Here is a 65,562-nt window from a genome sequence, read left to right on the forward strand (position 1 = left end):
ATCCGCAAATCATCTTTCAGCATAAGAGTTGTTAAACTGAGGTTGGAATGCACTGTTAAATGTTACGAAATCAGCTAAAGATATTGAGCAATTAAAAAATCTTCTTGACAGTGATTGTAGATCCATTGTGCAGAAATATAACTTTGATGAACAACTACTTAGGCAAAGAAGCATGCAAATGCAAACCCTAAAACGAAACTACTGTACCAAGAAGGGGCGTGGAAAGGCCGCAAGGCTTAAATTTTGCCCCTAATACTGTACCTGTACCTGTCGTCTTTTATCAGTCCCGTGGGGCCTCCGAAGGGCCTGTGGCGCAATGGATAACGCGTCTGACTACGGATCAGAAGATTCGAGGTTCGAATCCTGGCAGGCTCGATGATTTTTTCTAAGCGCGTTGGGCTATGCTGCTGATCAGGCATCTGCTTGGCAGATGTGGTGTAGCGTATATGGATTTGTCCGAATGCAGTGACGCCTTCATGAGCTACTGAAACTGAAACTGAAACTGTCAGTCCTGTGTAAAAAGAGTGTTTGTTGTTGGGTTCTTTGTTGTTGTTGTTGTTTTATTTGCCCTTTAACGAATTTTGTTCTGCTTTTTAATGGAAAACCACAGCGTGATATCAAGAAGAGAGTAAAGTCACACGTGTGTCTCCGTCTCACTTCCGGGGGCATTCGCTCCACTACCTTTGACCTGACGCCTCGCACCACCACCAGAACGACAGCACGTGGAAAAGCCCGGGCGGCGAGAACGCCCCCTGGGCCGTTGTTTTAAGGGGGGGACACGGCAGTGCACAAGAGACCAAAATAATGATTTTTCATGATTTGGGTTTTTGATGGATTTTAATTCTTGAACATCTCTTCTATCATATGCATAAGTTTTTCCACTGTAAAGATGTCTTTAACAATGAAAATATTTCCAATAAAGATTGTTTGCTGAATCACGAAAGTGTTTATTAATAATTTTTCAGTGTTCAATTTCGATGCAAGTCAAGTTTCTGGCCTTGACAACATACCTTGGACTTGCTCAATGATGAGTGAACCTACAACCATGAGACTTTGCATGATTGTTTTATGACATGTTATTGAAGGTTTGTCACGAGTATGTATGAAAATATTCTCTGGGTTTTAATTCATGTCCGTTCCAATCTTTTTTACCCATTGTAAATTTTGAGGATTTCGCAATACTCAAAATTTCAAAAGTTCATAAAAAGTACAATAATTGAAGAACCAACACAATCGTACGTGAAAATGAAGATAATGTCATTGTGTATCAAGTCCACATGACAAAAGAAGTGTCTGCATGCACCACATGGACCACAAACCCGATTTCTATGATACGTTGTTTGGCGGCCATTTGATTTGTTTCCATAGCAACGGGTATTCACAGAAATCTAAGAACTGAGACTTTTTTTGCGATCCACAAGTGATGATACACCTGAGCAGACAAAAAAAAAGAGAGATATAGTCGGAGAGAGAAAAAAATCGTTATTTGACTGTAGTGTCTGGCCTTAAATCACCAAGGCAGGATTCGAAACTGACCTCAAAATCACTTACTGCGGTCCACGATCTTAGGAAGAATGTGGGTGTCTGAAATGAAGATGGGCAGGGTTGACGACGTGGGAATGGGATTCACCGCTTCCTTGAAACCAGCTCGGCACGCTATGATTACAATCATTTTCACCCCCCAACCCTAAATCCTTAATTAATGGCAGGTCTGCACGCACGCTATCTCACAGCGAATCACGGACTTTAGGCCACCAGGAAGGAGCGGGTTCAAACTGAACATTTCTCCGAAAAGATTTTATTTCTGGCGTGCTCGTATACATAGTTTGTGTGTTATGTGCACTGCACACACACACACACACACACACACACACACACACACAATATCACACACTATCACACACACGCACACACGCGCACACACACACACACACACACACACATACTGTACCTGTCTCTCTGTCTCCACCTTCCCTTCTCTCTATCTCTCTCTATCTCTCTCTCTGTCTCTCTCTGTCTGCCTGTCTGTCTCTCTCTCTCTGTCTCTCTCTCTGTTTCTGTCTGTCTCTCTTTCTCTCTTGGTCTCTCTTGGCCTCTCTCGGTCTCTCTCTCTGTTTCTGTCTGTCTCTCTTTCTCTCTTGGTCTCTCTTGGCCTCTCTCGGTCTCTCTCTCTGTTTCTCTGGCCCCCCCACCCCCGTTCTCTTTATTTATCCCTCCTTTCTCACTGTCTGTCTGTCTCTCTCTCTCTCTCTCTCTCTCTCACTCTCCCCCACCCCACCATCTCTCTCTCTTTCTCTTTCTCTCTCCCTCTCTCTCTCTCTCACCCTCTCTCTCTCTCTTTTCCTCTCCCCCTCTCAGTCTCTTTCTCTTTCCCACCTCCCTCCTTGCCCCCCTCTCCCTATCTCAGTGAGCACGCACACCATTCTGTCACGAACAGGAAGAGAGGCAACTGCACTGGTGTCATACAGGGTCCCCAGTCACTGAGATCGGGTGTAACAGTTACTGGATGAGCGAAGATAACAAGCAGTTTTGCCAAGAATAATGAAGGAAGTATGCAAAGGTCTGGTGATAAGCGTGAGTGCATTGCAATGTGCATAGGCGGACGTCCAGTAATATCTTTTTTTTCTTCTTCATTTTTTAAGTATTCATCAGGCACCTGTGTGCGTCCGTGCGTGCGTATGCGCGCGCGCGTGTGTGTGTGTGTGTGTGTGAATGTGTTTTGTATATGCTTACGTTCCTTTTTCTTTGTATGTGCATCTGCGTGCATCTTTGTGAGTTATATGTGCGTCCGTGTGTATGTTCCTGTAACGGTTCGCTTGCCGCACGCTCGCTTGTGTGTGTCTGGGTTTTGCGCATCGTATATGTAAGCGCTTGTGAACGCTCCTGAGTAGCCAGGGGAAAAAAATTTTAATAAGAAATAAAAAAAAAAACGAAAATGTTTACTCCGGGGTGATATTCTCGTGAAGTTATCTTCTAGCGTAACACCGGTTGTTCAGTGCACAGTCGATGACCAAAGCCAAACTGACCACAGCCATAACACCATAGGGTTAGACCCCGGGTCAGCGGTGTGTTAATTTCATATTGACTTTTCTTCTTCTTCTTCTTCTTCTTCTTCAGTCTCTTCACAGTGTCAGTCCAATCCGTCTGATGAATGACACTGTCCTCTCCAAGTCATGTCTGGAGTTATGGAACTTGGTGTGCAAAAGGGTTTTAGTGTCGGCCACACGATATCTTTGACCTTTGAACTGACCGACTTATCTGATGTATAAACACTTGAAAGTGGAGTCTTTCGCATCTTGAAGGTCGTGCTTAATCACCCTTCACATGGGAGGTGAATGTTATTGAGTGTCATCATGTTAAAGTTCTGTGTGTGTGTGTGTGTGTGTGTGTAATAGTGTGTGTGTGTGTGTGTTTGTGTGTGTGTGTGTGTGTGTGTGTGTGTGTGTGTGTGTAAGTGTGTCTGTGTGTGTCTGTGTGTCTGTCTGTGTGTTTCAAGTCACCCGATACTTACTCTGATGATTCACCCATGTAGATTTTTTCCCCTTTACCTGCATGGCTTTTTATTTTTCATTTTGAACAGTTCAGTTAAAAACTGGTGATTCACAACTGTGTGAGTTTTGTGTTTGTGTGGGTTGTGTGTGTGTGTGTGTGTGCGCGCGCGCGCGCGCGCGACTGTCTGTATTTCAGTTTTACAATTTCAAGGAGTCAACTGTGAAGAAAAACTGACCTAGCATACACATAAAATGCAGTGACCGGGTTTTGAAAGCCGTATTGCTCATTTTAAACAGTTCATTTGAGAACTGGTGATTCACAAGTGTGTGAGTTTCAAGTTATGTTTGTGTATGTGTGTGTATGTGTTTGTGTGTGCGTGTGTATGTGTGCGTGTGCACGTGCGCGCGACTCTCTGTGTTTCAATTTCACAAGTTTCAAGAAGGCGTCAACTGTGAAGAAAAACTGACTTGGCATTCGTATAAAATGCAGCGACCAGGCTTTGAAAGCCCGTCAAAAACGCAACCTTCACCCAACCAAGACCCAAACCCCAAACATCTTGATCTAAACATATGATTTCATACCAGCCGCTGTGGCCAAGTGGTTAGTGTCATAGTCTGATGACTGGGAGGACACGGGTTCGAGTCACAGCAGAGATGGGTTGTTTTTTCGGCCTGTGGTTGGCTCCTACACAGAGCTGAGTATACTGTGGACTCCAATGGGCAGACTGGGGCCGCAGAGAAAAGGACCGTCCACTACACGGATCTGTCTTTGGGAGTGTTACTCGAGTTTCTTATCAGCTCTGCAGGTGTCTGTATCTTTCGAGGCTGTTGAAAGGAAGCGTAGAGTACAGCTGTATCATTTGGCTCTAAACGTGAAAAGGAACTCCTTACCAACAGTGTCATCTTCATCTTCATTCATCATCAACAATGCAAATAAATGTCCCACATTTTGTGGCCTTTCATGTCATGCTCTCATGGTGACCCGAGTTTTGATCCATCCCCAGTTCCATTGCTTGTGGTGAGTCTATGCCAAGGTCTTCGGCATCAGCAGATTCACTGGAGGGATGTGGGTGTGGTTTCCACTCTGGAGGGGGCAATCAAGTCTGCTCCACGACAAGGCGATTATTGTCGTCAGTAAGGATTAGTGTGTTATGTCCCGCGTATGTTGAATCAGAACAGGCACTGCTGAACACCTCCGAAATGTCTTGGCAGCAGTCAGTGCAGGATCTCAATCAGTGTGTGGCTCTCTGGCGACCTAACATGGATAGTTCCCTGTGGAGTGCCAGTCTGCAACAGACGACCCTGGGTGTGACCATGTATGGGGGACTAAGGGTAAGCGGAGTGAAGTAATGTCACTGAATGGTGCAGGTGATGGGTAGCAAAAAGAAATTGCTTTGTCGTGGAACAGACATGAGTGTCCCCTCCAGTGCGGAAACCGCCACCACGTCCCTCCATTAACAGCCCCCAGTGGATCTGCCAACATGAAGACCCTGAAATGATCTCGATCACCACAAGCATGGAACTGGGGGTGGATCAAAACTGAGGTCACCTTTTTTTTCTCAAGGCCTGACTAAGCGCGTTGGGTTACGCTGCTGGTCAGGCATCTGCTTGGCAGATGTGGTGTAGCGTATATGGATTTGACCGAACGCAGTGACGCCTCCTTCAGCTACTGATACTGAGATCACCGTGAGAGCTTCACATGAAGGGCCACAGAATGTGGGACAATTTCTTGCATTGTTTATGATGTATGAAGCTGAAGATGATAATGTTGGTTTTGAGGTCCTCTTCAGGTTTAGGGCCAAATGATAAAGCTGTACTCTACGCTTCCTTATTAAAATATCTCGGCATCAACCAGCCTCAAAAGATGCAGACACATGGATAGTTGATAAAGAACCTGGAGCATCACTCCCAAAAACACATCCGCGTAAGGGATGATCCTCTTCTCTGCGGCCCCAGTCTACCCAGTTGAGTCCACAGTATACTCAGCTCTGGGAAGGTGCAAACGACAACAACAACAACAACAACAACAAAAAAAAAAAAAAACTCTGCTGACTCCCCGCCGGCGTCAGTCTAACCCGTCATGGCAACACCAATTCGCACGGAACGGCTTCTCTCTCTCTCTCTCTCTCTCTCTCTCTCTCTCTCTCTCTCTATCTATCTATCTATCTATCTCTCTTGCTGGAGGATGGAGAAGAGTGAGAAGAAGAAGGGGGTTGTGGAAGAGAGGTTGATATCAGAAGTGGGAGGAGGAGGAGGAAGCCTCAGTGGAGTAAAGTTCTTTGATAAATGTAACCACACACACACACACACACACACACACACTTTAAAAGACACCACATTAACAGTCCAGGGCAGACACAAAAATGGTCTAAACGTGAGCAACAAAACCGTTCCTTTTATAGAATGAATCATACTGTTCACACAAGTACAAAGTTTACCGCTGTAGGTGGGCGGGAACATAGGTAGATTTTGATTTTCAGTAATTATTGTTCAAACTTCTGGCCTAGAGAGAGCACCTTACAAAGAGTCGCAAGGTGAGAACCACAAGGGTTTCGCAAAGGCGGTCGCCAGAGGAAAGCGTTTAGCGCTCTCGTACAGAAAATAAGAGAACTCATCAGTGGGGTCAAAAGGAAACAAACATTTTTAATTTCATGTACTTTATACTAAATTGGTAGAAGACGCAAATTTGCTTTTATAAATGTTTTCCAGTTTCTTACCAGTCGTGACATTTCTTAAAGAATGAAAACAGTATTGTACAATACTGTAAGTACAATTTTGTTGACATTTTACGCAATGCACAACTTGGAAATACTTCATGCTCTGCTTATTAACGTGTAGAATATAAGTATCTAAATACATGTTAACCAGGTATGTTTGAATGAACATTGTCAGAACACTGTCCAGACAATTAATTCAGAGAGCATGGAAGGCAGATGGTGGCAAAATCGACCAACATCATGTCTTAGTGTGAAAAGAACGGTATGAAATACATGTATTTCTTTGGAAATGAACCGGTATTTGCAAATGTGACTCTTGAACCCTGGCACAGTAGACACGTCAGTTTAGCGTGGGAAAGAGAATGCATGTGGCTGGGGTATGAAGGTGGCAAAATGAAGTGCATCAGATAGTCATGAAGAGTCAAGACTGCGTGGAAGATGAAAATGGGTCAGTCTCCAGAACTTTGTTGGAAATCGGGGTCTCTCGGTCTGATGTGTTTACAATAATTATTCTAATATTTCACATGTTATCAGATTGCAACTGAACAGAGAAATGTCTGCAACAATTTTGTGAGAATCTGTTCTGTCCTCGTGTCTTAAATGTGTTGAAAATTATTAAAAACATCCAAAATTTCGGCGCCATTTTGTGATATGGCTATGTGTCTGAACTTGAAGTGGTCAGAAACAAATAAGTACAAATCTGATTAAAATCCAGTACATACAGACCTGATCTACATTCATTTGTTGTTATCATAAAACATTGATCATCAAAACAAAAAAAAAAGGTAACATATTAAGTCTGAAATATTACGCAGAAAACCTGCGTGACAGACGTAAAATTGAAGATAGATGAGTTGACCACCTGCTGCAAGTAAAGAACGTGTAGTGTAATCGCGAATGTATTTGCCTTTGAATGAATGAAAAACATGTCAAGTGGAACGGGTTGTTAACGTCATTTTCTCTGCAAATACTTTGTCAGTTGACACCAAATTTGGCATAAAAATAGGAAAAATTCAGTTCTTTCCAGTCGTCTTGTTTAAAACAATATTGCACCTCTGGGATGGGCACAAAAAAATAAATAATGAAGCCTAATTATATGCAAACTGCATTTTCTGTTATATTTATATTTTTTGTATTCTCTAAACTTGGCACTTTGACCTCTTATTCTGACACAACAACAAGAGGAGTCATTATTATCATTTTTTGTTCAAACAGGAACTTCTTTTGCTAAGCATGGAATTTTTATTTATTTTGCAAACGTTCTGGTGCAGATAGTAAAAAAGGGAAATTACTCTGTAATTAATGCTAGGGGACTTAATTTATCACAAGTGAGTCTTGGAAGGCCTTGCCTCTCTTGTTGTTGCTGTTGGTGGTTTTTTTGGTTGTTGTTTTTTTTTTGGGGGGGGGGGGTTGTGTGTGTTTTTTTGTGCGTGTGTGTGTGTTTTTGTTGTTGGGTTTTTTTTGGTTGTTTTCTTGTGTGTGTTTTTTTGTTGTTTTTTGCATCCTGCCCTCAGGGCAAAGAACACAACAAACAAGCAACAACAAAAGAACTAGAGAGGGAGAGAGAGAGAGGATATGCTGACAAGATTCCCTTCAAAATGTGTTAGTTACGACATACACAATCCAGGTATACCTTCCTTAAAATATATTTCAAACAGGGCCTACTCAGTGATATCTCCATCTCAAATGAAATTGATTTTCCGTACAAGAAAAAGATTTCATGGTACGAGTTAGTTTAATTTGGGTACACATTAGCTTAATTTGGGTATATATGTTGTACAGAGCATTCTTTCCTCCTCCACCCTCAGACTGCGAACCCCCTCCCCACGTCCCTTCCTTATTCTGAGACAGAAGTACAAAGAATGAGAAACAGGATGCGAATCACACTGCATCGATTATAAGTCTGTTCGATAGCTGTACATCTGTAGTACAGTGCTCATGAAAGGAAATACCATATATCTCTGGAAGATTGGGGAAAAAAAAGTGGTATCAACACGTAGCAATACATAATAATAACAGGCAAAAAATTTGTGCAGTCGACACGAAGTGCCATTGACATGTTGTAGAGCTTGGCTGTGACGATCGATAACACAGCGTACTATCGACACATTGTGCTAATGAATGCAGCGACAACACGTAGCACTATTGACAGGTTGCACTATCGGGGGGTGCATGTATTGGGGATGTTGCAGTACAGAACATTTTTTTTACCTTGAGTGGTGGTCTGGACGCTAGTCATTCGGATGAGAAGATACACCGAGGTCCCGTGTGCAGCATACACTTTGCGCATGTAAAAGTACCCACCGCAACAAAAGGGTTGTCCATAACATTCATAGTGTTGATTCTCTATGATTTCACACATAGGCTTAAAAAGAAATCCAATAATAAAGGACTTAACTCTATTTTCCAGAGTAATTTGCGTGTGCGAGTGCATGCTCATTACAAAATTACGAGTTTAGCGCAGTGTATTCCTTCTGGTGTGTGCTTGTGCAGCAGTGTACATGCCTGTGACGTGCATGTTGTGTGAACTATGTGTTAGAATAACTAATGTACATGAGGCATAGAGAAGTTTAAAAACGAAAGAGAAAGAAAAGTATTTATAAGCCAAGAAATGTAGTGAACTGCAAAAAAATACCAAGTGATAATTATCAAAGGCGAAATTCATCTTCAGAATCAATCGAATTCAAAATTATCTAGGCAACACCAATCAAGCCAGTCAGAGAGTCTATAGTATCTTGTTTTCTACAAAAGCTTTCGATATCTTAAATAGTTATTCTCAACAGCTGTTTAGTACAAAGCAGGTTCTATATTGGGCAAATATCGTTTCCTAGTTGTAATACTTCAATGGCAAATGATCTCACTCTCCCATCCCCTTCCCTCCCATTTCATAAAACACTCAAAACCCAGCTTCTATCGTTCTGGTCTTTTTCCACCCACTCCACAGTGATTGTAACGAAAGCGTGCAATGGCTTATGCAGAAAGCACTGACACAATCAAAGTTTTTATTATTGTATGCCAGTGTTATTTTCTTGTATGCATGCGAGTGAAATACTGGGTACTAGTTTAGTTACACATGTGCCAAACTTTATGTGAGGAGTTAAGATGTTTACAGCAGGTCAAAGTGTCAGGGGCTGGCAATTTTGTCCATTATTTTGCTCTCTGGACAGGTAAAGGAAAAATGAAATAGGCAGACAGAGAGAGAGAACTGTCTCAAGGAGGCGTCACTGCATTCAAACAGATCCATGATGTACGATACAGACACAGATGCCCGTTTGCAACATAACCCAGCGCATTAGCCAGGCCTCATGTGAATGTGTGCGTGTGTCTTTCAGGAATTCTGTAGAATTTTGCCAGAGGACAGAACTTGCATTGCCATGGGTTCTTTTTCAGTGCATAAAATGCATGCTGCATAAGGGAACTTCATCATCTCATTTGGAATAACTAGACATCGTTTCATTTTCAGTCCAACTTGGCAGAAGAATATGGGATTATTTTCACACTGGGGTGGATATTTTGGTTTCTTGTAAACTAAGTTGGGTGGTTGGTTTGTTACTTTTTTTTTGTGAGGAGCAAAAATAGAATAAATGTAAATAACTACAAATGTTATACAACATATTTTGAAATAGTTGCAGAAATTTAAGGAGTGTTGAGTTAGTTTTCCAAATGTGGAGTTGGGTCTCAGTGATAATAGGAAAACTGAATAGAAATAGCTGAATTTTTTCAATGTTTCACAACTGAATTCCTCTGCATAAAAGCAAGCGAAAACTGATTGTTTGGGGCATGTTTAAGGGATTGTATGTGAAATCATTGGTAATTAGAGTTGGTTGGTATAACATTAAATGAAAACCAGAAAATGTTAATGCTTATTTTCCTCAATGCAATATTAAAAAATGAAAAAAGTGCTTTCCTGACTTGGTAAATTTTCAATTGCTAAGGGAGATAATTTGGTAAAGAGTTGTCTTTATGATGCAAGTCAGATAGTGGTTTGCCTAGTTTTGGGGTCAAACAAACAAAAAAGTTTAGATGTTTATAAATAATCTAAAACAATAATGATAATATTATTTTGATATAAATAAAATCTATTTCAGCTTTCAGTGTATAATTTATGGAGATTTGATACTGTAAATTATGTTGGGATATTTTAACATGACCCATTTATGTGGTAGCGTTTGTAATTTTAGGAAAATAGGCTGAAGAAACAAAGACTTCGAGAAATTACAATGAAACCATTCTAAACAAAACCACAGACACTGAAATTAAAAGGAGAATATTTGTTTGCCGAGACGAATAGCTGAACTGGAAAAATAGGTGTCAACAGCCAGAGACAGGAAGAATAAAGTTTAAGAGGATAATGGGGAAACAAGAAAAAAAAGATGGAAGAAAACTGAACAAAGAACATTAAGTGTTTCGTAGTATTAAGTAGTCTTGTGTTTGTTTAAAGAAGAAAGAAGGGAAGAAAAAGCCGACACTGTAATTCTTCGTTATCCCTGGATCATACGCCTGTGGCAAGGGAAGTAGTTTAGTTGCTTGCCTTTCTTCTTGCGTCCTTCTTCTGATCTGCTGGCATTTCCCCACAGTGATGTTCAAAAGACCATTGAAAACAAACCTGATCAAATGGACAGTATTGTGTGTATCATTCTAGGTTATGCCCCTTGAATGAACCATCAGCCACTCAGATTACTATTTGTCTCATTTTTTTAATTTTAAACATTTTATATTTAAATTTAAATTCAGCGTGGATGTGCTTTGACAGAAAAGCCAAATTCAAAACCTTCTTCGAACCTACATAATTTTTTTGAAACATTCAAGGACATAAAAAGGCTAGTTTTAGTAGGGTTTTTTTTTTTAAGAATTTTTTTAAAACTTTTAAACCATTCAAGTCCTATCACTCATTTTGAATAATTTATATGGTTTTAGTTTTTCTTAAAAATACCAGTGGCCAAATATTGAGAACACGTAATCAAAATGCTTGTTATTTTGAATTCCAGCTTATGCCCCTTGCATGAATCCTCTCTTGTGTGTGGTAAACTTCAAATTCATTTTTCTTCAACAAATTCCTGGCTGGTCAATACCAAATTTGGCTTTAAAAATATGAAGAACAAATCAAAGAACAAATGGCACAAAAAATCCCAAAATATTTCCACTGTCAGGTTTCTGTTACATTCTTGCAATATTCACTCTATAGTGCTCTTTTATTCCTTATTCACTAAACTTCGCACTTTTATCTGATACATTAACCTTTCCCGTACGTCGCCTAAAATTTTGCGCGCCGTACGTCGTGGGTGTGCAGAAACCCATGGTTTCTAAGAAGGAATGACCCCTCGCTGTACGTCGTGGGTGTGCAGGCACCCATGGTTTCTGTGTACGAACTAACCCTTCGCTGTACGTCGTGGGTGTGCAGGCACCCATGGTTTCTGTGTACGAACTAACCCTTCGCTGTACGTCGTGGGTGTGCAGGCACCCATGGTTTCACTGAAGAAATAAGACCTTGCCGTACGTCGTGGGTGCACAGTAACCCACACCTGTCCGTAAAGCAAATTTGACTTTTCTTCAGCAGACTTGCATGCGCAGTTTCCACTTGTGCTTGTAGGCTATTTACTCCAGTGCTTGACCAGGCGCATTGTGAATAAGTTTTGCCCGTGAGAAGAGAGTGTTGTTACTTACAAAAAACGGGGGTTTTTTTGGTTTTTTGTGTGTGTGTGTGTGTGTGTTGTTTTTGTTGTTGGTTTTGTTTTGTTTTTAGCGGCTACACGCCCATCCTCTTTCGGTCAAGGCAGATGCCCTAACATAGCAGCAACAGCCTGGTATCAGTCCCCCCTTCCCTTGGCCTAGATCTCGGCATTCCTGGCTGGCTGGCTGGCATTTTTTTTTCTTTTTTTTAGCCATAGTCGGGTTTTCTCTACTTTGAACAGATTAGGATAAGAATAAAATTTCTATATCAACTATCTTTCTTTTTTTAGCCATAGTCGGGTTTTCTCTACTTTGAACAGATTAGGATAAGAATAAAATTTCTATATCAACTAGATTTTAGATCAATTGATTTCAGACTTACAAAAATATCCAGTTCTTAGAAAGGCACTTTAATTCCAACTTGATAAAAAGCTATCAATCAGTTGCTCCCGATCATTCTCTACAAGAAAAACAGTTCATTCAATATTGTTGACGATATCTAGTGCAATAAATATTGTTTTCTGAAATTAGTTACAACTTTAGAGTAAAACTTGCCGCAGACTTGAAACGGGATACGATCAACAAAAGACAAGGTCACTCTCATCTCTCTCTGTAGCGAGCCCAAGTGACGTCATGTCGACAACGCGTGGCGCGCAAGCTTTGCATGGGTGGCTCCACACCCACGACGTACGGCGTGCAAGGTTTATTCTTTGGGAGTATGGGTGTCGTCACACCCACGACGTACTGGGACATTAATTGATTAACTTCTTTGTTTATGTATAAAAGAAAATAATGTTCAGTGGATATGTAGTAAACTATATTATGGACAAAGTCATGAAATTATGTGGAAGTGGCTTCAATATTACTCGAGTTACAGAGCAAAAACACTTGTCTGGGTGATTTCACACCCACGACGTACGGGAAAGGTTAACAGCAGTCATTTACACAATTTTTAGTTCAGGCAGGAATCCCTCCCCCCCATCCCCCCCCTTTTTTTTTTTTTGGCTTCGTATATGGAAGCTGCTTCTTCTGCGTTCGTGGGCTGCAACTCCCACGTTCATTCGTATATACGCAAGTGGGCTTTTACGTGTATGACCGTTTTTAACCCGCCATCTAGGCAGCCACACTCATCTTTCAGGGGTGTGCATGCTGGGTATGTTCTCGTTTCCATAACCCACCGAACGCTGACATGGATTACAGGATCTTTAACGTGCGTATTTGATCTTCTGCTTGTGCATACACACGAAGGGGGTTCAGGCACCGACAGGTCTGCACACACGTTGACCTGGGAGATCGTAAAAATACCCACCCTTTACCCACCACCAGGCGCCATCACTGTGATTCGAGCCCAGGACCCTCAGACCAGACAAAGTCCAATGCTTTAACCATTCGGCTATTGCGCCCGTCTTCTTCTTATGGAAGCAACATCTCTCAGGAGCTGCAAACTAATAGGACGCTATTTTGAATATTCTATGACATTTCTTCTTTTTTTACATATTCTCTTCATCTAAAACATTCATTTTCAAATATGATTCAAGACACAGAAAGGCTTCTGAATCTTTCACCATCTAACTTTGGCAGAGTGGTCTTTATTGAAAAATACTTTAGCGCAGACCTTTTCATTCACGAGTATAATTTATCAACTAGTATGCACGATTGTTCAGAATACTGAAATGAGGCAAAGTAGGCAACTTAATCTTATTCAGACTTATTTGGTCTCCGACCAAGGGCAGGTGCTATATCAGTATCCACATCAATTAATTTCAGCATGGGCCCCATCATAACTGCATAATATCCACCAATGACCATAGCACTACAGATTTTCTAGCATTTTCTGCTTAGAACCTAAGGTTCTACGAACACATTTACACTCTACTCAAACTGCACATGCTTTTCAAGTGTTCAATGCTAAACTTCCAGTGCCATTTTAAGAGATAAATCATAACCTGCATTACCATGGATTCAGATGACAGTTTGTTTTTTTGTTTTGGTTTCTTTTGGGGGGGTTGGAGTTTGTGCCAAAGATACAGAAATAAGAGTGGTTCAAACAGGCTTGATATTTCAATCAATGACAACAGTAGTGTACCTACATCGGGTCACTTCAGTCATGAAGGACTCGTCACCATGAAAATGTCTGATCCAGTAAGCATAATTTGTCTCCCAAAAAATGGACTCATCCATTTTTTTTTTATAAGCATGTACGTGTTAAAGGAAATTTCCTTCCAAAAATTTGAAGAAAATTTAATTACACATACTTAACTGTGACCCACTAGTGCAGAATGGCACAAGGTGGAGGGCTCATCTGTTCTATTGTCAGTGCACTGCAATGGCCCGTTGTGTGACCACAGAGGCAACGCCTCTTGAGCCATCATCCCTTAACCCTTTCACCGCCAAGCTCGCATTATGCACAGGCGTGGTAGAGGACCCATGTCAGTGAAAGGTGACCATTCATTGGTCTGTTATCCATGAACCTACTGCTCTTAATGTTCGGTGGTAGGGAAGGCCACATTTTCTATACATCGCAGGGGGTATTCCCCAGATATTCTTAGCCACTGTCTTTTCCGTGTTTATATCACAATGGAATTTTGTACTCTAAAATGACTGGCAGTGAAAGGGTTAAGCGATAGACGTCCCTCAAGTAGAATTCAAGGTAGCAGGGTTTTTCCAACAAGCAGCCTCCATGTCTTGTAGCCATGCCGAGTGGGTGGGTAAAGGAAAGGGAAAAGGACCATGCTCTACTTTGTGAGCTCTGGCCGAGGGGGCATGCACTAAGGGGTCCAAATTTGAGTGGGTGAACTGGCGACACCACTCGCCAGGGGCAATGGGGCTCAGAGATAGGGTGTACTGTGTCACCTAAGGATACTGGTGCGGGCAAAGAAGACTGAGGCCCGCAGCTGTATAGTGGGAGAGGTCTGTGGACCACAACTGTGCTGATAAATGTAGCGCAAAGAGAATCGGTCAGTGTGTTGAATCCACACTTTATTGAGAGCCCTTCCAAAGGAACGGAAGGAAACCCGTACCCTATAGTATTGTCTCACTTGAGCGCGGTTGAGCATCAATGCGAGGAGGTGCACATGTGGCTTGATCTGATGATTCCGCATCGGTTGTGGTTTACCAACAGAAACAATTGCTTTGTCTTTATCAATGGTTTTTATCAGCATAAGGAGCCAAAATTTAAACCCTTTTCAAACATGGTATTTTTAATGATGAAGCCCAGAAGACTTATTACGAGTAAATGTATTACATTTTCTTTAAACTTTTAAAATATGATTGGACAATCATGATTGTGAAAAGAAACCTCAAGTGCCGTGCCTGTAGTTGTGCAAGAGGCAGATAGCACTGTAGGAAAGCCGGCACCTCTTCATCTCCTCCCTTCACTTTCTGGAAATAAACAACAAATATTGAGAATACAACAAACCCCTTCCCCAAATTCTTGCTGTCACCAAACTTCATATCAATTGGTTTAGTGTGCCTGTGCTTCCTTACATCATGTCACCGTTATCTAAACAAAATGACCACTTCCAATCCAAAGCACCACACCTGATGCTGGTGGCCTAGGTAATGCATCTGCTGGAGGCTAGTGACTGAATGTGCAGGGCTGAATCCCACACTCGCCAGTATTTTCTCGCCCTCTACTTGTTAAGTGGTGGTCATGAGGCTGGTCATTTGGATGAAACGGTAAACTGAGGTCCAGCATGCAGCATGCACTTGGCACATGTAAAAGAACCCATGGCAACAAAAGGGTGGTCCCTGGCAAAATTCCAGATCCACTTTGATAGGAAAAACTAATACTTGCAGACAGAAAAAAGTGATGTTGCACTGTAGTGACACTCATTCTGGGGACAGCAGTCTTAAATTTCATATAGAAATCTGCTGTGACAAAAGCGTTACACAATAAATCACTCACACAAGCACCCACACTCACCCTAACAGTAAAACCTCAACTTAAAATATGCTGTTGATATTGCAGAATATTTGTCAAGTTAGTGTCATCAAATATAATGGCATACTACAACTGTTTACTTGCAGCTGTAGTGATTCTGCTGCCTGACGACTTTTTTTTTGGTCATTTCATATTGGACTGATTGATCCCACAGAACAGGATACGTCAACAATAAAAAAAAAAAAAATGTTAATAAAAAAAAAAAATAGTAACTTGAGTCAATCTGCGATACATGCATGTTTTTAATCTCAATTCATTAAAAACATTATTACCCAAAAGGCCTAAAATTGAAAACCATGGCGTTTGGTTGGAAGCAATGTTTTGAGAGCCAGCTTATTCTCCTTTAATGAATTATCTGCCATATAAATGATTTGGTCAGAAAGACCCTTTTGGAAATTTTAGGTAGAATGTATGCTGTACTTTTTTAATCACCAACTGAGAAAAAAAAGCAATAAATATTTTCTACTAGCTTGGGGTTTTTTGGTGTTGTTTTTTGTACTTCTGTGGAGTCAACAAGTTTAAATCCTAAATTGTCTGAATCCCCAAATTTAGACCACAACCACAAAACGAACTTTATCATTATGATTATATCTTAACTACAAAACAATCCATCTTTATATTCCTTTGCAATATACTTTCTAGACAGTGCATCTTCAATGTTACGACTATACTCACCGTTTTAACCTACATGCTATGACCTGAACTTTCCCTACACACATCCCCCTCCCCCCATTAAAGTGCATGCTTTTATTTCCTCTTTGGATCTGACCCACCCACCCCCATTCCAGAAGAGAGCAAGACATTATTCCCAGCCAGGTGGACTGTGCATCGCACACAGGTTTTCCCATGTTGCAATCCAGACTGGAACACAAAACACACACATTTACGGCTGAGAGGCATGTTTGTTTACAGATGCCATCAGCAGTCTACAATCAAACAATCATCTCAAGTCCAGGGATATTAACAACCCACTTCCTTCAACCCTTTCACAGCACTTCCGCTTGGACATGATATTTTCTAAACATTTGACAACTATACTCGATGCTTGTAAATGAACAAGTTTGCCTATATAAATCATTTCAAGCCATTCTGTATCAACTTTGCTTACATTCTAAGTTGAGGTTTATCTGCAGCTCTCTCCTTTCAAAGTGTACACACACCAATTGTTCATGTCATGAAAAATACTTGGATTTAATCAACTGCAACATTCAAACAAACTGTCAAATCTTGTGTTTCAATACTTCCAGCAACTTGTTTAAACACCACTTCAACTGAGATGCCATCATTAACTTTAGTGCCAACAATGACGCAGCATATAAATACACACATCAATCAGACAATCCAAAGAATCATCAACAAATAATCTTTAGACATTCCAGTTTCATGAATACAGTAATGCGTCATCTTTCTCCATCCCTTCCCCCCAACTCATTGGCACATCCTGCTCCCATCTGCAAACAGCTGGCTTGTCCTTTCTGCCTGGATGCAAAAGCTGCACTTGGACAAAGACCCATCATTAACAAAAACCCAGCCATTACCATCAGAGTGGAGGCTACAGCAGCAAAGTGCAAGCCAGCTGTTTCTGTCTGGGGCCTCAGGACCTTCTGTAAAAGAAAACAAACATTACAGCAACCCACCCCAAACCCCCTCTGGCGTTTCAATGCCAGTGACCCCAGTTAGAAGTAGGAATCGTTTTTTCTTTTCTTTTTTCAAAGTGACACATCAAACGTCAGGAGGAAAACATACTGGTAGAACACTCAAAATTCTGCTCAGTGGTTCGAGTGCCAAAGTTTTATGCTGATTTCATTTCTTAGTGGCAAGTGCCTGAAATGAAAACCCCTTCGCATTTGCACGTAAGCAGAAAATCTTATTTTCCATGTCAATTGTCAAGCGGTTTATGGAAACACAATTTACCCAAGATGATTCAATCACAAGAATGTGCAAGCTGATGCTGGGCAATGAAGGAAAAAGCAGCAGCATTTAAAGGGTTTTATATTCATTGTTAAGTATCGGTCTGTTCCAGTAATTCGGTCTTTTCTTACATTTTTCCCAAAGCAAAATCTCTCTGCAGAATTTTGGGCAGCTGCTTCCTGCATATCATGTATTGGATATGTTCTCTACAGTTGGCAGCTACAGATCAAACCTGAATCCATTGCTTTTGTTTGCAAACACACTCCCTTGTTAAGAGTGGAGAAAATCACACTTGAGGTTTCGAACAAGTGTCCCTTACTTATCAAACACCAGTTTTCATCAAAATTATCTCCTCAGTCTCATGTCAGTTTCATTCTTTGGTTTGAGCTGGCTACAGAAGAGGAGTCAATACACTGAATTACTAGAACAGACACGCATACGGTTTTTTTTGTGCCTTTTTTTTCCCTTTTCTTTTTATTAAAAAAAAAAAAAAAAAAAAAAAAAAAAAAAAAAAAGTGCCTTTATTTCTTTTGCAGTTTGAAACATACCCTTTTTCCTTACCCGTCTGAGAGGACTCAGCATGAACCCTTACCACCTTACCATGCCAAGTCTACCCCTGGAGCATCTTGACCTGTTAAATCTCTAACTCCCTCTGTCCCCTTCCACCTCCTTTCACCTCCATCTCCCTCTCTGCGGCACTGTGCACAGCTGTGAAAAAAAAAAATCAAACGGTGTTAAGTTCTCTTGTCATGAATATGACAGAGCAACTTCACCATTATTAGAACAATACAAACAGTTACAAACACTATAAACATGTCTGGGGTGTTTTTTCCTCCCTGCAGTTCACATCAAATCAATAAAATTATGCACTGACAAGTGGATGATTCTGAAAGAAATCGAAACAAATGACTAAAATTTATCTCAAACTCTTAACTTTTCCAATGAAAATAATCAAGCCCCTCCTCAATGTCACGATTCCCCAGTTTGAGGTTTTGTATTATCAAAATCACAAAGGACGTTGCATTTCAAAGCTGCTAAATTCTGTGATAAATCATTGTGAAAACCCAACTCGTATATAGACAGATCTATAACCAAACCATAGCGCATATCCATCAACAAATGAACAATAAACTCCAGCTTTGTTTTTCTCACATTGTGACCATCATTACACTTACAGTATGGTCAAAACAAACGCAGGCATTTAACAAAGACACCCTTTTGATCTTAACACTAATCACCTGTGCTGGGGAATACCCAATCAAATAAAATACAGAATAAACTAAAGACTAGTAAGAGCAATGTACGTCAGAATTAAAAGTGCATGTAATAATCTATCATGGAATACCTAAAGCAGCATGACATAACTCAAAACTAAAAGGTACAAAACGAGTAAAACTTTTTTTTTTTTTTTTAGAATCATCCGAGAGAAACAAAACCTGAATAATACTATAAAAACATTTTTCAGATACACACAACATCAACACTTTCTTTTCTGTCCACATGAATGTTCGTCACCTTACCGAATAAAAACTAAGATCCCATGTCTGGACTACGTGCTTGGTCAGTCCATCACCAGATGGATCTGTAATAAAAAGCCCACAGTTTCAATCAAGAATACACAAACACAATGATTCCTTTTGGGTATGCATTATAACACTTAAAACCATGCTGTGCACATTAACATGCACATCAACCTTTTTTTTCCAGGTCAAATCACATACCCATCCATCCCCCCAAAAAATGTACCAAAATGAAATGTCATAATGCATCACCGAAAGCAATCATTCTTACATCATCATTTCCTTAAAAAGTATGGTTCTCGGAAAACTACAACACATCATTTCCTTTCATTTCTTCTTAAAAATAATATAATCCGAGTCATAGTTTTGACACATACTATAAATCACAACCTGGGAATGGGACACTCCTTTACACACAAGCTCTCAACTTCCCTATCCTTATTACATAATACACTGCACAGATGATAGTTACTCAAATCAGCTTTATCTTTCTCTCAGTAATGCTTTCCAGTCAGACATAACAGTAGTTTGTAGGTAGTGATCACACTAAACATCTCGTTACACTTCACCTTATTCACTGAGCAAAACCATCAGTCAAGATGGTGAAATGTTACCCCTGATTTACCAAGCATTTTACAACTGTACAAGTGACAGAAGGGTACAAGACTAATTGTATATTATTTTTTCTGACACTGGACATGGAATCCAACAGTTTGATGCTTGAATCTGAACATTTCTTTTGGAAAAGGCACTCAGTTCAGCCAGACAATATACACACATTCTGGCAAACTCACGGACAACCTGCAACAAGAGCGCTGCTTTATCACTTTGCAAGTTGGTGCTAGTTAGTGAACTTCAGTGCGACACTTTTGTCAGGTGATTATCGGCATATCGCAATGTGACAGATACTGCATGCCTTTAGCCATGACCAGGTTGTCATCTTTATGAAACAAGTCCACTGATGTGATCAATCTCACACTGTCACAGGCACGTTATTTTACATTGCACACGTTCAGCCACCCACACAAATGTTAAGTAGCTGTACACACACTGCTGTTCATTTGTACTCATGATGACTTCCCACAAGCCATTTCAGCACAGTGATGACAGAACTCCAGCGAGACATTGTTACTGTCAACATGCAGACACACACCGGATCTTCTTGTTGGATGTTCAGCATGGCGACCTTTCTTCACAGGCGTGTAACTATGATCAAGTTCAGCCACCCTCTTTCTGGATACTGATGAAGACAGTGTCACCCCACTAACATTGGGAATGTTTTTCAGCAGACCAGCCAAAGCACTCTGGTTGGCCAGCACCGACTTCAGATACTCAACCTCTCTTTTGTACCCATCTCTCTCCTCTTCAGCATCATTCAAGGCTGATGCCAGTTCATGAATCCTCTTCCTGCCATCTTCCACCTCCTGTTCCAAGTTCCCGACATAGGCTTTTTTCTTCAAGCGATTCTGTCGTGCCATCTCTGCATTCTTGCGATTTCTTTCTTCAAGAGCTTTCACAACATCATCTTCAGTATTGCTATCATCTCCTGACTTGACAATGCGCAACACCTTCACTGATGTGACATTACATTTATCTGGGTTGGTTGATCTTGAAGTTGGCAGCTTTTCTCCTGCTTGCTTCACTTTCACGGATCCTCTGGGTCTCTGCGCTGAACTATTATAAGTGATACTGTCCACAACATCGATTTCACTCTCATCACTTTCAGAATCACGATGCAGTTTTTTGGCAGCGATAGTTTTAGTGTTTGTATCAACAGACCTTGAACCAGTAGCTTTACGACGTCTGACATCTGATCGAGTATTTTCTCTGCCCAAGGCAGGTGGCCGCCATCTTGTTTCTCGACGGCAGGTCTGTGTGTTATTGTCGCCTGGCACACATTCATTCTGTTCACAAGACCTGATCCTGTCCCCAGAAAAAAAATCCATATCTTGAAAAACACTCAAGTCACTTTCACTTCTGCCACTCAGAAACGGACCAGTTTCGTTGTTAAGCATTTCGTCGAGCATAGGAAGGTCTGATTCCAAGCAAGTATTTTCACCGACCTCCGACATTTCCGAAACACCACTGTCAGACTCATGGAATGGCGATGTCTGCTTGGTTTTCTGCATCTGTAAAACACTGGAAGAATGACTTTCGTCAAACAGAGTACAGGTATTAATTAAAGAGTCATCAACTAAGCTTTCAACGTCGAAACCAATGACTCCTGGCAAGTTTATATCAAGCCCTTCAAATAAAGCCATTGCGGATGCGGACTTTTTCTGTTCACAGGCAAGTGTTTCCCACCTTTCGTTGAGATTTTGTAGATCTTTCAGTTATATTCGGTTATTAAACCACTGTTTTACTTACTGATGAGTGACTCTGTAAAAATATGATCAAAGTGATCAAATGAAAACAGGGTATACCTCAGAAAAACGTCTACGCCAACAGCACACGCAACAGGCCTCTTCGACGACAGCCGCAAAAGTGAGATGATCAGCTCGTAGCGGAAGAATATCAACAAGCACACTTCAGCAACGTCTGTCCAACGTTTGCGGTGTCAGCATCTAAAACTGCGATTTTGATTGGATAAACCACTGGCCATGTGACCGGTTCTTTTCACTAAGAATCTAATTTTAGCGTTTCTATTTTCGATGCCTACGTGCCCGAACCGCGTAACGTTTAGGGGCAATGACTTCCTGTGATACATATAGTTCTAGATAAAAGCGGCAAATAGATTTTTGTTAATGTTGATAAACCATAAAGAACGGCATTCACATGCATGATTTTATACCCACACACATAAGTCATTTAATTGCTGACAATGATCAGATATTTCTTGAATTGCACATTGAAAGTGCTACACGGCACACATAATGGAGAATGTCCAGTTTGTTTGTTTGTTTGTTTTAATAAAATAATTATAGTGTATGTCATTGATCTTTAATTCCAACCTATTGAAGGCGTTGAGCAGTTTTATTTTCATTCTTTAAAGTGAGACCCCAAAAAAAATTTCACCATAAAAGGTCACGTAAACAGGAAATGACCCCACCACGATCACAACACAGAGATCAAGACACAAGCAGTAGAAATGGCAGCTTCTTCGACCACTTCAAATCTCGAGAACACCCTTGGGAATCCGTCAACTAGTGGAGATAATACTCCACAGCTTCCACCTATGGCTATTGCTTGGGATCCTCAAAACTGCAAAGACTGGGACAGCGAAAAGCCAACTACTCAATGCATCACGCGCATCAAAAGGTTCGACCCTGTCTTTGTTTTGCGTCTTTAATGTCTGGCTCTCCCTTTAAAAAAAATATGTATCTGTAATACTTTTTAAAGAAAAGGTTAACAAGATTTTAACCCTGATTAAGGACAGGAGAAACGTGTGTAAACAGCTGGTGGTGACCAATATTCTCATACAATTAAGTTCGGATCAAAGCCATGATCAGAGGATTTGTGTAACATTGTGACACAGACAGACTTGACTTACATTTGGTTGAGGCCTTGTTACAGTAGTAGTAGTAGGTTAGGGACAAAAACAAGCTTTGAAGCTTAGAAACAGTCCCTTCTTTGATCTCATGACACATTCTGTTAACAGACTTTGGTTAAGGTTCGACGCTTCGTTTACATTTTTTTTATTCATCAAACTCTAAGATCTTAGAGTTTAGAATTTTGTAGAATTGACCAGTTGATTCTTGAAAGAGTTAGTTGATGGTGCTTGTTTTAAATGCAGTGGCAGTTGATTCCATACATATGTAACCCAGTTACTGAAGCAAACCTTTCTTGTGTTAGTATTTGAATGTTGTAGTACTTGTACAAAAAATTTTCCATCAGTATTTCTTGCGGAATTGTACTGAGGTGCAGAGGAGAACTGATCCCAAGATACATCAACATGACCATTTAAAAGCTTATATGTCTTGAGCAATGAGATCACCACATATCCTTCTACTCTTAAAGGAAAATGATTTTAGATAAGTGAATCGATCATTACAATATAAGACATGAGCCTACATTCATGTACAACTATAAGCTTTGTGGCTCTTCTCTTTACCCTCTCAATTGCAGTCGATGGTCGCTTCAGATGAGACACCATATATTGTTTCCATACTCCAAATGAGATCGCACCATGCACCAGAGCTTTATATAGTTTAACAAAAGTATCACGGTCAGGTTAATTAAAAGTTCTTTTAATTATTCCAATTATTTGATTTGCTTTATTTATGCAGTTATGAATATTTAGATCAAATGAAAGATTACTATCAAAAGTGACTCGCAGGTCGTTTTCATTGTCACATGATTTTACATTGTTTGTAGTGTTATACAAAGTTGGATTATATCGATAGCAAATAGGAAGTATTTTACACCCCAGAGGGTTGTTTTTATTTTTCCATGAAAATTATTACTTTATACATTTGGGTGTGCTTGTGCATCGAGCATTTCAGATTTCAATAAGCAGACATTCTTTTTGCTGTCATATTTGACACTTGTTCAGCCAGTATGGGGCATCGGAATGCTGGATATGGGGCAGGCTAGTATGGATGACTAAATAACTTATATGTGATTTGCAGAGATATCATGACAATCTACCATGAGCCACCTCCAGGAATGTGTATTGTACCAGACAAAGATGATATCACAAAGGTACGGACATGTATAGCTATTAGTAAAGCAGTAATGAACTGAATGAGCAAGTGAAGTGAATTCCTTGCAGTGTCCAGTGTTAGTATGTGGAGTTTTTAATTATGGATCTAGTGTGTCTGGTGTTTGTGTAGGTAAACGTGTTGAACACGTAATAGTTTGTGTCATGAATCTTTGTACGTGTTCATTAATAATTACTAAAGTATAAATCTTGATATTAAGGTAAACTGCAAACCAAGAACTATGGCACAGGTTTGGATTTGTAATGACACTGACCTGAGCCATGAACGTCCGTTGACAAGCTCAGTTATCGTTCCTCATTCCATGGTAGTTGCGTAGTTTCATACCAAATATGTTACATCTTTCCCCTCAAGAAAAATAAAGAACTTGAACAGGAATGTTGATGAATTCAGAACAGAATTAACGTAAAACAACAAGACAACGCAGATGATCCTTGTTGCAATGGCTCATGTCTTCTGTTTTAGTTTGTGGTTTAATTTTTTTTTTTTCTTTGTGGTGGCACTGACAGCAGTTTTTATTTCCTCTTGAGCAAGACGAGATTCCTGTTGCTTCTTTCCTTTGACAGTGTTTACAACTACTAATGACTCATCACGAACAGTGCAGAGTTGTTTCTGTGACAGTTCATACTGTTGGCCAGTTTCTGTTGCCTGGGCAAAAGTAAGAGCTTTCCCATTTTCAAGAAGCCTCCCTTGTAGTTTTTTGTCATGCACTCCATCGATGATACTGTCTACCATAATGTCATTATCTGTGTAGTCACAGTCCATCATGATCAGTTGTAGGTCTTTGATGAAGTTGTCAGAGGACTTGCCCTGATCCTGCTTTCTCTGTTTCAGTTTGTGTCACAGAACTCGTTTGTACCTTTGTAGGTCGAACATACATGTATTTCAAATTTCTCTAAAACTTTGTCAGGCTTTTCCTTTTCATCCCCTACCCACTGCAGAATGCGGTAAAGTTGTCTTCCTTGAGCACCAATCCAAGTGCTGAGCCATGCGGCTTTCTGCTTGTCTGTTAAGCCTTTTAAGGTTACCAGTGGTTCATCGAATATGAAACGGACATAGTCTTTGAAGCGGGTGAACTCTTGGAAAAGATCCATGGCATCCCAATCTGTACTAGGATGTTCAAAGTTCGTAGTGACGTAGTTTGCAGTTGACAGGTTTTCTTGGTGAGCAGGTATATTGAATTAACTTCTGACACCATGGAACAATACTGACCAGAACCATGAATGTCCGTTGACAAGCTGAGTTATTGTTCCTCATTCCGTGGTAGTTGCATACTTTCACTTACTTTAATTTCGCACTAAATATGTTTCAGGATTGTATAGTGTGGGCACTAAACATCTTGTTCCAGTAAACAAAATGAGGCTCCAAACAATGTATCTCTTGTCAATAAAACACAGTAGTCTTCACTATATTTTATACAGTATATTTATACTAAGGATGTGTGTATCTATTATGCAGTATGTCCTTTTCTTTTTCAGTTGCATGCACTGCTGACAGGCCCCTTTGACACTCCCTATGAGGGAGGGTTTTTTTATTTCCTCATCAAATGTCCTCCTGACTACCCAATCCGGGCCCCACGGGTAAGGCTGATGACCACAGGAAATGGCATGGTGCGATTCAATCCCAACCTGTACAAAAACGGCAAAGTCTGCCTTAGTATACTGGGGTAGGTGAAAATGTTTTTGTTTCCTTGTGGTTCATTGAATTCATAATGTTGATGTGTGGTGGATTTCAGGGTGAGTAGCAGAAAAGAGAATTTGGGGATGTGGTAATGATGTATCTGACTGAGCAAAAATTTGTATTTAATGACACATACTCTACCATCACCCGCTCCAACGTACTCCAAATGGGGTCTGGATTTTTACTCTATATGTCCATGCAAAAGCCACTTGGCAGGGATGCACAAAAGTTGTATCTGCAGATTGTGTATGCATGTAAGTGGACGAGTATGTCATTTTGTAAATGATGGTTTCTCTAAACAGTGTGTGTGTGTGTGTGCTTATTTTGTGTTGTCTGCTGTGAAGGTGTTATTTTGAAGCTAGCGTCTTTGGCTTCATTGTTGCTGGCTGTGTTACACTTTCAGCACATGGTCTGGTCCTGCCTGGAGCCCTGCACAGTCTCTTTCTTCTGTGCTCATCTCCATACAGTCCCTGATGAATGAGAAACCCTACCACAACGAACCAGGCTTTGAACAGGTACCACTTCTACCACTATTACTATTGCTGCTGCTGCTATTACCACCACTACTACAACTAATAGTTGAAGTGGAGTGATGGCCTAGAGGTCCACCTTGGAAGCGAGAGAATCTGAGCACACTCAGTTGCCAATATTTTCTCTCCCTCCACCAGACCTTGAGTGGTGGTCTGGACGCTAGTCATTTGGATGAGACGATAAACCAAGGTCCTGTGTGCTGCATGCATTTAGCGTGTGTAAAAGAACCCACAGCAACAAAAGGGTTGTCCCTGGCAAAATTCTGTAGAAAAATCCACTTCAATTGGAAAAACAAATAAAACTGCACGCAGGAAAAAATACAAGAAAGTGGGTAGCGCTCTCAGTGTAGCGATGCCCTCTCCCTGGGGAGAGCTGCTCAAATTTCACACAGAGAAACCTGTTATGACAAAAAAGAGAAATACAATACAATATGACTGCCACTACTACTGCTGCTGCTGCTGTTACTTGTGCTAGCACTACTACTATTACTACAATTATTGCTAATAATAATAATAGAAGGGACGATAATGATGATAACAGTTATAATGAAAATGATGATAATGATGATGATAATAATACTAGTAAATTTATAAAACACTTTAAAGCGTCTCAAAGCACTACACGTTAACATGTGAGTGTGACAGACTACACAAAAACGCACATGTAAATATTCATGGGAGAAGTATATGTGGATAATTTCAGCACAGAGTATGAAATAGAGTGCCGAGATTATGATGATAGTAGTAGAAACATCGTATATGTGTTCTTTCTGCCACGTACCCCTCTGCTTCCACAGGAATGACTGTTTCCGTGATTACTATGGACAGAATGTGGCTCAACCTTAGGACAAGCTAGCTTGTTTTTGTTTATGTGTGTGTGTGTGCTTACCTGTAGTTTTGGTGACTCTGTGACACTTAGCAGTGACACTCTACTCACTATCCTTACTGTACAGTAACACATTGTGTGCATATATAAACATATCTGTACAAAGTGCTTAGAACAGTGACATAAGAGCAACATGGAACTGTGCTTGAAATTATCTCCAGTAACTCTTCAGTTGTGACAACTGACACTAATTGTATGACATTCTTTGGATTACCTGTGGGGACTGTACTGGCAGACAGGAGACAGATCATCTCAGGTAGGCCGCAGCTTCATTTCACAACACTAACATGCATGTGCATGGACTAACTGCATGTTGGTGTGCTATATTAGAATTGTCATCATCGCATGTGACATATTTGGTGACATTTTGGTGACAGAGACACGACCTTTCACATCTAGACACACAGAATCTCGCTCACATGACAGAACAAAGCCTCATGACCATACCTGCCGAATTTCATGACTCTAGAGGTTTATTCTTGGTTGTGGTGAAGTGTGAACTATACATTCCCATTTTGAGGCTAAACTCACCAAAAGAATCCGAAATCTAGGGGAGTTTGGCCTCAGAGAATCTGAATACAAGAGGGTTAACCCTCTTGTATTCAGGGTTTAAAATATACTGAGGTGAGACAGTGATGAAGTTGACACTGTTATATATGCTACTGTCTTCCATTCTGACCCCAATTTATGCATTTCTTTTATTTCTTTTATCACAACAGATTTCTCTGTGTGAAATTCGGGCTGCTCTCCCCAGGGAGAGCGCGTCGCTATACTACAGCGCCACCCTTTTTTTCTTTTTTTTTGTATTTTTTCCTGCATGCAGTTTTATTTGTTTTTCTTATCGAAGTGGATTTTTCTACAGAATTTTGCCAGGAACAACCCTTTTGTTGCCGTGGGTTCTTTTACGTGCGCTAAGTGCATGCTGCCAATGGGACCTCGGTTTATCGTCTCATCCGAATGACTAGCGTCCAGACCACCACTCAAGGTCTAGTGGAGGGGGAGAAAATATCGACGGCTGAGCCGTGATTCGAACCAGTGCGCTCATATTCTCTCGCTTCTTAAGCAGACGCGTTACCTCTAGGCCATCACTCCACCTGATCAGGGAGAGGCTTTGTCATAGCACTCCAACAGGTATGGTCAAAACAGTCGTTTGCTGCTAAATACTAGAGAAATGTGACCTGAGAAGTTAAAGCATCCCCTTCATTGAGTGACCTTAAGGCAGTCTCTCTGATCGTTTTCTTTCGCCTGCTGGAAGTTGGCCTGTGAGTGTTAGAGAGTAAAAGTAGTTGTGGCGATGTGTAGGGGAATGTGGGTAATGAGGAGGGGAGTAATAATATTACTGAAACTGTGAAAGGTGATAGAAGATTTTTTTTTTAAACTGTTAAAGCCTTATAACTGTTCAAGACGAATATGCACCAACTGTTAGAGAAAAATTTTCCATGCTAAGGAAAATTTAAAAATAGATGTGATTTTCAGGCTTGCACGCATACACTCACACAAAGATGCAGGCTAAAAGTGGAATGTGGTATACAGCAGGGGGAGGGGTGCTGTCTGTGCAGCCTTAGTTTTTATGCTATGTTATCTGTCGACTTTGTAAATTAATAATTAACTATAAAGTGATTGGTGTTGTTGTTTTTCAGCTTTGACCCACATGCCTTACATGGTTATAACATGGTGAGCCAGAGGTATGGTCCAAAAATACTGTCAGATGTATGACATTTGTGGCTCTGAAAACAAATGAAACCTTCCCATGAACAAAAAAATCTCATAAGCATCTCACATTCACACAAACACCATACCAGGGAAGTGGAGACAGTTCAAATGCAAGAAGACAAGATCAACAGAGCAGACAAGCGAGCAGATGACACAGCATGTAAGTCTGATAATGTCGTTAGGGCCTTGACATTGACTGCAGCTGAAAGTGCAAACATGGCTGTAGCAGCAATAGTGTCAGCCAGTTAGTACTCAACTTCTTTTTTTTCATTCTGATGTACAACTTATAATGTGCTGTGCCTTTTATTTTATTAAATATCAGAACTTTTTTTTTTTTTTTTTTTTTTTTTTTTTTTTTTTTTTTTGCTGCCCCATCATCTGCTCCGTTTCAGTGGCATTACTCCTACGCCGCTCATTTAGATTCCCCCATACACGGCCACACCCAGGTTCGTCCATCGCAGTTCCAGCGTCGGCAGTCCACAGGGAACCATCAATGTTAGGTCGCCAGGAGGCCACACACCAGAGGAGACCCTGCACTGCTGCTGAGTCACTTCGGTGGTGTTCAGTGGTACCTGTTCTGTTTTAACGTACTTAGGACACCACCTACTAAGCCCCCTACTAACGACAATAATGGCTTAGTCGCGGAGCCAGACTGAGTGAGCGTCCCTCCCAGAGTGGAGACCGCCACCACGTCCCTCAAACAACAGCCCCCCATGAATCTGCCGAGACTGACGACATTGACACGACTCACCCCAAGCACGGAAGTGGAGGGGTATCGAAACTGAGGTCACCATGAGAGCAGGGCATGAAAAGCCACAGACTTTGAGACTATTTTGTTTATATTGATGACGATGAAGGAGGAGGATGACAATGTTGCTATGGAGGTCCATTTTGGTTTGGGACTGCATGACAAGGCTGTACTCTATGCTTCCTGTCATAATGATATCCCGGCGTTAACCAGGCCCGAGAGATACAAACACTTGCAGTGTAGGTCAGGTAATTAGAGCAACACACCCATAGACGCATCCTTGAAGTGGATGACACTCGACTGTGTGGTCCCAGTCTCCCCATTTAAGCCCACAGCACACTCAACTCGGTAGGAGCCGGCCACGGGCCGAAAAACCCACCTCCACTGGGATTCGAACCCGCATCCTCCCAGCTGTCAGTCCACGACGCTAACCACTTCACCACGGCGGCTGGCAAATATCAGAACTTTGTTTTGATTTGGAGGATGTACCTTTATAATCCGAAGCTCCTTTTAATCAGTAAAATATGGCAGTAACAACAGTTACTTTTTGTGTACCTGTATTTATACTGTGATGATGTCTTTGTATTGTTCATGGTGTGTTTCTTAACATGTTAACTTTCATCTGCAGGAGAGGAATGCAGGAGACGCCAGTCGTTACAATGAAATTATACGACATGAAACGTTACGAGTTGCTGTCTGTGATATGCTGGAAAAGAAGTGCCAATGTCCTGATGCTTTACAGTGAGTCACACTTTCGGATGGAGTGATTGTGGGATTTTCTTTTTTTTAATTCTAATAATGATGATAGTAGTTTATTTATATTGTGCTTTCTAACATCTGATTATAGCATTTTTATAAGATTATAGTGTATTTGATTGTTGGGTTTAAGAAAATAATAGTCGTAGTATGTTTATTTATTCCAACATCTCAGAGTGCTTTACGATATAACAAACATGACCGACACAAAACATGCAAGAAAAACCTACACAAGCACATACAGTCCACACACACAGGCACTTGCGCACACACATACATACATGCATGCATTACAAGTCCATTGCTTCTATTAGTACCTACACTATAGAATACACTTCCAGACCACTGCGCATTAATTTGGGACAATATATCATCTGTCACGTCTGTTTCCTGCAAACATGCAATGTCTAACTTTTGTTTTCTGAGGGAGTTGAATACTACTTTCCTTTTTTGGTTATTTCTAAGCCCTCGAACATTTAGAGTGCCAGTGCATAAATCATTATTCATATTTGAAAAGGTGGTATCAATTTTTCAACTTTCTGATGCGGAAATTATAATCGTCAATCGTTAATCAAACGTCCGTTAATCAAAGCCAAAGGTCGCGAGGGAGTGGTCAGGCTGGTTGGGAGAGAACACGTGTCAAGTGTTACCCCCCTCCTCCAACATGCTTACCACCTCTGCCTCTCCGTTGTGTTCTGGCTGCGTCAGGACAGTGGGGCCTTTGTTATCTGGAAGACTTTGACTTGTGGTATTGGGAGACTCACTCCTTTCCCTCTTTTTTCCAGCGCTGCTCGCTGTGCCATGAGCAGGCTTCGCATGGCTGGTTTCCTTAGTTTTCTTTGCGGCATGGTGCACGCTGGCGGCTGCACACGGTGTGTTGGTGTGGTGCCACTCTGAGCACTGGGCACCCAGCGAAAATCCGACCCCCAACAGAGAAAGGAAAGACAGGATCGACTTAGAGGCAGAAAAAAATCGAACGAATCAAGGGTGCCGAGTCGAATTGAGTACACAGAATGTAAGAATACAATAAACACAAGCCGCATGCAACAAAATAAGGCCAAAAGGATATGCTGAATAGCCGAAAAAAGCGTAAGACGAGACAGCGTAAACCTGACAAGATGGCGTGGAGAGCCTTGGCCAAAGGAATGATTAAGCGCTTATAGTTTTTAGAGGCGTTTGATTGGCTGAGAGCGGGTGGGCCCGTCTTTTCACTGTTAGCCGCGCGAAATTTGGCCAAGCAGAGCAAACCAATAGGCCTAGTTTGCATCAGTTTGACATGGTAAGTATATTTAACACCAAACATGGAGTATAATACAAACTCCTCCTTTTTGCTCCTTATGGTAGAGAGCCGCGGTGAACACACCAAGTTTTAAGACTGGTCGCAGAGGTGTGTTCGGTACAGAGATGAACACAAACCTGCAGCCAGTCTCGAAACGTGTCAGCCGTCCATCGGGGTTCCTTGCTAGCTCATTTCGAAGTGAGGATCTGATCTCCACTCCTAGCTTCTGCAGTGCAGCTTCAATGTCTTTGTTGTCCACACTGAGAGGTTCATTGTTTATCCACAGTTTGGTGGTTGGTTTCTCATCAGTCTGGTCTCTGAACAAGAACCCCTCCAACAAGAGCTTGTCTCTGGTTTCATTAGTTTTCGGATAAATCCGCCACAGATGAGCACCACGGATTGTCTCACGCCCACAAACCGCTTCAGCAGCTACACATATATCATAGACTGTAGGCAGCGACTCATAGTCTGGCAGTGCGTGCGCTGTAACATATACTGAGGCTACTGGCGGGGCCGGCATTGCTGCTGCCATGATAGCTCAAGCACTGAAAAACTTCTTTCCTATGAAATTTCTTTTGCGTTCTCCACACAGAAGATGTTATTTAGATAAACACAATACACACCACAACACCCCACTCACAGACTTTGCTGGTGAACATTGAACTGATGTCTTAGGTATATTACTTTCATAGTATTTTAGCAAAAATGTACAGAGCACTGACGATCATGGTCTGCCGACATCGGAGGCCTGGCCGGAAGTTTCCGCAGTAATTCAAGTTACGGCAGCGAGTTTTTCTTTTCCCTCAAACATCTTGGTCCCTCCTTGATATCCTCTTCAAGGGCTTCAGCTCCTGTTCTTTCGCCATTCTTTGCACAGAAGACTTGCTCACTTGTAAATCACTTTCAACTTATTAAGAGATTTGTGGGTGCCTGGGTTCTCCTCCTGGGATTGAATCAGTTCCTCAACACGGCCCTTGTTCTCCTCTGAACATGCAGTCTTGGGTCTCCCACTGCCAATTTTACGTGCTACTGACTCTGTAGTGCGTATTTTAGCGAAAAGTCTGTTTACAGTGACATGATTCCATCCCTTGCCTGGAAATTCCTTTGTGATCCTTCTTCCACCCTAGCCTTTCTCCTTGATACAGCCTTCAATGGTAACCTTATCACTTTCACTCAAAGGCATGGTTGATCCTTCCAAACTGCAACTTTGGACAGAACTGATTTTTGGATACAGACAACAATAAGAAACATTTTTTTTTTTTAATCAATAGACTTGACACCTTGACAGCCTATTTTTAGACTGACACTGATTGACAGATGCCAACACCTGGCAGCTGGCATGAACATGATGAAGGTCACATTGAACAGCTCTGATACTGCTGTTTTGAATTTGACAATGCTCGAGTAATTTGCGTCCGAACTTTTAGATATTTTGCAGATTTGTTGATGATACCCTAAGGTTACTGTGTGAAAATTTTCAGTGAATTCTGTTTCTCTATCACTGAAAAAAATACTTGTCAAAAAGCAGTTCACTTTTTGGGGGACACCCGATATATATGATATGACTGTTGTGTTTCAGTGAAGTCATGCGTGGGTCGTTCCCCACCTACTACAAGTACTACATCAACATCTGCAACAAACACGAAAAACTCAACTGCCAGACCATGATGGTGAGTTCAGTCCTTGTCTCATGGGGGTTTCTGTTTCCTCACCTTTCACCATGGAGCCTTTTGTCTGTCTACCCCACACCCTACTCCCCATAACCCCCACCCTCCTGTTTAAGCAGCTTTAATTTCATTTGTTTTATTGTTGTTGTTGGGTTGTTGTTGTTTTTTTTTATACTTTTTTACCATCTTCGGCAGTTATATTTCCGTAAAAGGAAAGGTATACACATTTATACAAGGCGGCTTAGATAAGTGCAAAGCAGACAACATAAGAAACATAACAGCAAGTGCTGGATGTTGAAGGAAAGTAGCAACAAAAAGAATATTAATATCATAATAAGAAGATGAAGAAGAAAGAGAAACCACACATTCTCCATCACCAAACACTGAAAATATAGGGGTGGGGGTGAGTGGTGGGGGTGGAAGCAAACATGATGCTGATGAATTATTTGCCAGAACAAACAAGTCATTCAGTATCAGATGGGCAGGCATTAGGTTTATTTTGGTTTTGACCAGTTGGTCATAAATAGAAGAATTTAGAAGAAAGCTGATCATTATGATGAATTATTCCATATTCTTACATGAAGTCAAGAGGATGGGGGTATTATGGGGACCTATCGGTTTATGCCAGTTTGTCACTGAATACTGTAGATGACTGAGCCTGGATCAGTTGCTGCCTTTTGTGACATGAACTCAAGAACGGAGCGAAGAAGATCATCATCATTTGAAAATTGAAACAGCTTTTCTTTCATGGTATTTAGTTGCATCATGCTATGTTCGTCAATTTTAAGTCTTTCCACTAATGGTGGTATCATTTATCCTTTGTATGTGTGTGTTATGTTCTTTTTATCCGGTCAGTATCCACAGTATTAAATGACTATTTAATTACACATGCTCTACCATGACCCACTGATGCAGACTCCGGAAGGGGTCTGATTCCCTGTCCTGTGCAAACTATCACCCCGCTGAATGGGGGGAAAATGAAATGAATTGTTACCTCCCCCTAGTATATTACATGCACCCACCGATTCCTTTTCACAGCCTCTCATCCAAACCTCATCCCCACCCAGATGCAAACGCATGCACCATGTAAACATGCTTATACACACACATGCACACACGCGCACGCGCGCACACACACACGCACACAACCACACACACACACATTTAGGAAAGGACCCAGTTTTCTTAACATGCTACCAGAAACATGCTGGTCATGCATGACAAACTTTTACATATTTCTGTAATGTGTGTTATACTGTCATGACTAGATTAGCTGTAATGGCTATTGTGTAACTTTTCTTCTTTCCTCTTACACCCTCTCCACAAGCCCCTCCCCTGCTATGACACGTGTGAGTGCTTTTTCGAGTTGCAGTTTACTTTTTGGTAGAATGATTGTTACTTTAATTCCTTTTCAAAGAAACAAAGTTTTTTAACTCTCTTGTATGACAAGCACAATTTTGTAGGCAAAATTCAGTACACTGTGGGGTTTTTTTTTAATTTTTTCTCAGACAAATAAGTGATTGGTTTGTTGTGTCAATCTTCTGGGTCTACTGGAACCCTCAGTTTATCATTTCAATGTTCTCTGTATGTGTCATTCTTATAGAATAGCTCGTATGTCTTCAGTGCAGATGTAAATGTTATTTCATGAAACGATGAAGCAAATGGTGATGTCTGTAATGTGATGTCATGTGATGATGAATTATCTGTTGATCATTTATCGCAGTTTTTGTTCAGAAAAGGTCTGATCCAGGATCAGCAGAACAGTTGGACTGATTGGTGTTGGTGGAGAAATTGAAACGAAAGTTCAAAATCAATAAGTGAAAAGTGAAAGCTGTTGTTTATTAATTACTTACATCAGCATATGTCTGTCATGTATATATGTACAGTAATAATTCCAGGCAAACAGTTCGTCACTTCATATGAGACTGGTTTAACCAACTCATTTACTCTATCCCCTTAAAATGACAAGTACTATTGACTGCTGGCCTGCACTGTGCTTGTTGTTTCTAATCACGCTGATTTGTTTGATGCTTCGTTGTAGGAAATATATTGTAGCTTTTTTTTCTTTGCCTTTTTTTTCCCCTGCCTTTCTTCTGTTCCTTCTTTTTCTTCTTTCTTTCTTTAACGAGTCAGTTTTCTTTTTAATGCTTTATTTTAATGAATTTGGTTATTTATTTCATTAGTCTGGTCTTTCGTTGTTCTTGTTGTTGTTTCATTTTTGGCTTAGTTTTTTGCCACTTCTGAATCAGGGATGTATGCAACGTCTGATTTGACAGGATCCATTCGGGGAACGGCGAGGAGTGTTTGATTACAAGTCCATCTTGCAGAGGCTGGAGGCATTGCGCGAATCACTCATCAAAGAAGGCTCCGAATCGTCAGACGTGGAAGAACTGACCGATTCTGATCAAGAGGTCATTGGGAACAAGAGTTGACCTTGACCTCCACTGCTGCTGCTGTGTGTGATGATTGGGTGATGAGCGTCAGCGTGATTGCTGTGCCCACTGGCAGGGATATGAGAGGATGTGTGCTCCTTTTTTTTCTTTTTTTTTTTTAACTTGGTCTTTCAGGCATGGGTGAACTGGTAGTTAGGAGTGTGAAAGATAGTTTGAGTGCTAGCAACTGATAGGAGTGACCCAAGAGAAGATAGGTTAAGAGCTAACAGCTGTTTGGGGACTGCTCAGCGTTAGTTGGTCAGTTAATTGCTTTTACATCACAGTCTTTCGTTTTTTCTCTTTTTAATATCAGACCACGCTCATTCATTTAATAAATTTAAACAAAACTGTTGAATGAGAAATGTTTTTGCTAAAACCAAAATGTTGAGGTGCTGGTGTATGTATAACTATAATGTGTCTCTACACTTCATCAGTCATTTAAGAAAGACAAAGGGGACAAGATAAGTTGGATCAAGAAAAGAGTAAAATATGTTCATTTTTCAACACCTTTGTTTACAGTTTTTATGTCATGTGTGAAGTCTCACAGACTTTGATAGAAATTTAGCAAATTTTCTGCACTGTATTATTGATGGCCAAGGTTTTTCCTTTTTCTTTTTTTCTTTTTTTTTTTCTTTATAATTCTTTTTCTTTTGAGTGTTTGGGGGACCACTGACATGTGTTTCAAATTAGGAAAATCACTGCTGGATTCTTGTGTTAGTAGAGCTTTTTCTGTCTGTATCATGTGAATAACATTTTTGTTTGTTTGTTTTTGTTTTGTTTTACCTCTTAAGATTTTCCCTGCCTTTTTGTCGGTCTGTTCGTTTCAAGTTCTAATCTGAAGCTGTGTGTGCTTCTGTGTCAGTTTTTTTCCTTTTTTCTTTTTTCTTTGTGTTTTTGACTCACTTGTGTAAACAAAGTGAGTCTATGTTTTAACTCACTCGGGACAACAAGTTTTCTCCCTTGCTTTTCCCCACAGACGGCCCATTTGTAGGGGTTTGGAAAAAAATTACAATAAATACAAAATACTGTGTAAGAAAATGAAACTTTCAGAACTGGTTTATTACGTATTGAGCTATTACATATAAAAAAAAATCAAATTTCTCATCTTATTTTTAAAGTTTTGCCATATGTAGAAAATACTGCCAATTTTTCACCCCAAATCACCATACCCATGCTCGCTTTCTGCATTAATTTCGCTTTCTTCTTCGTCATCATCCACCTCTTCAATGTCCGACCCTTCAGTTTGTAGCATTTCAAGTACTTCGGCAACCCTAAAACATTGCCGTCACTGCCTTGTTCGCTTCACAACATTCTGAGAAGAGGCCGCTTTGCAAACAGGCTGGCACGCGAGCAGACGACCGGTCAGTGACTTTGTCAGCGTGTGTGCGAGACAGGCCACACATCCAAGACTAACCAATCATACTATTCGATTGTGGAGTGACCCAGAATAGCGCACTCTGCTTGGCTAATCACAAAATCACGTGTGATGGAATTTTACTTTTGGAGAATGCTATTCCATTCCTTTGTCCGAAACTGAATACGTTTTGTGTAGGAATGCGTGAGCATTCCTTCGTCCGGAAAGAGTTAACCCAGTGTTCAGTTCTGTGTCTACCATGTGTTGTGTTGTGCTTGAACTGAAGTGATGGCAACGTCTGCTTTACTGCTGAAATACAAGATCAAGATAAAATAAAACAAAACAAAAAAACATGATTTAAACGGTGTTATTACATCCACTACAATCACATCTATTTGTCGCACGAAGAAGAAAACATCAATATTGTTTTAAGTATTAAATTTAGTCAAATGATGTCAGATGCGCCGCAGCAGTGAGGATTAGTCTGCTTGCTTTGGAACTGAACATGCATCGTTCGATCCTGCTTTTTATTTTTATTTTTAAAAATCAAATTAGCTCTTCCAAGCTTATTTTATATATCATATTTAAAACAGAACACTTTTCAACGATTTTTTAAATCTCTTTTTTTTTCTCATGATTCCTTGGCTGGGTAAAGCGTGAAGCACAAGTGAGTCTTGAAGGTTTTGCCTCTCGTTCTATTATTCTTTTCTTTTTTTTTTCTTTTTTTTTAAACATTGAAAAAAGGTTTGGTAAAGTCATGGATGTAGAGAGTAAAACTGTAAAAAGGGTTCTGTAAATTTTAACATTATTTTTTAAAGAAAAAAATTGTATATGTTGCATGTGTAGGGAAAGAATGTGGCAGATATTAAAGAACTATGAAGAAAAGCAAAGGGGGCAAGGGATGGAATGGAAGACATTGATATCAACTTGTGACTGAAATACAAACTTTATTTACACATACTTAACCGTGACCCACTAGTGCAGACTCCGGCAGGGGTCTGACATTCCTGTCCTCTGCAAACTACTATCCGCCTATGCAGAGAAAATGAAAGTAGCTACGGCCGATAACCTCCCAGAAGTAGGTAACCTCCCCTGTGGCCCCATGGCTAGCGCCCTCTTTTTCCGGCAGCCATCTTGACACCTGTTCCTGTGCACTGCATACAGCTAAATTTTTTTTTCATATTTTCTGTCTGTCTATCAATTCTTTGGCATCTTTGTTGTTTGTCTAATTATGTCTTCAACCAGGTCGCATAATTATGTGGCTCGTTTGGGCGATTGTGCTATACAATCTTTAGACATGAACGTGTGACTGAAATACAAACTTTAGATATAAACATGTGAGTGAAATACAAACTTTAGGTATGAACATGTGTCTGAAATACAAACTTTAGATGTAAACATGTGACTGAAGTACAAAAATTAATATGTTTTGATTCAACATTTTTAGGGGAAAGAGAAAATGAAGTACAGAAAAAAGAACGTAATGAAAACTTCATTGATTAAACTAAAATGAGCAAAAATTTGTAGGATTGTCTGTAACATGCAAACCAAAAGTTAATGTACAAAACAAGAGAAGGTATTGAAAAATTCAGTCATGAAATTAGAATCAAAAGAATTTTAAACATTGTCTAAAACATTAAAATCAAATTATCAGATTTATTAGAAATTAGACTATGGAAAAAAAAAACATTGAATTCAGACAAAGCTTGTGATATTGATCGTATATGAGTGCTTTGTTCCTGCTTTTTTTTCTTTCTTTCTTTCTTTTTTTTCTTTTTGTTTTTTTAATACATAGCTATTTCCAAATACATTATTCATGGACATTTTTATTATGCTGTCATCATAGCATGGAAAGTTTTTTCAATTTTCATGCGAAAGTTTTTTGTCTTTTTTTCTTTGAAAAGAAAGTATTGAGATCCATTGAAAGTTTTTACTTTCCTTTTTGCATTTAACCTCTTCACTGCCCAGAGTATTTAGTAATGTACAGTTCAGTGTGTACTATTTACTTTGTTGACTCGCTTGTGTAAACAAGGTGAGTCTATGTTTTAACGTGGTGTTCGGTTGTCTGTGTGTGTGTGTGGCTGTGTGTGTCCGTGGTAAACTTTAACATTGCCATTTTGTCTGGAAATACTTTGCCTGCCAATGCCAAATTTGGATTAAGCATAGTACCAAAAAAAAATCTTCACAGTCATACCAATGACAGGTTGTAAGTCTCCCAAATTAAGCCATATTTCCAAATCATTAACGGTTTATTTGGCTGAGATTGGTTCCGAAATCCGAAAATTTATAAAACCAGCTTCCCACTCAATTAGGCCTACTGGAAAGTAGGTTGTGTTAAAAGACGAAGACCTTGTTTTTCTTGTTCACAATGAAGAGGAAAGAAATACAAATTCTGGACAGAGCACATGCAGTGATATGAACTACACCATCAGCTTGTTTACTGCATAGAAATATTCTAAAGTGGACACTAAATTAACTGGAATGAACATAAAAGAAAACTGTTTCTTTCAGCCCGCTGCAGACTGCTTCGTCAGTGCAGATCTAGAGATCTTCAATGTGTTGCGGTGGGCTTGAAAAGATGGCAAAGTCTCCTTTACTGCTGAAATAAAAGAATACTGGATATATAATAAGATACCAAAAAAAACATGATTTAAACTGTATTATTACATCCACTACAATCGCATCTGTTTGTCGCACGAAGAAGAAAACGTCAACATTGCTTTAAGTATTAAATTTAGTCGAATGACGTCAGATGCACCACAATAGTGTGGATTAGTCTGCTTGCTTCGGAACTGAACATGCATGGTTCGATCCTACTCGCTTACCTTTTTTTTTTCTTTTCTTTTTTCTTTTTGAATTAATTTTTTTCTTCCAAGCTCATTTTATATTTCATATTTAATACAGAGCACTTTTCAACGATTTTTTAAAATCTCTTTTCTTTTTCTCCTCTTGATTCCTTTACTGGATAAAGTGTGAAGCACAAGTGAGTCTTGAAGGCTTTGCCTCTTGTTATTGCTTTCTTCTTAATCTGAAAAGTAATTGCCATCAAAGTGCACAGAATATTTTATGCAGACCTCATTTAATAAGTCAGATTTACCATAGCAAGCACCAGCAACCATGAATAATTTTATATCAAATCAGAAACATAAGCGGTTTTTAAATATTTGAATGCACAATACTAATCATGCGGATCATGCGACCATATAAGTTGGAGTGATTCAGCAGGAACTCGAGATTACAGCACCAATTAAACAGTTTGCTGCCAGTCCCACTTCAGTTATTGCCACCTTTGTGCATCTCTTCTTACCTCATTAACCCCATTCACCCCTCTGTCTTCCAGTGGTCATATTGGTCACTGGTTAAAATTACAGCATATCTTCTTTCCTCATTAACCCCATTCACCCCTCCTTTGTCTTCCAGTGGTCATATTGGTCACTGGTTAAAATTCAGCACTGATACACTGGTCTGGAAATCATATCTCTGTCTCTTTGGGTCAGGTCTGAAGTCAGAGTTGCAGACATCGTTATTGACACGTTTTGATACAGGGTAATCATTTTCCTGTTTGTCATAGTGATCCCAGTTACAGTGAATGCAATTCATTGTTGTCATCATCATTCATTGCATCTTTAATGGTTTTACCCAAAGAAACACACTTCACCTTGCTGATATGTTTTGTTGTTGCTTTTTGTTTTGTGGTTTAATCCACAAAATTTGACAGCCATCTACCAGTGCACTTGCTTAAGGCCAGAATGTAGAATGGGAGATAATTTGGGGGGCGGGGGATTAATGGTCTGGAAAGGTAGAGCATCATTCAGTGCAAACATTCCTAGCTGTTATCAAAAAGATACTCTTGGAGGATCATTTAGTACAAAACCTCATAGCAGTTATTCAAAAAAACAAACAAAAATTACACACAAAAACTATTAGTGTTGGGGGATGTTTCCCAGCTGTTATATACTGTTTACTGATGGGGAATCATTCAGTACAAAAATTCTCAGCAGTTATATTTTGTTACCGTTTGATTCAAGATGAAATTGTTGATGCTATGAACCGAAGAAATTTTCAGGGTGTTTGTGCATGGACATGTTTGGTTGACTGCAAGAAAGGGGTCAGAACACATTGAATCAGGTGTGTGTGTGTGTGTGTGTGTGTGTTTCGATTCATAAAAGCCCAAAAAGCATACCACGGTAATGTATTTGTTTCAGTTTGTTAGATCCCAAAATGTTTATCATAATAATGTTTTGCTGTTCATAGAATTGCGGTTATTTTGTATTGCATTAATTTGCTGCATATGACTTAACATGTAGTTTATATTGTGCTATGTTGAATTGGCCTATGACTTGACATGTAGTTATAACTGTGTTACATTGGATTGGATTGGATTGAATTGACTTAATTTGATTTGGATGTACCATGTACAGATCTTTAATGCCACCTCATGCTTTGTTGCATTGTTTTGTATTGAACAGCATCATCATACAATTAGCTTATTGAAATGGAATGCTTATTGACTTAATTTTTGTTTGTGTGCAAGCCTTAGTACAGTATTACCATTTTTTCTCTGTGTATGTGTGTGTGTGTGTGTGTGTGTGTGTGATGGCTTGTGTACATGGAGGTGAGAAAGCGTAATTGTGAAAGATGAAATTGTCTAGAATTATTTCATATGTAACTCATACTTCAGGATGATGATTTTCTGGTTTTTATCAGGTTTCAAAATTGGGTGCTTGGTTGAGGGAAAATTCATGGTCCTTTAATTTGTTTCAGTTTCCTGAGAGAGAAAACATAAAACTGCCTATATCTGGCCTTTCAATCAACAGGAAGTTGATCAGATGCTTGAAAACTGTTGTAAATGATAAGCAAATACAGAATTCGGACAATTCAAAATCACTGAATGACTTTCCGGTTTCAGAAACCAATGATTCTGAACCCACATAGAAATAACATAGGGAGGGGGTGTGAGGGGGAACTTCAGTGGAAGGAGGTGGGTTTCAAAGCCAGACTTGGAAGAAGCTGAGTGTAGAGATGTGGCGAAGCTAATAAGGGAGTTCCTTGCAAGTGTGAAATCGAGACAAATAAGCAACATAAACTATGTCTACAGTGGATTACTTTTGTTCGTATGATGTTTCCTTTTTCTTTCTTGATTATTTATATGTATATAGGTATGATTGTGGTAACATATGGCCGATACATTATTCACATGTATACCAATATTTATAAACAGATATTGTACATTAACAAACAAATCAAATGCATAAGACTGCAGTACACATCGTGCTGCAGAATAGTTCTGTTTAGGTGGACAGGAGATGAAGGGCTTGGGGAAGAAAAGGGAATAGGTTGTTTCTGTTTTGGGTTTGTTTGTTTTTCTGCGTGCTTAGTTTGGAAGAATTCACTGTAACTTGCTGCCAGAGTGGCAGCAGAAATTTCCTTTCCAGATCAGTGTCAGTACATGAGAAAGGAATACGCAAATAATGGGATGTTTGAAATCTGATTAAATATTCACAATCAAGGTTGTGAGAGCTAGATACGGTGAATAAGATGGTGGTAGAGTTATTTAAAAACTGATTTGGTGTCATATACTGTACCATGTCAAACTGATGCAAACTAGGCCTATTGGTTTGCTCTGCTTGGCCAAATTTCGCGCGGGGTGGTAGAATTGTGACATATTGTTTTAAAGCAGTCTCATGCTTTATTTCAAATCGGAAACCGGTGTAGAAACTGCGGGAAGAGAACAGCACTGTTGCACATTCTCTGCTTTAAAATTTATCTACATCATCATTCTTCTACTGATATATATTCTTTTTGACTGATTTTTTAATCGCTTTGGGTCATGCGTTGTGGCTCCCATGTTATGCTTTGTTTATTTGTGTGGGTGATTTGGCTTTTTTCTGGTTGTGTAGTTTCATTGATGATATAGCTGTTGTTGGTAGTGGTGTGTATTGCTGTTGTTGCTCATTTTGAATGTAATCCAGTGAATTATTGTTAATAATTTCCTTTGATGGGTGTGTTCAGCTTTTATTCCTGTTTATGTTATACCTAACCATGGATAAAAGAAGGAATTCTCATCAACTTCATCACGTTTTGGTGGTTTTATGATTGTTATCAGCAACTTACTTTTTCAAAGGGCTGGTTAAGGGGGGTTGTTGTTTTTTTCTTCTTGTGGGGGGTGGGTTTTTTTTTTGGTTGTTGGGTTGTTGGTTTGTTTTTTGTTGGTTTATTTTTTGTTTTGTTTTGTTTTTTCTTTGTTCATTTGGTAGGTTTGATTTGGTTTTTAATTATTGTAATCATGATGTACATTCATGACAAACAACCAAATGTTCCAATGTTGAAGAACATTAGTATCAATGCATACCTATGCATTTTCACATCACAACCAACTCATACACAAATGATATGATGGACTGTGAGTTTTCTGTTTTTTGTGACTGGTATTGGTGTCAGTATGCAGAATGGAATAGGGAGCATGACCGTGAGTAGCAATAATAAAAATCAGTTGAAAAGATAGTCCCTGTATTGTTCTGTGCTTCTGTTGAAACTGATGTCGCATGCTGTAACCATTAAATATTTTTCAAGTTGTTTCTTCTTCTTCTCCTTCTTTTTCTTCTCCATCTTCTTCTTCTCTGTCTTATTCTTCACACACATACACACACACTTATATCACATTTCAGAAGACTATAAATGGAACCGCTACTATTGCTAAGACAGTAAAAGTTACCACTGCACATTCTCTGTCTCTCTCTCACTCTCTTGACTGCCTTATATTGAATAAAAAATTTTTGTTTGTTTGTCTCTTTCTCTCTTCTCCTTTGCCAACTGCAATGTTCTGAAATGCAAAAAGGGGCATTCAGTCTTAAAGAAATGGCAACCAAAGGCATTCAACGACGCCACCTCTTCCAGCTGTATCAATCACCCATTCTCAGTGTAACTGATAATGGACTGGGTTAACAACACTTTCTTCTTTCTTTTTTTTCTTGCTGCCCCATCATCTGCACCGTTTCAGTGGCATTACTCCCACACTGCTCATTTAGATTCCCCCATACACGGCCACACCGGGGTTCGTCCACCACAGTTCCAGTGTCAGCAGTCCACAGGGAACCATCGATGTTAGGTCATCAGGAGGCCACACACCAGAGGAGACCCTGCACTGCTGCTGAGTCACTTCAGTGGTGTTCAGTGGTGCCTGTTCTGATTTAACATACTTAGGACACCACCTACTAAGCCCCCTACTAACAACAATAATGGCTTAGTCGCGGAGCCAGACTGAGTGAGCGTCCCTCCCAGAGTAGAGACCGCCACCACATCCCCCAAACAACAACCCCCATGAATCTGCTGACACTGTAGACATAGACAGGGCTCACCCCAAGCACGGAAGTTGAGGGGTATTGAAACTGAGGTCACCATGAGAGCAGGACATGAAAGGCCACAGACTTTGAGACTGTTTTGTTTTTATATTGATGATGATGGAGGAGGAGGAGGATGACGATATTGCTATGGAGGTCCATTTTGATTTGGGACTGCGTGACAAGGCCATACTCTACACTTCCTGTCATAATGATATTCCGGCGTTAACCAGGCCCGAGAGATACAGACACTTGGAGTGCTGGTCGGGTAATCAGAGCAACACACCCAAAGACGCATCCGTGAAGTGGATGACACTGGACTGTGTGGTCCCAGTCTCCCCATTTAAGCCCATAGCACACTCAACTCTGGGTTGGAGCCAGCTACAGGCCGAAAAACCCACCTCCACTGGGATTCGAACCCACGTCCTCCCAGCCGTGACAGCCGTTAACAACACTTTCTCAGCCTCCTGAAGCTTGAAAGAATCCAAAATATAGCAATGAGGTTGATCCTGGGAACAGCGAGGGACACTCCTACCGAGACCATGCGATACCTGCTTGACCTTCCTTCAATTCAGGACAGAGTCAGAACCTATTGTGGTATGTTTCAGAGCACTTGAAAACCCTCAAAACCCACTGCATGATGCTGCGAAATAACTAAAAGGCAGCCGTGTAGAACGAGAAAGATCATGGATGGGACAAGCAGAAGACACCATTCGGCTTGTACGCCAGCTACAAGACCTGAAAGAAACAAAAGAATGGGAAGAACACCCAGAACGCCTCAAGCACCTCTTCAACACAATTATTTCACACACTCTGGGAAAGAATCGTCGGGAATGGCAAAGCAATGATGTTTACGTCACAAATGCATGCATGTGCTCTTGGATTTCGTGGGCCTTGTGTGTGTATGATAATAATAAAATGAAGAAGTTTATTTATGTAGTGCCTAATCAAATTGTTTTGCGGATCGAAGCACTTTTTGTATAATTATACATGCGCATCAGTGTCTGTATATATCACCAGTGTGTGTGTGTGTGTGTGTGTGTGTGTGTGCGCATGCATGGTCTTGCTAGCCGAGTGATGTGATGGACTGACCTCGCATAATAAGGTGTCTGTGTGTGTGTGTGTGGTGTCTGTGTGTGTGTGTGTGTGTGTGTGTGTGCCTGGCATACGCTCCAAAGGACTGATCAGCGCAATGGGTTTATGTGGAGATCAGGCATCTTTTTTTTTCTTTTCTTTTTTTCCCCCAGCAGATGTGGTGTAGCGTTTATGGAGCAGTCCGCACGCTTTGACACCTGGAAACCGTGAAACTGACTCGTAGAAAGAGACCGGCAGAGACACTGAGAGAGAGAAAGTTTGATTCACTGAAGCTGAGAAGGGTGGTTACGTCATTTCGACTTATGACATCATCGCACGAATCCGGCTTGACGTTACGTACTAAGCATCACTGAGAAGATCCGTGAGGATCAGTTATTTTTCTGCACGCGCTTGTCGACTTTGATTCCAGTTTGCGACCGAACACGTTGTGACTATCCTTCACAGAAATCATGGGTTACAACTGTACACTGTCCGGCACCCACGACGGAGGGGAAGGTAATGTTCCTTCCTGGAAATCATCATGGTTGCTGTACACCCACTGCTGACGTTCAGCGATGAGTATAGTTCCTTTACAAATACCATGGGTGACTGTGCACCCACGACTGGCGGCGGCGCGCAATGTTTTACTCAGGCGACGTACAGTATGAAAAAAGTTAAGTAGTCCATACTTGTGTCCATATCCGTCTCTCTTAATTACATACAATGACACTCACACACGTGCACGCACGGCACGCGCACACTCACACCGGAATACATACATGCACACACTGGCACTGACGAACACACATACATATGCACTGACATTACATCAGTGCATGTGTGTGCACACGCTCACACAATCGCTCAATGAATTGCTGGATCCCTCTTTGATAACACACACACACACACACACACACACTGACGCACACTGATTACACGACGTCATCATCTGTCATCTTCAGTCCTAACGGCCGCCACAATCAACATACTGAATCACTCTGCCGCGTGGCCCGGCGAGATGCTGGGAGGTAGAAATGTCTCAGTTCAGTGATAGAATGTTGTCATTGATAACTGTGCGAGGATACCACTGTATGTTGTCTTTTGCGGCGACAAGAGACACTGAGCTAATTCGGCGCCGGCCGGGCTAGCCGACCCCAGCCACTCTAACTTGACGACTGATGATGACCGAGCCACGGACAAAACAACGAAACTATAACTGAGTAATATACCTATTATGGTGAAGAGACCGTGACTGAGCTGCGGGGGACCGACGGTGACTGAGAAAACCTGATTCTGCGTAATCTAGCTTAGTAACAAGTTATGGCAAAATCTAACTGTTTGACACCCTTGACGACGTAACCGTGAATGTGTTAAACTGAAGTACCAGCTGCCAGTATTTCCCGTATTTCTAAATATCACTAAAAGTGACTCAAGACGTTCGACTCAAGGAAAGAAATGCTCCCCCCCCCCCCACACACACACACACACTGACACACACACACTGCCATCCACACACGGCACACACACAACACACTGACGCGATCGCTGATTCCGATGAAACCGGATAAAACGAGGTCCCGGCCGTGTGCATCATGCACTTAGTGCACTTAAAAGAACCCACGGCAACAAAAGGGTTGTCACTTGCAAAATTATGTAGAAAAACCCACTTTGATAGAAAAACAAATGCACCTCCAGACACTGATGGAAAAACAGGAGAAGAGAGAGTCTCAGGCTCATTGTAGAGACGCGCGACCCCAGAGGGTCCATTTAGATATATGTTGTGACAAAAAAAAGTAAATTCAAGACAACTGAGACAAGACGGCTATGTAAGTTTGTTTTTTGCTTTTTTATTTATTTTATTTTTTTATCGACTTCAGTATCAGTAGCTCACTGACGGAGGACTGAGGCGTCACTGTGTTCGGCCAATCGGCCATATATACGCTACCGTGACACCACATCGTCTGCCAAGCAGATGCCTGACCAGCAGCGTAACCCAAAGCGCTTTGTCAGGCCTTGAAAAAAAAATGAAATGAAATAAAGTAAAATAAAATAAAATAATTTAGAATAATGAATAAATAAAGAATAATAGATAAATACATAAAAATACTACGACTACTACTAATAATATTTATAAGGAGCAAAATCCAGATGAAGTCAACTCTAAGTGCGCGCGTGCGCGCGCATACACACACACACACACACACACACACACACACAAAGACAACAATGATGATAAATAAGCAAATAAATGTAAAACATGCAGACACACACTCACACATGATAAGATGATAAGAGTGGTGCTTGTGACGATGATGATGTTTTTTTGTTTTTTTTTATTATCACATTATTATTGTTGTTGTTGCGCATATTTTGGGTTATCGTATTCAAAAAAAAAGAAAGAAAAAGGGGTGGGGGGAGGGGGGGGGGGGGGTCTTCAAAACCAGAACCGGAAGTGATCTGCGAACCTGCCTCGTCACTGGTAGTTGCGGCATGCGCATGGAGTCGACAGGTCACACGCTGTATAGTTGGTGTGGTTCAAACGTTGATCTTCATTATTTGTTTCACAGTTTTTCGTTTCAGTAACGTTCGTTTTCAAAGCAATCATGGCGGATTCTAGTTTAGATGATTTCTTTGCCAAAAAGGACAAGAGTAAGAAGAAATCCAAAGCGAAAATGACACCAGGCGATGTTCTGGCCAAAGCTGATGAGCCAAAGAAAGTAAAAAAGAAGAAAGAGAAGGAACAACCAGGTGGTCTTGGATTGAACGCAGCAGAAGATACATCTAGAAAAACGGTAACATTTCCATTTCATTCCATTTCGAGAAAATATCATACTTGCGACGTTCTTTTCTGAGACCGAGACATCCTTTACAGTTTCAGTCATGCCGTTTCACATAATACCGGGGACAAAGCATGCAGAGGTCCATATGTCCGTGCACAGTAGAATATAGATTCTCATTGCAGCATGAGATGATTCGAAATTTAAATATATTATCTTTTGCTTTAGATTGTAATTTGTATCCCCTTTTACCCTTGTTCTAAGACCCACATTTTACATAAAAGATGACACCCATGTAATTGTAGAACGCAAACATCCGTGAGTATGACTGGCCACTCAGAAAGTGGAACTGGAAGGAAGGAAAGAAGGAACAGTCTTTCCCCTTGGTTTTCTTCTTTTGACATGGTCTTTTTCAGAAAGAAGCATTTTTATATTCATCGATTTCTTGCTGTTTCCTAGCCCATACCACATTCCTTTCCTCTTTAATTATTTACCACACGGGCAATAGGGGCTGTGCACAATATTATTGTGTGTGTAAACACATTATTGTGTGTGCAAGCCCCATGAACAAATACTGTAGAGGCACTTCACACACACAATTGTGATGTGTAAAAAGATATTTTAACTACACAGATATATATATATATATATAAATGCCTGAAAACAGACCTTAGTAAGTTAGTTTTAATGGATGTGATTGAATTGCAGGAGGATGACGAGTGGGAAGACTTTGCTGAGCAGAAGGAAGTGGATTATTCAGGACTTCGAATCCAGACACTGCAGATAAAGTAAGGGTGCAGGATGGTAGTTTGTGTTGGTAAGAGAAATTCAACGTACATATATAGAAAAACAATTGCACAAAGAAGCAAGCAAGTTTGAATAAACTATAGAGGTGAATTTGTGTGTGTGTCACGTTGAGTGCAGAGTGATTTCCAAAAGACCTGTCACACAGATTTGAACTTCAGTGCAGCTTACTTTTAAAGATCAGTGAATACATCTCTTGAAAATCTGTGAAAAAGTATCAATCATTTTATAATTGATCTTGGCCAGATTATGAAAAACGTTTATTTGTGCTTGTTTTACATGAATTGATTAACACAAGTGATACTTGGTTAAGAGATGCACGACCAGAAGTTAAAGTATAATGATAATAAAGGGTATTTATATTAACTATGCTCTTTCTTTGCACAGGAGCACAGAGTGCTTTCAATCAACACCAATAGAATAAGGGGAAAATAAAAAAATCCACACAAGGCATCATAATAAAAAAAACATTCTTATAAACGTATAATAAGCAAATACAATTTCTCCCAAGAGGATAGTAATTGATTTCTTTAACCTTTTCGTAAAACTAGTTTTGATGCAGCTTGTGCTAGTAAGTGAAGGGTCTCAACATCTATCACAGTATGAGAAGCTTGCTGAGCTTTAGTTCAGGATCAAAGCTCTTGAGAAGTGATAACACACTGGCAGTGCTTATACTGTCACAAATTGTGCCAGTATCCACAGACAGACCAGAAACAAATCAGTCTGTCCATCAACTGACATTACATTTCAGGAAGGTACAGGAGAAAGGGCAGACAGGGTACTGGTGTGTTTGTGGGGAACATGGGGTAAAGAGAAGAAAATGTAAACTGGGTAACAACTAACATATGAGTGATATCCTTTACAAGTCCTGACCCTCTCGCTTGACATTTTCATTGTGACATGTTTTTAGGGAGGAAGAAGAAAAAGAAGCAGCTGAGTCAGAAGGTGAAGGAGAGGGCGGGGAGAGGGAGGAAGGGCGGGAGGCAGCCTCCGGACCCTGGAACGCATCCGGTGCAGTAGCCCCGCCCCCACCAGGTATCAAGAGACTGCATGTTTGTTGCATATCTGTTGTGCATATATGTGTTTGTTGTGGGATCTGCAGTACGTGAGGATGTATGTGTGCATGTGTGTGTGTTTATATTGACTTGTTTATTTAATTATTAACAAATTTTACTGATATTATTGTTGATATTGATATACACCCCCGGAAACGATGTATGGTTGCCTACATGGCCTGGCAAAAACGGTCATACACGTAAAAGCCTACTGTTGTACATGCGAGTGAAACGTGGGAGTTGCAGCCAATGAATGAAGGAGGAGATATTGATGTTAATTTCTTTTCTAGTTATTTACTTATTATTTCTATCTTTATTTTATTTTCCCACAAGGCCTGACAAAGCGTGTAGGGTTATGCTGGTGGTCAGGCATCTGCTTAGCAGATGTGGTGCAGCGTATTTGGATTTTTCTGTATGTAGTAATGCCTTCTTTGGGAACTGAACTGAACTGAACCACCTTGTAACAGTTACCCAGGGCACTTTTCCACTTTGCATGTTAATGTCTCAGTTCAGAAATCCATATACTCTTCATCACATCTACAGAGCAGATGCCTGACCAGCAGCATTACCAAGTGTGCTTAGTCAGGCCATGTTATTGTTGCTTTTTTTTTTTTTTAATAGTTTAAAGTTTTGTAACTTTGTTTTCCAGATGGAATATTGTACAAATCAGGTTGCTTGTTCTTATTTGTTTTACATAAGTTTTCATCATTGAATATGATATGATTCAGACTGCTTGTTTCATTTAGTTTCAGACTTGAACTCAAGTTTCCAAGATTGAAAATTATATAAATCTGCTTGTTTTATCAGCTTTACACAAGATTTCAACATAAGAATATGATCAAAATTGCTTGTTTTACTGGTTATAGAATATATACACAAATTTTCTCAATAGAATATTGTATTTTGCAATCCAGTTCCTTATTTTGTTAGTTTTAGTACTTTTACGTTATGTATAGATGATATAAATCAAACTGATTGATTTTCAAGTTTTCCACAAATTTCCATTTTTTTAAACTGAAGTTTTAGTTTTTTTAGAACCTAAGTTTTCCAAATGAATATCATGTGAATAGGCTTTTCTTTTTTTCTTTTTTTCTTTTTTTTTTTTTAACTATTTAGCATCTATAGAAAAGCGTTATTCATTAATGAGTTACAATCCTTTAAAAAAAAAGGTTTGAATTATGTTTAGTTTTTGTTCAAGGAAGGCTTTCCCCCCCAAAGATTGATGGAGTATGAGACTCAGTTCACAAAGAGAGCTGCTTTGACTAGTTTTATTCAATTCATGTCTGAGATTTCATGTTAATTTGCACAGGGTCAAATGGGTAGAAACTATGGTAAAAGTTCAAAGTCAGAGAAACTTCTTTTGGTTCAGAATGGGTAGAACCATATACAGTGATAATTTGAAAGTGTGTGAACAGATCATGATAGTTCCCTCCCTTGGGCTGTTGTTCCAGTGGCGGCAGTGGCTGCCCCCCCAGAGCCAGAGGAGAAGAAAGAGAACACGGCCCCCAAGAAGTACGTCCCCCCAGCTCAGCGCAACGCCGCCAGTTCTGCAGCCTCTGCCGCTGCCAACCCCATCAGTCGCCGCGGCAACAAGAAAGCTCCCAACATCCAGAGCGAAGTGGACTTCCCTACTTTGGGGGGAGCGCCGGCAGTTTCAGGGGGCTCTGCATGGTAAGGGAACCTCTCTTAGCTTCTGTTACCCCACCCCCACCCCTCCCTCTCTGAAAACAGAGTATGGCTGCCTGTAAGACGGGGGGTTAAAAATGCTTTTGAGTACATGTAAAAGCCTCTTCATGGGTTCAGATGAACACAGGGGTTGAACTTAAATGCAGGAAGACAGAGACAAAAAAAACCTTGTCTTCATTCTTAGGTTAGGCTTTCTTCTGTTTCATTTCATAATAATGGATTATTCTTTAAAAATAAGAAAGAAAGAAAAAAATTCAATATGGTTGATAATTATTTATGTGAATAGTGAAAAATGTTGAATTTGGGAAAGAAAGACCTAAAAGTTTATTAGGAAGAGCATGCAAAAAAAACCAAACCATTTTGTACAACATAGTTTATTATTATTTTCTTCTGACTGTTGCTAAATTGTACCACATATTTTCAATTTTTTTGAACAGTATTGTTATGTTTATGATTTTCTGAACATGTTTTGCAGTATGTCCATTTGTGTTGAATGACATTGAATAATGATTTATCGGAAACAAATATGGAATAAAAATGAAAAGCTTGTTTGTGCTAAAAGTAGATATATATATACACTTGTTTTTTTTTTTTTTCCTGCTTTTACGAATTTGTGGATCATCACTCAGACTGAATCAAAGTACACTGCTGAAGACATTGTGCCTTATTTTCAGGGGCAGCAAGAAGTATGAAAACAGCGGCACCAGTGACATAGAATCAAATCCCGGTCAGCGGCGGGGGGTCAACTTGTCACTGGAGAACAAGTTTTCAGCTCTGCAGGACTGAGCTCCCGGAGAAACAGGGACTGGTAACAAAGTGCCAATGTCTGACACCTCCCTCCCTCCCCCCCAACCCTCCGTCCCCACCCCCACTCACACCCTCCTGCCATCCATACCTGTCATGGAAGTTTGGGTTCAGATTTTTTTTTTTTTTTTTTTTTTTTAATAATAAATTCTGTTTTTCGTTGTTTATTTTTATGACATTTCTTTACGTACATGTTTATTTTATTTTGGTTGTTATTGTTGCACTTGTGTTAGGTTTGTGGCTGTTGGGCATCAAGTGTCAGGCTCATTTTCTGACTTAGATTCTGTTGTGTCGTGTTGTGTTGATGTAGAGCAAGGGGCTGTATGTTGGTGTGAGTGTGTGCTGGTTGGTGAGAAAGGGTTGTACTCCCTCCATGCAGAGTGGTGGCAGGCATGGCTGACCTGAATGAAGTGAGGCGATGGCTGAACGCTGGGTTGGGTGTCCTGCTTGATGCGATCACAGTTTTGATGGACGAAGGATGAATGAATGGCTGCTGTTTGTGTGAGATGAGTGTGGCCTCAGGTGGGGCTGGATGAGTGAATACTGTGTGCGGCCTGCAAATTTATTTCTCCCCACCCTCCACCCCCCGTATCCAAGTTGAAGATGTTCTATGTTGTTGTTGTTTTTATGAAGAAACAATTTTTCTCCTTTTTTTTATTTTTATTTTTTTTTTTTTTTAAGATTGAGAGAGATGTGTTAGAGGTGCACGATAAAAGGACAAACAAGCATAAGCTATCACCAGCTTATTACTGGAAAATATCTTGCTTCCAACAGGTTTAAACAAATGTAGGGATCTGTGGACATGTAGCTTTCTTAAATTGTTTTGTTAAAATGCTTTTTTTTTTTTTTTTTTTTTTTTTTTTTTTTTTTAAGCCTTACATTTCTCAGAAATACAGTTGAAATTGTGCTTTGCTGAATGATTTTAATTTTCACCAGATTGATGCTGATGGTTATACACATTGTGTGTTGGAAAAAAAATAAAATGAAAAGCAAACCAAACTATGACAGATTGTTCGGAAAGTAACTTTTCTGGTTTTTGTTGTTGGCAGATGCATTGTGAATGTGGTCAATGGAATGAACACCAGTCCTTCCTTCTCTTTCTGTCTGTGTTACACTTGTTTCTCTTCTTACCCAGTTCTTCATTGATGGCGAGTGCCCTTGCAAGGTGAAATGGGCTATAAACAACATTGATTTTAATGATATAATGATTGATTTATGGTAAATATTGACTGAGGTGGACTATTGATTTGTTTAACACCCATGCTGCTAATTTGTTGGTCAGTTGAATGAGGGAAATGTGAATAGTGGCCTTGCCATGGAGGTTAGCTATGTATTCAGCGTGTACTGGCTGTGTGTGTTGTTGTTTTGTGTCGACACAGTGTACACGCTGGATGTGTGACAGTTGCTAGGATGTTCCTGTCACATGAACTGAAAAATACAGTGTGGCTCTGCTGTATTTGCGATATAGATGTCAGCATTGTTACCTTGTGTGATTATGATAATCATTATCTCTGGCCAGTGTGTGTGCTCCCAGACCAGACTTGTTATGTCTCCTTGACCCTCTTTAGTTTTAACTCATGTACTAGTCCAGGATTTTAGGGGAGGCAGCTTGGACAAGTTGTTGTTGGAATGCCTGGCCAGGACCAAGACTGATAAGAAATCTGTTATTCCTCTGGACAAAAGGCTGGTGAAATGAGTTACTTTCCTTGCCACAACAATCCATCATGTACACTTGTTTTTACAAATGTTCAGGTGGGAAAAAGAAAGTAAATATGTTTTCAAAAACATTCAACAAGTACTTGCTTCAGTTGAAGATGTTCTGTAGAGATGAAGAGAATAAAAGGGCATGCTCAGAACTGAGATTTGTTTCAGCGCTCAGTCATTTGGGATCCGGCACATTGATTTGTGTGCTGTCATCACGTTTCCAAGTCCAGCACTGGGTCACTGTGAAAAGAAAGTGGTTGTTCTCAAGCACACAGTTTGACCAAGGTCTCAGTTCCTTTATGAAGTGCTTCTTTCTTTGATGAAGGACTGTGGAGATGTCTGTCTTTATTCAGCCAGTATTTTCTGGGCAGAAAAGGGAGTGGTTCCTGTCTTTCACAAATTAAGGTACAGGTGTTGATGACAAAATTGTTTTAAAGTGAAGGTATAAGCTGATAAAAGAGTACAGGTATTAATAAATGAAAAATCTATTTTTTAGTGAAGGTGTAAGCGTTGATAAAAGTTAAGGTCTGCGTTGATAAGCGATAGTGATTTGCATGTTAAGATACATTGGTTATTTTGTGATGAGATGATGTTGGTTGTTTGCCCAGCTGTGGTCAGTGAAAGGGTTAACGTGCATGTTTTGCATGGCTGTGGATAGTGAGGGGGTGATAACTTAACCAAATATCTACATGTTGAGCAAGGGTGACATGATTGCAAAATAGGATGACACATAGTAGTTACGTGAAAAAAGTTTTTGTAACACTTCATGCACAGTTACCTGTCAAACATTCTGTGTGTAGTGATGGTTTTGTGCTTGTTACCTGTGTGTAATGTTTCAGGGTGACATGTTTGTTACACTGGTGTGTGTAGTAAGTTGAGATGTGTTGACCTGGGTAACCATGTGTTGTGGTAGGGTGATTTGCATTCATTACACAGTGATATATTTCTTTTAAAAAAAAATTATATATATATATTACATAGCTGTGAGAAGAAAAAGAAACAAAACACAGAGCAAGAGAGAGAGGGAGAAAGGAAGGAAACAGAAGTGTGTAGGAGGGCAAAATTGTTCACGGGCTCTTGTTTCACTGACAGCGCAGAATGGAAGTAAGTTTGTCTGTACATGCAGCGACCAGGCATTTCATTAAACCTGACAGAGGTATTCAGTGAGAGTTGGAATATGTTTTGGTGTGGAATTTGTGAGTGTATGCTGAATTTTTCTTTCCTTTTTTTAATTTTTGGTTTTATTTATTTACTTATTTTTTTAAACATGTGAAGAGGTGCTTTTTTTTTTTTTTTTTAACACTTTGCATTTTTTGTTTTGCTGCATTTTTTCAGCTTTTTTTTTTTCTTTTCATCAATGTGTATGGTTTCTTTCACTACCATCATCATCTTTCTTCCCTCCATTTCCATCTTCACAACACCTCCACCCCCCTTCCCCAACCCCTTCTCAGCCTCCCACTTTTTTGGTCCCGTGTTGCAGTGGAGGGGGGTGATGGGGATATGTTTGTTGACAGCTGTCTGTTTCAGATGAAATTTTGCATTTGTGTGTTGACAGTTTGGTGTTTTGGCTGCACAGGATCTGTGTGTTACCATTGTTAATGTTTGTGGGTCGTTGTCATTTTCTGATTTGCTGTCAGGGGGGGTGTTATGTGGTGATGTTGTCATCATCGTCAGCTGTGCCTGCATGTCAAGCATCTCTAGCTGACGGGAGATTTTCTTTTTATGTCATGTGGGTGTTTCTTGACTTTTTAAATTATTTTTTTCTGACAGAAGGGGGATGCTATACGGGCCTATAATGCAGAGTACATGTTGTGATTGATCTTGTGTCCTGTTGTACAGTGTAATTAGGAGTGTCGTGTTGGTGTGCATTGTGTGGTCAGTTTGTCTGTAGTGGGCTGTCCTGGTCAACTCTTTGTGTGTTTTTTTTCTGTTCTTGGGTGGTTGTTTTTTGCTGCATTATTAATCATGATTTCTTTGGGTGTTCTTTTATTTTTAAAGTGTTATGTGTGTTAAGATTTCTTTGTGTACAAGTGTGTCTCTGTGTGTTGTTTTTTTGTTTTTTTTTTTGCTGTAATGGTCTGCAGAAGAGCTGTTATGTGTCCCCTTTACACTGCTCATTTCCAGCATTACATGTTATTTTTGTTTATTAATGCTTTCTGTTGGCGCGTGTGTGTGTGTGTTCAACAACCTGTTAGTTTTAGAAAGGTTTTTGTTCTCCTTACTGTATTTTTTCTCTGTTATGTATATGCAGATATGTTTGTTGTATTATTCAGTTGAATTGTTAATTTTTTTGTCCCCATTTTCATAATTAGTGAGGTAGGAGTTGTGTTCTTCAGTAGGATGTCTTAAAATGTGCTACCTTTGAGTTGATAAAAACGCAACCAGACCCAATGGAAATAGCATCAGACAGTTTTTGTGTGCATGTGTGTGCATGTGGTTTTCGAGTCGCATATGAAGTGCTGGTTTGGGATGTCTAGTGAAAGTGATTTGTGTGTACAGCCGAGTTTAATGTTTATGGCTTTGTATGTGTGTTCTTGCCAGACATTGTAATAATGTGTGCGACCGTATAAACAGTTCTAAGAGAAGTTTTGTGAACAGCAAACACACCTTGCCTTCTTTTGCTGTGAAGTAAATGTGCGCTGTGTTTGGATGAACAATTCACAGCTCCATTCCAGTATGATGTTTTCTTCTCTGGTAGATTTTTAATGGTTAGGGTTGCATTGGAGGGACACCACTTTCACATGTGTGCCTGAACGGCTTTGCTTCAAGTTCAGATGATGTGTGTGTTCAGGCAAGCTCACACACACACACACACACACACATATACACACACACATACACACTGCTTGTTATTTATGTCTCTCTCTTTTTTTTCTCCTTTTTTTGTGGCTGCTGAAAGTTTTACCTCACTATGTACTGCAGAGGCTATCCCACAGGCAAAAGCAGTGGCAAAATATTTCTTTGGTGTATTTAGATGGGAGTGCATGTTTTAAAAAGCACTAAACAATAAGTCCTTGCTCTTCTGTGTTTATGTTCTTGTACTCAGGCTTGTAAGTTACATGGATGACTGTTCTTACTGTGCTGAATGGGCAGCCTTACTCCATGTTCGGGTGGTAGGCTGTGTGGAGGTGTTTTGTTGATAAATGCCTTTCATCAAGTACCCCAAAGACATTTGCTGGTTGGATTTCTATACCCTGGAGTGCGTAAAGACTATTTGAATTTTCAGATTTGTGCACCAACCATCTCAGGTTCAAAAAATGCTCACCATAATTTCAATGATCCCATTAAAAACAAAAAGATTAAAAAAAGAGAAGGAAGAGCCATGTTGACAATAAGGCCAGGAACGGTGGGTGGATAGGAAAGAGAAATTTGAGATCAGTTGCTGTGTTTCAAAGGACAAGAACTGTTCCACCCCCTCCTCTGATAGCCCTGTCCTGAAGACTTAGTGTGTGCATAACTTGCTGCACAATGATCTTGCAAATAAATGTATACATACACATGTATGCAAACACACTCTCAGATTCTTGTGCATGCACAAGCGCACACATTCCTTCCAGAGTGCTGTGTGATTTTTCAAACACATTGGCTTGCAGTTCTCTACCAACTCCTGAATGATCTCACCTTATCCAGTTATGGACAGTGTAACTTGATGGTCGTTTACAGGTATGACCAGCAGAAATCATACAGTGCAGCATTGCCTTATAATCTGTGGAGCATTATCTTCCTTTGGCTTACAGAGACTTGCAAAGGTTGCGGCATAAGATAACGATGGAAACCGACGTGAGTCTGGGTGTGTGTTGGGGTGGTGAGCAGAATGGGACTGGGGGGGACTCCAATCCCCTCCTCCCACTCCCCCACAACACCTTTGTGTGAGGCTATGGCTGAAAAAGTTAACTGTACATCTCCTGTGCACTGTGAGCTTTGCATGTGTAGATGTCTGAATTTGCTTTCTGAAGACGCACACTTCCAGATAACTTTTATTTTGGCATTGTTTCAGACTTCTCTAGAGGTGAAGAGTTCTGTGAGAATGTCTGAAGATGATATCGATGACTAAATTCGGATACTTTTACTCTGTCTGGCTTTTTCTCTTATGCATGCAGTCGTCTTGGAAATGTGTGCGGTTAGAATGTCTGGAAATGAGGGTAGTGGTCACTTAATATGAACACTTAATCTGACTTGCCCTTGCGCATGCACACACTCACACACACATAGTATTTGTACCAGCTGATTGTATGAATGACTTGGATCTTTTGAAGCTTTTGAAGTTAATACAATAACCCAAAGGTGTGTGTGTGTTCTGGGTCTGCTGAATGAGAAATTACAAAGGAGACGACCTGTGTAGCTAGAGTATGTGTTGAAAGACATTCATTTCTGTGTTTCACAGGAAGGTTGATTTGTATATAAAGACATGATGCTGTTGTAGCGCTATCGGATTCACAGGAAGTGCACACTTGAAATAAATAACAGAGATGCTATCATTGTGGTCTCTGAATTCATGTCTCTGCTCTTGAATTGATTTCCAGTTAACATCTTCATCATCTTGGAACTTGTGCGTCATATAGATCTATTTAAGTCCTGGTGTTTTGTTATCAGGTATCTTGTTGTTTTGGTGTGGGGTATGAAAAATAAAGACTGTGAATCGTAAATGCAGAGTGTATACTAGTTTCAGAAACAAACAGCAATATTTATTAGTTTATTTTCGGCCAGATATGATGCACCCTTTCTGTTGACTGAAAAATGACACCTGTGTTGTCACAGCCGTTGGCTATTTTCATTGGAATTTCATATTTTTTCAAAAGAATGCAGAAGAGTTAAAAAGAATTATTCAAGAAATGAGTCTTTTTAAAAAATAAAAAAACAGCAACAACAAAAAAAAAACCCAAACAAATGGCTGATGTCTGCTGTTTCAAATTATGGGTATTAGAGAGATACAGATCTTTTAAAGTCTTTTTACTTATTTTTGAGATGCCCCTTGAACATGACTTTTGTTCAATGGAAGGTTTAAAAAAAAAAAAAAAAAAAAAAAAAGTCCACTATCTCTGGTTGACTGAGGATATTAAAATAAAAATAAAATAAATTAAAAAAAACTGCACGCAGGAAAAATACAAAAAAATGGGTGGCGCTGTAGTATAGTGACGCGCTCTCCCTGGGGAGAGCAGCCCGAATTTCACACAGAGAAATCTGTTATGATAAAAAGAAATAAAAATAACAAACAAATATTAAATAATGTCTGCTGTTAGTCAGTCATGGCCGGTCCCTTCCACAAAAAATATCTCTAAGGTTGCTTTCATTGGTCAGAACAACATATGACAGACGTCTTTTCTTCTTTTTTTAACAGATGTGTTGCTTATATTGATCATTTCACTTGCTTCGACACCCATGGAATTGAAATTGAAATGTCAGTTTATATTGATCATTTCACTTGCTTCGACACCCATGGAATTGAAATTGAAATGTCAATTAATATTGATCATTTCACTTGCTTCGACACCCATGGAATTGAAATTGAAATGTCAGTTTATATTGATCATTTCACTTGCTTCGACACCCATGGAATTGAAATTGAAATGTCAGTTTATACTGATCATTTCACTTGCTTCGACACCCATGGAAATGAAATTGAAATGTCAGAAATATCAGAGACTTTCTTTTTGTTCCGCAAGTCAGATCTACAGTGTGTGGCACACAAGCGTCTTGCCAGTCACAGTCATTTTTAAGGTCTACATGGACGATTGTCTGTTGGTTTTTTTTGGGGGGGTGTGGGGTGGAGGGGGGACTGTGTGATGGTGAAATGTATCAGTAGGGTCTGTTCACATCTTCGATGACCAGCTGATGTGGGGACACATAACGCACATCGTTGTTATGAATATGATGATTATTGCAACATCAAAATAAAAAGTTTCTTCTTCACATTTTGTGTTGTGTGTGTGCTAAAAGGGTGGGTTCTGTGGTGTCAGGGCTGTGATTGAAATGCGGCTCGATGTTGTTACGATGATTGTTGCTTATTTCCCTGCCAAATGCACAGGATCTTGTTTTGATGCATGTGTGCATTTTGTATGGCAGCTGTAGCTTTGAGAACTATTGTTACATGTCTGTAAGAGTGTGTAACCTGATTGAATGGCACAGGAAACAAATAATGAACACCCAACGGAAGCTGTCAGTCGGCTCTACTCAGGTAGGCAGCCTGTTGTGCAAAGGATCCCGTGTTTGTAAAGCGCTTAGAGCTTGGTCTCTGACCGAGGATAGGTGCTATGTCAGTACTCATATCTTCATCAATTTTCAGTGTTTCAGAGCAACATGAAATGCATGACTGGATAAGGTGTTGGTAATGCGAGTTTTGTGATCAAGTGTATGACTGCATTCAAAGTTACATACATAAATAGATACTTACTAATAGTTACTTTATTTGTAGTTTTATAGTCCAAGTAGCTGTCTGGTCATGTGGAACAGCTGCACCACTTTCTGTTTGAAAAAACTTGTGCAGAATGTTAAACTAAAGTTTGGAAGTGTAAAAGAGGTCATTGTGGTTCAGAACAGTGGTCACAACACCAGTGATATACAAACATGTGCAGAGTAAAAATACACTCGAGTTTGAAGGCATTGTTTATTAGCTCTAAGGGGTCACAGACCATCAGCTAAAAACATTCTAGTTCAAACTAAATATAATCAAGGAGAAAAGGAGCACAAGAATGTGTAAAGTATTGGCACTTTCTGAATAACATAAAACCAACAAAAATAAACAGCAAAACAGCAGCAGTGGTACTATCAGTGAGTGACGAACCATTCCACACAACGCACTGACGACATGACCAGCCTACTTGCCTGGTTGTGATGATCTGCATAGAAAATGAGAACTGTCACAATAAAAAAACAAAACTTGACAGTCAACAAACACTGATTATTAGGATCAGACTGACACAATAATGAGTACAGTGTTTTCATTCTGCGTTTGTGGCCTGCTGTTTCTACATTCACTCGCATGTTTTTACCCTACAGTAAAGACAACCATCCTCCATTTTCTGGGGACGTGCAGGCTTGGTGCATTCCTGTTTCCAAAACCCATTGAATGTTGACGTGTACAACAGGGTCTTTAACATGTGTATTTGATCTACATGTGTACACATGCATATCTGATCTACATGTGTATTCACAAAATGGATGAACAAAGCACTAGCATTTCAGTGCACATCTTGACCAGGGAGACGAGAAAAAAAACTTTTCTTCACCATTGACCCATCAGGCTCCTGTACCAGGATCGAATCCAGGGCCGTCAGATTGAAAGTCTATCTTTGGTCCAACATCTACACCATCTAGCTATTGTGACTGTCAATACAGTCTATGTGCTTTGACGCCTGCACAAAACTGAGACTGAAACATCACAAATGTTGCGGACTTTCTTGCAGTACTGCACGTCAGATGTATACTCTGTATGAATTTTTTCTTGTTTCCTGGTAGCTGTCTTTTGTTTTTCGTTTTCTTATGGTGAATTGTGTGATTTGACACTTATCTTCCAGTCTATCAGTTTTCTTCACACACAAGGATCACATGCACATGATAAGACGCAGTTTTTGCACTGATTCTACATAGAATGTTAACCTGAGTATATCTGAACAAATAAAAACCTTTGTCCCATTCATTACCAGATGCAACAAACAAACTAAATGCCATTCCAAAGTCAGCAAGCGAGGCGAAAACCATCAGCTGCACAGCGTGAGATGCCTCTTCCTTGCAGTGAGATCTTTCTTCTGGTTTTTTTTTGGGTTTTTTTTTTTTTTCTGTACTGGCTCAATATTAATGGGAGACATCATTGATCAGACCAGAAATAACCATATATAAATCAAATCAATGCAGCAGTTGGCACCATCAATGCATCGGGGAAAGTTAATGGTAATTTTTTTTTTTTTTTTTTTACAATGCTATGATACAAGTAGAAGGAAGTTGTAAGCTTTTAGGAAGGAAAATTGATGAGAGTGGCCCAAAGCAACAGTCTGGATATCGTATGCTGCGACAGTACATACATAATTTGTGCATATGGCCAGATGATGTTTTCTTTTGATTACATCAAAGCATAAAATATGACACATACAATAAAATAAAAAAAAAATTAAAGCTACACATTACAAATAGTTCCTGTGTCATTTTAATTTTTTTTTTTTTTTTTACAATGCTATGATACAAGTAGAAGGAAGTTGTAAGCTTTTAGGAAGGAAAATTGATGAGAGTGGCCCAAAGCAACAGTCTGGATATCATGTGCAGTGACAGTACATACATAATTTGTGCATATGGCCAGATGATGTTTTCTTCTGATTACATTAAAGCATAAAATATGACACATACAATATATAAAAATTAAAAAAATTAAAGCTACACATTACAAATAGTTCCTGTGTAATTTTTATTTTTTTTTTTTTTTTTTACAATGCTATGATACAAGTAGAAGGAAGTTGTAAGCTTTTAGGAAGGAAAATTGATGAGAGTGGCCCAAAACAACAGTCTGGATGTCATGTGCTGTGACAGTACATACATAATTTGTGCATATGGCCTGATGATGTTTTCTTTTGATTACATTAAAGCATAAAATATGACACACACAATATAAAAAAAAATTAAAGCTACACATTACAAATAGTTCCTGTGTAATTTTAATGTGTGCCTATGACAAGCTGATAAAAATAAAACCTTGTCAGCGTGAAAGATGGCACACAACAAAGATTAGAGAAAAAAATGCCACTTGCTTTCATACAACCTCAAATTGAGCATTTGATGAGAGACTTGCCACATTAAAAACAACAACAGCAGCAACAATAAAAGACTAGGAAGTAATCATGGGATGAGATCTAATAAAAGCTTCATTTTAAAAACTGATGACTGATGTAATCATGGCATGAGCAATTAATAAAAGACAACTACGTTTGAGAATAACTGATCATAACTAATCATAGGATGAGATCTGATAAAAAGCTACATTTTGAAAACTATTGCTGACTATGTGATAATTATGGGATGAGCATTTGATAAAAAAAACAAAAACAAAAAAGACTGCTACATACTGAAAATTATGACTATAGCCTGATCATACAAAGTGATGGAGAACTGGTCTATAGTGTCAGCATAGGAGGTAAATTTTGAACATTTCAGAGCCTTTAAAATAATAATAATAATTATTATTATATTAATATAGCGCTGAATCTTGTGCAGAGACAATCAAAGCACTTTTGCACCAGTTATTCACACGCATGCATAACTCTAAAACTGGAGAAAAAAATGAAGACAAGGAAGAGGCAGGGAAGGGGGGCTATTTTGGGAAGAGGTGGGTTTTAAGGCCAGACTTGATGGAGCTGAGTGTGGAGACTTGACGAAGCAAAAGAGGAAGTTCATTCCAACTGCAAGGTCCAGAGACAGAGAAAGAATGGTGGCCAACAGTCGAGTGTTTGAATCTGGGTATGCCTAAACAGAGTGGATCTGAAGCTGATCGTAGAGAGCGAGATCGAGTGTAGAGGTGAAGGCAGCCACAGAGATAGGAAGGGGCAGAGTCATGAATACATTTATAACATAGAGTGCTGATCTTGTACTTTATTCTGTGTGAGACAGGGAGCCAGTGGAGATGTTGCAAAAGAGGAGTGATGTGCTCAGATCTTTTCTTTCTGAGGACGAGTCGGGCAGCAGACTGGAAGTGAATTTTGAACATTTCAGAGCCTTCAAAATCTGACTGGAAGTGAATTTTGAACATTTCAGAGCCTTTAAAACCTGATTGGATGTGAATTTTGAACATATCAAAGCCTTTGAAATCTGATTGGAAATGAATTTTGAACATTTCAGAGCCTTCAAAATCTGACTGGAAGTGAATTTTGAACATTTCAGAGCCTCTGAAATCTGATTGGAAATGAATTTTGAACATTTCAAAGCCTTTTAAATCAGACACTGGGAGTGAAGTTTTGATATTTCTGAGCCTCTTCAATCAGACTGGAAGTGAATTGTGGATATTTCTGAGCCTTTTCAAATCAGACTGGAAGTGATTTGATATGTGGATACTTAAGAGCCTTTTCAAATCAGCCACCAAAGATAAAATTTTAAAAGTCTAGCACTTACTGAGACAACCTCGAAACGGAAACTGAGCTGGAAATTTGTGATGTTCAGTTGCAAGGTTCACTCCATTACCACACCATGAACAAAGTGCCGACATTAGACAAGAAGTTTAACTCACACACACACACATTCACTCTGGCAAAATTTTTTTTGCATCATTACATCACAGAGAAATCATTAGGAAAAATCTGCACCTTATGATATGTATAGTAGTTAGTGAAGGCATCACTTTACACAAGCACACACATACAGACAAGAGTAAAAGATGTTGAAATACATATGAACACATGTACACACACAGAGGAAAAAATCCTGATACTTGTATGAGTTGAACATGAGACCCTCATTTCCCAGTGTCACGTAAGAGCATGTATTAATCACGTGATGCTGATGACGTATAGTTGTCGTCATGCTCATCCAGGTAGTGCAGAATCATCACCACCATCTTAAACTGGAGTTAAAAATAAATCCTTTCACATTACTGTGGACTTACGTTTTCCTTTGTCGCCCCGCTCGTCTATTGTTACAGCAAACAAATATAATCTTAGTGACGAGCATAGTTTGTACCTTCATTTCCAACAGAACAGAATAGAAGAGCATCATCAAGATGGGTTCATTCAAGGCGCCTAATGCCTTCGATTTTGCACAGCCAACGATGTGGCCAGAGTGGAAACAGAGATTTCTACACTACAGGTCAGCGTCTAAACTGGAAAAGGATGAAGAATCAGTCAAAGTAAGTGCTCTTATTTATGCCATGGGTAACGACGCTGAGAGAATCTGTGCTTCATTCGGGCTCAATGAAATAGATTCCAAAAAGTCTGAAGTTGTCCTTGGTAAGTTTGATGGATATTTCATTCCGAAGCGAAATATCATCCATGAAAGAGCAAGATTTCACACCAGAAGTCAGAAGCCGGATGAAAACATCAAGGCTTACGTTCGCGCACTTCACGAGCTAGCAGCAACTGCAGATTTCAAAGACAAAGAAGAATCCATCAGAGACAGGCTGGTGCTAGGTGTTCTTGACACAGAACTGTCAGAGAAGCTCCAATTGAAACCAGATCTAACGCTCCATGATGCAGTGCAGGAAGCGAGACAGCACGAGTTAGTGAAAACAGTTATCAGAGCAACGTCAGTCCAGCGTTGACGCACTATACAGCAGCAAAGGCAGTGGTAGTGGTCATAGGCAGAATTGGCGCAGAGGTGGCCCTGGCAGCGCTCGTCGAGGCGGCAGCAGTCACACTCCCTCAGGCAAAGGCAGCTCAACCCAAGGCGGGGGG

At 40.0% G+C, this 65,562-nt stretch overlaps 3 protein-coding genes, 1 long non-coding RNA gene and 1 other non-coding gene across 8 annotated transcripts; 3 read left to right on the top strand and 2 right to left on the bottom strand.

Moving 5' to 3' along the window:
- Positions 1-302: 302 nt before the first annotated feature.
- Positions 303-375, top strand: Trnar-acg (transfer RNA arginine (anticodon ACG)). Its single transcript has one exon. It is a non-coding gene; the product is annotated as a tRNA-Arg (tRNA).
- A 13,575-nt stretch (positions 376-13,950) lies between these two features.
- On the bottom strand, positions 13,951-21,766 carry LOC143290525 (uncharacterized). 3 transcript variants are annotated; one of them, XR_013056404.1, is made up of 4 exons: positions 21,676-21,766; positions 19,253-19,314; positions 17,360-18,440; positions 13,951-15,259 (listed from the first exon to the last, which is right to left on the bottom strand). It is a non-coding gene; the product is annotated as an uncharacterized LOC143290525 (long non-coding RNA). The 3 variants fall into 3 exon arrangements; XR_013056403.1 differs by lacking the exon at positions 13,951-15,259 and adding an exon at positions 15,266-16,682; XR_013056405.1 differs by lacking the exon at positions 13,951-15,259 and having other exon boundaries at positions 16,985-17,425; positions 18,333-18,440.
- On the bottom strand, positions 19,321-21,669 carry LOC143290524 (uncharacterized). Its single transcript, XM_076600038.1, has one exon. The coding sequence runs from the start codon at positions 21,511-21,513 to the stop codon at positions 20,320-20,322; it is 1,194 nt and encodes a 397-aa protein (XP_076456153.1). The 5' UTR covers positions 21,514-21,669; the 3' UTR covers positions 19,321-20,319.
- A 543-nt stretch (positions 21,767-22,309) lies between the features above and the next one.
- LOC143290526 (ubiquitin-conjugating enzyme E2 Z-like) lies at positions 22,310-43,459 on the top strand. 2 transcript variants are annotated; one of them, XM_076600040.1, is made up of 8 exons: positions 22,310-22,510; positions 23,821-23,893; positions 25,389-25,576; positions 25,994-26,105; positions 27,242-27,262; positions 30,096-30,208; positions 33,082-33,172; positions 35,446-43,459. In XM_076600040.1, the coding sequence occupies exons 1-8, from the start codon at positions 22,341-22,343 to the stop codon at positions 35,599-35,601; spliced, it is 924 nt and encodes a 307-aa protein (XP_076456155.1). In that variant the 5' UTR covers positions 22,310-22,340; the 3' UTR covers positions 35,602-43,459. The 2 variants fall into 2 exon arrangements, with proteins under 2 accessions (XP_076456155.1, XP_076456156.1); XM_076600041.1 differs by lacking the exon at positions 27,242-27,262.
- A 4,403-nt stretch (positions 43,460-47,862) lies between these two features.
- Positions 47,863-59,833, top strand: LOC143290527 (protein CDV3 homolog A-like). The gene is made up of 5 exons (XM_076600042.1): positions 47,863-48,161; positions 48,855-48,934; positions 49,861-49,985; positions 51,457-51,676; positions 52,366-59,833. The coding sequence occupies exons 1-5, from the start codon at positions 47,973-47,975 to the stop codon at positions 52,475-52,477; spliced, it is 726 nt and encodes a 241-aa protein (XP_076456157.1). The 5' UTR covers positions 47,863-47,972; the 3' UTR covers positions 52,478-59,833.
- The last annotated feature ends 5,729 nt before the right edge of the window (positions 59,834-65,562 follow it).

The sequence above is a fragment of the Babylonia areolata genome, chromosome 15 (genome assembly GCF_041734735.1).
Source record: "Babylonia areolata isolate BAREFJ2019XMU chromosome 15, ASM4173473v1, whole genome shotgun sequence".
In the NCBI taxonomy this organism is placed as follows: Eukaryota; Metazoa; Mollusca; class Gastropoda; order Neogastropoda; family Buccinidae; genus Babylonia; species Babylonia areolata.

What these genes read in the sequence shown, in the direction of transcription:
- LOC143290524 (XM_076600038.1), bottom strand. Translation starts at nt 21,513, where the DNA reads ATGGCTTTATTTGAAGGGCTTGATATAAACTTGCCAGGAGTCATTGGT.
- LOC143290526 (XM_076600040.1), top strand. Translation starts at nt 22,341, where the DNA reads ATGGCAGCTTCTTCGACCACTTCAAATCTCGAGAACACCCTTGGGAAT. An exon ending in ACAAAGATGATATCACAAAG is followed by an intron (nt 23,894 to 25,388) that starts GTACGGACATGT and finishes TTTCTTTTTCAG; the next exon opens with TTGCATGCACTGCTGACAGG. An exon ending in TCAACTGCCAGACCATGATG is followed by an intron (nt 33,173 to 35,445) that starts GTGAGTTCAGTC and finishes CTGATTTGACAG; the next exon opens with GATCCATTCGGGGAACGGCG.
- LOC143290527 (XM_076600042.1), top strand. Translation starts at nt 47,973, where the DNA reads ATGGCGGATTCTAGTTTAGATGATTTCTTTGCCAAAAAGGACAAGAGT. An exon ending in AAGATACATCTAGAAAAACG is followed by an intron (nt 48,162 to 48,854) that starts GTAACATTTCCA and finishes ATTGAATTGCAG; the next exon opens with GAGGATGACGAGTGGGAAGA. An exon ending in ATCCAGACACTGCAGATAAA is followed by an intron (nt 48,935 to 49,860) that starts GTAAGGGTGCAG and finishes ACATGTTTTTAG; the next exon opens with GGAGGAAGAAGAAAAAGAAG.